A 72,089-nucleotide genomic window follows, 5' to 3' on the forward strand; every position below is an offset into this window, starting at 1 on the left:
GAAGCCCTAAGTGCCTTCCATCTATATTCTTCCTTCTCAAAATACATCCTCCTGCATATTTCCCCCAGATGGGAAAGATAGTCACCTAAGTGGTATGACTTTTTTTTTGGGGGGGGGGGGTTACCAGAAACCCTTTTCTCCCCCAAATCTCTCTCCCATTGATGCCTTCTATCATTAACAACTCATTCATTTTTACCTCTCTGGCCTTCAGTTTCTTCATCAGTGAGAAACACTGTTTGAGCTGCTGAAAAGATATTAGAAACAAGATTATATCCATGATCAGGTCAAATTAATAATCATAGTTAGCATTTACGTAGTGTTTCAAGGTTTGCAAAGTGCTTTCTACATGTTATCTCATCTGATTGGAGGACGGCAGGTGCCCTCTGGGCACCCCTCTGTCCCCAGGACCCAGATTGCCTAGAGGCAGTAGAAAGAGAAAAATGCAGAAAACCTGTATTCCTAATGTGTCTGAGCCTTCCTAGGGAACATGAGTTCAACCAATGACAGCCCAAACAAGAAGATACCATTGGAGAACAAGATAAACTCAGCCCTGCTCCTTCTTCCCTCTCCTAAACCCTAAATAGGGGTAGGGAACCTGCAGCCTCGAGGCCACATGTGGCCCCCTAGGTCCTCAAGTCAGTCAAAGGGCCACCCCTGCGCCTAAACCCTAAATCCTAGAAATCTGGTTGGTATGACACAGAACGACTGCCCCCTGCTGGAAGCCAGCCCAAATAGTCGATTGTCCAACAAATTGTATTTACTGATTTCCTTACCCAATGTTTCAGGATTTTAGATGTCTCAAATGATCATTTATTGTATGATTTTCTTTCAAACTCCAGATTTTTTTCTTCTGCTCTGTTGATCTTTTTTTTCCAATTAACACAAATGCATTTTCTCTCCCTCCTACCACTCCACCTCCAATGGAAAAAATAGAGAAACAAAACCCTTGTAACAAATGTGCATAGTCAAGGAAAACGAATTCCTGCATTGGCCCTATCAAAAAATATTCATTGGTCTCTTTTTTCTATCTTTAATCCATAACCAAGTAAGTATTATGTCCATCCTCTTAGAAGTTCAGAAAGTGACCATAGGAACAGTTATAACTATGGTTTTAAGGCAGTTCATTGTTCTGGTCCGCCACTGCCTGAAAACCAGGTGTATTACATGTCACCCTTTTTCCTAGGGTGCTCTGGCACCCTTTGGAGGTTGGGGAGGGAGGAGTTATTTAGTCCCTGCCATTGGCTCAAGTCCCCAGCTACTGTGTTCCCCAATTTAGGGGTCCTCCAGCATCCCAGTTTCATGTAACTACTTCCACAATCAGATAAACTTTTGCTTCAAAGAAAGGTGTAGTCAAAACAAAAGCTACAAACATTTCTCCCCAAACCTGGGTGGAGGGCATAATCTCCCCATACTCCCTTGGTCTCTATGGAGGGGAGGTGGAGCTGGTTCACAACTCAGTTCCTATATAGCATCAGTCCCACCAACTTGAAGGTTCAAAGCACTTCCCCTCGTCTTGTGCCTCATGGGACCCTGGCTTTTCAGAGTTTCCCTGCTGGGCTAGTTGTAAGAGCCAGACTAGAATCCGGGCTCCAAGGTCCCCACGGCTCCTGCTCCCAGGTCTTGGACTCAAGTTGTCCCAGGACAACTGTAACAGACCACCACCCCAAGCCTGTTTGTTGGGACCACAGAGCCGAAGTAGACAGGACGGTGGCCCGTCCTCCCTTCCTCTCCCCACACCAGTTTAGTGCATGGTGCCTATGCTATGGGGGAAGAAGAACTTCATCCCTGGATACCACCAGAAAGACAGAGTGACCATGCCATCATTGGGCAGATTTACAGATACAGCTAGTTCCAGCTGCTCCCACTCATGTGGTAGACAAATGCAGGATGTCCTCTCCCAGAACCTCTCCCACATGGTCAATGGAGGCACCCACCTCGGTCGATCCGAGCATGCACCAAAGTCCTGTTACACAAGGGTCCAATGGATCAGAACAAATTGACTTTGGCCATGTAGTGTGTACAGTAGTACAGGGCTGGCTCTGGTGTAAGAGAATGAGGGCTCAAATCCCAGCTTTTCCATTTATTACCTCTATGATCTTGGGCAGATCCATTAATCTCTCTGTGCCTCAGTTTCTCTAGCTATAAATGAGGAGGTTATACTAAATGACTTCTACAGTCATGTTGATATGGGAGCTAGGTAGGTAAATTGTTGAACTTGGAATTAAGAAGCCCCAAGTTCAAATCCTTTCTTGGACTCTTAGTAGCTATGTGACCCTTACACTTAAATAGAGGTGAAGTCACTTAAACTCTTTCAGCCTCAGATTCCTCATCTGTAAAAGAGACGTTATAATAGCCCCTACTTCACAGGGTTGGTGTGATGATCAAATGAGGTAACATGTGGTGTAGACCACTTTGCAAATTCGCTACTGTCCTTTTTAACTGTAAAACTGGGGCTCTGTGAAGATTGTGCGCTTATTTTGATCAATCCTTGTAGAATATAGAAAGCAATAACAGAATACGTAACAGTTTGCAGTCTCTCCCAGGGCTGGGGCTTCTCATGGGCAGCTGTGGCAGAGGCAGGCACCTTCTGCTTCAGCCACTTCCCTGATTTTCCTTCTTTCTTCCCTCCTTCATTCCTTTCTGCATCACACCCTTCTTCTCACTCTCAGAGCCTTTCTTTTTCTCCCTAAACTGCCAGAGTTCAGGGCAGAGATATTGGAGTAGTTGCCATGCCCTTCTCTAGCTTGAGAAACTAGGCAAAAGAGGTTAAGTGACTTGCCCAGGATCACACAACATATAAGTGTTTGTGGTAGGTTTTGAACTCACATCTTCCTGACTCCAGGTCAGTGCTCCATCCTCTGTGCCCAAGGCAAAACCTGTCAACACTTTAATGAAGGCCTTTCTCCTCCTTCCCTCACAGCTATGGGTTGTATCACACTGATCTCTTCTCTTTCTGAATGGAGAGACACTATGTGGTGCTAGATTTGGAGTCGGGAAGATCTAGGTTCAAATCCTGCCTTTGACACTTATTTGCAGCGTGACTACGGAAAGTCACGTAATCTTTGGAGCCTGTAAAATGCTTGTAGTACCTACCTCACAGGGTTGTTGTGATGCTCAAGTGGGCAAATATGGATAGAGTGCTTCATAACCCTAAGGCACTCTCCATATGCTAACTATGCTTTACTGTAGAGACAGAGTTCAGCCCCTACACAGTCGGACCCTCATTTATAATCTCATGTCATTCTCTAATTATTTCAAGGCCGTTGGGCTCGTTAAGGGCAGGGATTATTTCTTAATAGAGATAGAAAATTTCTGGATAACTTGAAGCTAAGGGGGAGAAAAAGAAACCCAGAAAAAAAAACCTTTAGTGACTTTTATTACCTCTACAGCAGGGGTTCTCAGTCTGGGATCCATGGAGAGATTTCAGGGGATCCATGAACTTGGATGGAAAAATTTGCATCTGAATTTTCACTAAACTTTGCTTTCCTTTGAAATCCTACATATTTTATTTTATGTGTTTAAAAACATGAGCCTTAAAAGGAGGCCTTAGGCTTCACAAGACTGCCACGGGGGTCCAGAACACTAAAAGTGTCAAGAACCCCTGTTTTATTTTGTTTTATTTCGACTGGAAGGATAGTGGTGCCTTCATTAGTAATAGTTTGGATGCTCAATAAAAAGAGGCATTTGAAGCATTCCTACAAAGAAAATCACATGTGAGCAGATTGTTTGCTTTGCAAAAAGATTTCATTAGACCTTAGCTAGATGGTATCATACTCAAGTGATTATCTTACATATTTTTCCTTCCTTTCTCAGTTGGACTCCTACAAAAAGTGTCTAAGCTCACTCTTTCTACTTCTCTCCCTCACTCCTCAATCCTTTGCAGCCTGGCTTCTTGTCTCGTTATTAATTTTTTAATTTCTTTATTCATTTTTAGTTTTCAACATTCACTTTTATAAGAGTTTGAGTTCTAAATATTCCCCCCTCCCTCCCCTGTCCCTTCCCCAAGATGGCATGCAATCTGATATAGGCTATACATGTACGATCACGAACCCCTGTTTTAAATAAAATACTGACTCCTTAACCTGGCGTTTTAGGTTTTCCACAATCTAGCTCCAACCTGCCTGCCCAGTCTCTTTTCATACTACTTAACACACACACACACACACACACACACACACACCCAGTCCAACTGAACTCCTTGCACTCTCCATACCATTTTGCTCTCTGGTCCCTCTGTGCATTCCTGCAGTTTATCCCCCATGTTTAGAAGACACTCCCTTCACCCCTCCATTTCTCCACCTGTTGAAATCCTTCTCTTCCCTCAAAGCCCAACTTGGTTTCCTTTTCCTCCAAGTAACCTTACCTAGACGGCCCCAGATGAAAGTGATATGACCTCCTCAAATTTTCTTATAATGCTTTGTCTAAATCTCCCATTTGCCTTTATCACATTCTACTTTGTGTACACACACACACACACACACACACACACACACACACACACACACACGCGCGCGCGCGCGCACACACACATGCACATATATATTTGTTGCCTACCTTACCCTTCTAATTGGATTATAAACTCCTTGAGGGCTTTTTTTTCTTTGTATTACCAAGAACTTGTATAGTGCTTTGCAAATAATATCTGCCTAATAAATATTTGTTGGATTATATTGAATAAATAACTTGGTTTGCTCATAAAATGATCATGTTTATGTATTAAATTTGAAAGTACAGTTTATTTAGACAATAATCCCAAGTTTACTAATTGAATCTCTTCCCAAATGTTCTCAATTTTTGTTATGAATGAAGCCACAGATGAACTTTAAGGAATTGAGTACAGCTGGGTTCTTGGGAGTTTATGCAGTGAACAGAAACTCAAAAAAGAAAAAAAGAAAAAGGCCTTTAACATGAAGGTAAAAACAAAGCTAAGATCTCCACTCTACCAAGCAAATGATACAGAGAACATTTTCAGACAAGGAAATTGGGGCAGAAAGGCAGGAAATGGAAGAATCTTGGAGTGGTCTTTGGACACTGTTGGAATGGTGGTGTCTTCCCTTTTTTAAATTACTTTTTATCAATTAACAAGAATCTGACCTCCCCCAGCTGCCCCTCTAACACCTGCTGCATGACACCCTCCCCTTCAAGAAAACTTCTTGTAGCAAATATGCATAGTCATGCAAAACAAATTCCTATATTGGCCATGTCAAAAAAAAAAAAACCTTTTGTAGCAAATGTGCATAGTCATGCAAAACAAACCATATATTGGCCATGTCAAAAAAATGTGTGTTTCATTCAGTATATTTAATATAGCACCTCTCTTGGTGCCTTCTATGTTTTAGGTTCTGGGAACACAGTATCTGTTAATTTGTGTGTGCGTGTCTTTCTCTTGTATCAACAAATAAGCCCAATCCAGAGCTTGCCAGACGAATCCCAAGTCAGAAGGAGAAACTTCTGGAACCCAAGGGGCCATTCTCTGTTGGGGTCCGGGTGAAGTGGCATGGCACCACTGTGGCATGGTGCTCCAGGAGTGGAAAGCTTCATAAACCAACCAAGGTCCAGGGAACTAACTTCAGAGAAGCATAATAGCTAGACTATGTGGGTACCATCCAGTGTGGGACTAGATACTCTTCTTTTAGGGAAAAAAATCAAACAATTTTAATTGCCTTATTCACTGTTTCTACCTTCTTTTCCTTTTCTTGGCAAGAGACTAAAAATCTCACTTTTGAGAGTCTCAGATATGTGGGGGATGAAGAAGAAATGAAAGAACATGGTTGCTGGTACCAGCGCACCTGGGTAAATGTAGCTGAGGAGGACAAAGGAAGATGGAAAATTAGCAGTTGGGACTGACACACCTGTGAATTGAGGAAGCCAAGCAAGACCAGGGAACAAGAAGACTAAGGAAGGCTCAGTGCCTTGAGTTGGGGTTCAGAGATCCAGGAAGCATAGAAAGTAGTGAAAAGTGAAACCCTGTGGCCTGGGAGGAGGAACTTCTGGGGTGATGCCTACTGCCCTAGGGGCTTGAATATTCACGTATGCCCTCCGGCTACCACCACCCCAACCTCTTAAATAGACCTTTTGTCACATGAGACTGTGTGTCACCATACATCCTTCTTTCTGAATTGTCACCAAAAGCAACTTTTACTTCCTTTATTGCTTTGTTTTGCCATTTTCATGGACTTCTGAGAGCTGAAACTTGCCTGGACTGAAGCAAATTCCTATATCACTGGTGCCGGGTGTAGGAAAAGCACTATACAATTTTACATACAATTCTTCCAAAGGAATACATTTTAGAAATCTTTTGTGAAGAGTAAAAGCCAGACAGAATGTAGAGACGGCATTTTAAATATTTTATTCATCATGCTAAGCAAAATTCCAAATGGTTTCCATCTTTACAAAATTTGGGAGCAGGAGGGAGTTCTAGAAAAAACCTGTTTCCACTCCAAACTTCTCTGCACCCCCACCTTCTCAACATTTTCCCATATTTTACATATTTTGTTTGGTCTAGGCCTATTAATTGCTATCTAAAGATCTTTTTAAAAAGCATTACTGTAGTTGTTGTATTTGTCCTTCGTTTTCAAAGAGGACCATGACGTCAGGGAAATGATGACATGACTTGCAGTTGACTTTGACTTGAGTGAGGGAGGGCTGTGCAAGGTCACCAGCCTCACTTTCTCCTCCAGGGCCATCTGGGTCCAGTGGCCTGATATTCATCAAGATGACTGGAGATGGCCCAGGATGCAATGGGAGACCCTGGCCCTTTTGGGCTAAGGTCTTTCCAGGCTCTCACTTTTGAGTGAGCTAACGCCCATTCAGCGAATAGGCCTCTCTAAGAAGTGAGTCAAGGGATGGCCCCTTTAATCCAAAAAAAAAAAAAACTGGGAGGGGAACTGTTTTTAAAAATATACATTACTAGCCCCATCCCTCAGGGGCATGTCCTTAAATAAATATTTACTGAGGGACATATTTGTGTTTAAATAAAACGTCCTCAACTAGCTGGTGTAGTGGATAGAGGACCACGTGTGGAGTCAGGAAGGCTCATCTTCAGATACTTACTAGCTGTGTGACTCTGGACAAGTCACTGACCCCTGCTTGCCTCAGTCCTTCATCTAGAAAATGAGCTGGGGAAGGAAATGGCAAACCACTCCAGTATCTCTGCCAAGAAATCTCCAAACAGGGTCACAGAGAATTGGGCACAACTGAACAAACATCCTCAGGAGATCAGGCTTTTTATGGCCTTTACCTTGGCGGGAGTAGCCTCATTCCCAAACTATTGACAAATATTTCCTGAATGAAGGCCCTGGCCTTGGCATAGGCCTTAGAGCACAAGGTTACTCTCAGACCTGCCCCTACCAAAATGGTATCACATACCCATGCATATTTTCCCTTCTCCTAATCCCACGCATATACCAATTCTCCCAATCACCACAAAGACAGCTACATACTGCCTTGCCCCCCTACACATACCTCACATATACCTGTTGCTCACTACTACAGAAACACGCACACCTCCACTAGCACACATGTTCTCACTCATAATGCATACACAGCATCACACATGCATATACCTGTATCACCCCTACAGATGCCCCCGCAGCTGTGCCTGCCAGGCACCTTCTCTGGCTAAGAGCAGAATTCGATCAGATTTTGCTTTTTCTGCTTTGGAGAATGTATTTTCCAGCTTCTTTATTTGTTATTGAAAGAGAGGACGATTACGCTGAAGGGTGCTCCAAGTTCCCTAGCTTCATCTAAGGAGGATGAGTCTGAGCTGATGCTGATCATGAGGCTGTAGGTATTCACAAGATGGCAAAGTCTGGCACAACTTACAATACTTAATAAAATTGACACCAACTTCATTGTTTACAGGATTTTAGAGTTGAGAAGGACCAACAGACTGAAGAAACCAAGGCCCAGTGAGCGTAAGTTTGCCCATCGGTCTTGTAGCTGGTAAGGAAGAGCTCAAATCAGCACAGATCCTCACACTCCAAATCCAGGGCTCCCTAGCATCTCATCCAACGAGTCTTCTGTCTCCTCGTACAGGAAGGCTTTGTCACTTGGTAGAGGAGGGTAGAGAGGACTGTCAAAAGCAGGGGTATTAACCCTGCCAAGATAGTTGGAGAACCACTCCTAGGCGTGTGGGAAGATCAGAACTGGAAAGGGTAGCAGGAAATTCAAACTGATCCATTCCCTGAGCAAATAGCCAATTAATAAAGGCAGTGTGGCATTGTGGACATGGGCAGATGTTAGAGTCAAGAGACCCCTGGCTCATTTCCTGCCTTGGATACTTACTAGCTAGGTCATGGGCAAATCGCTAACTGTTTTATGCCTTAGTTTCTTCAAATGTAAAATGTGGACCCTAATACCTCTAGCACCTATGTCATAGTATGTCTTGAGGGTCAGATGCCATAAGGTATATCAAGTATTTTGTGAGTTCTGTATCACTAGGTGAGTAGCAGTTGCAATTATGTTACTGAGCTATTTGCTTCCCTCCCCTGGGCCCAGAGTATGGCTCCTACCAGAACCAGAAAAAGCCACAAAAGTACAATTTTCCTTCCTTCCTGAGCTACAGCAGTTTGGACGTGGCCGCCTTCTCACCCGCAGCACCAAGGAAAACTGGGAAGGCCTGAGAAAGTTACCTGTAGCTCCTGACATCCTTGTTCTGTTCTAGCCCCACTTCACTGGCCCTCTGCCACACGGCAGTAGTGTTCTGCTGCTCTTTTCCTATCAAAACACATTCTCAGGAAAGGGTCTAAAATTCCCTTCCTAAAGAGGATTTGCCTTTTAAAAAAAGATCGCGGACACAACCCAGCAGAATGATATCGTAGGCTGAACCAGAGGTAGTTTGTGTGAACGAATGAGCTATTACCTGGAAACTAGGAAACCTGGGTCCTCATCCTAGCTCTTCCCCTAAATTGGGGTGCGACCTCAGGCACATCACTTAAACACTCTCAGCTTCCTTCAGGCAGCAAGAAGGAAGGTATCTGGTCAGGGGAGGTAGGAGGGAAGGAGGAGAGAAGCAGAGACCTTCCTAATAGCCCTGAAGATTGCCACACATGTCCCATGCATTTTTTACGTGCTGGTCCTGCTTTCCGGAAAGACAGACGCACGACACAAGTGGGCTTGCCAAATAAGTAATTTTATTTAAGTGGCTGTCATACACGATATCTGTAAAATGCTATGACTTTACCCCAGTCCATCACGGATCAGAGGATTTAAAGCTGAAAAGGATCTTAGAGACTATCTAATCCACCCCCCTCATTTTATAGACGAAGAAACTGAGTCCCCTCGAGGTCAAGTGACTTGCCCAAGTTTACACGAAGAGCAAGTTGCAGAGCCAGGATTTGAACTCAGGTCCTTTGACCTCAAATCCAACGTTTTTTCCTCTACAGCTTTCTGAGTGTCTCTCTCAGGATGGAGCAAAACGGGATTCTTCCCCAAACACCACTGATGAAAAAATTTAGGACTGGGTCACCGGCTAATTCTTTAAAATCAAATACACTAGTTAAGCCAGACTCTTCGCAGTATGGCTCTGGATGGTTACCTCCTGAGGCAGTGATGGGAAATGAGATCTGTGAGTGTTACCGCCATAGGCAGGAACTTCTAACTCAGCTGCACACAGTCACCACTAGAAGGGCTTACCCTAAGTCTAGGAAGAGGGGCTGACTGCCTAGTGGGTATGATTTGAGGTATTTGGGGCAGGCACTCTTCCCAGAAGTCTCTTCCCCAACCTGTCACAGTGCCTAAAATTCCACCATTAAAAATTAATTCCTTTTGGTCTGGAAGGCTTTTTCAAGCTGCTAGAGCGCAAATGTCCCAAGGAAGTGGAACGCCTAAAAAATATCAGCTAACACTCTACTGAGAATTAGCTAGGAAAAAACCAGGCCAGGAAAATTGTCATACAGATAAGGCGGAACCAAGAGGGAAGAAGGTGGAGTGGGGGCGGGGGAGGAGAGGGCAGGGAAGTTAAATACAAACTGCTGAATTCAAAGCTCTGCTAAGAGCCGGGCCTATTCACTGAGCTTCTGCCCAAGCAACCGGGAATAGACAAACCAGACCACCTTTTTCAAAAGGAAATTAATAGCCCTCCTGGACTGTCATCAGAAGACACGAGGCGTTAAGCAGCCAGCTAAAGTGTTCTACTGAAGGTAATCGGCAGAGCAGCAACCAGCCGTGGCTCCCACGTACTCATCTATATGGAGAATGGTGGTTGCAAATCACAACCTGTCCATGCCTTCTCATCCTGTACGACTCCCATCACTGCCTTTCTATAAATCCCCCTCAGAGGATTCATGCAGTGAGCTGGAGGCCTTCCTCTTATTCTTCCGTTTGTTTCAGTTCCTCTAGTAGCGTGTCAACCGGCTGGTCTTTAGACAAAAATCAAATAAAATAGATAGATTTTGTAGATGATCTAAGAATGGTATGACTCTGTGTCCTACTAACAACCCATGCCATAGGGAGGAAGAGGTGCCTTGTGAATAGCAGCTGCTTAATAAATGTGTGTTATACGGAATCGAATTGAAGGGGCATTGCAAAGGGGCAAGGTTTAGATGGAAGCTGGGTATCAGGAGGTACTTAGGGATTTCTCTACACCCCAACACCCAAAGAAGGGTTAAAACTTGGTTTAAAGCCCAGCCTCCTCCCACCCCCTAGGGCCTAGCAGAATACCAGGCACCCAATAAGTGCTCCATAAATATGTAGTGACTGATTAAATGGCCTGATAGCAGAGGGATAGAATACAAACAGAGAATGAAGGAGAAGAACAGGAAGAGAGTGGAATAAAGGAAAAATAAAAGGCAGGAGGTAGGGCAGGGAGAAAGATGTAAAAATACATTGACACGTAGCCCTTTGAAGTATAAATAGTGCAGGAATTTATGATTAGCCCCATTCTACCAAAAAAAAGGGAACAACAGTGACATTCACATCGATGACAAGGCCTAGCGGCCTTTTTTATGCCTCAGCTTCCATAGTGAGTAAAACTGTTACGCTGGGAAGTTACCTGTGAACATAAGCTAGAAAAGAAAAGGGCTCATCGAGGAAGGAGGAGGCAAGAATAAAGAAGTATGAGAAGAAAATCTCGGGCTAACTCCAAACTTCCTCTTTGTTCTGAGTCACCATTTGTCTTTCCACAGCAGGCCCTCCGGATGGCCCTAGATGTTGGCCTGTCTGCTTTTTTTGGCTGGCTGTATCCATTTGGGGCTGAGCACGGACCTCCTTTCTGGTCTGCCCTCTACCAGGCATTTTCCCTGCCCTTCTCCCACTGTCTCTTAGCTCCTGCCCTCAATTCCAACCCTAAGACTATTGCCTCCAGGTAGGTTGACCAGATGGCTTCTGGGGAATTGTGTGGAACCAAGTTCCTAGGGACTTCAGAAATGGGTTATTTTCTTTGGAATAGTTTCAACCTCCTTTCTACATCACTATGCCCATACCCACACCCCAGCCCTGGAAAAGCCAAAAGCAATAGCCAGTACTGAGATACCCCTTTGAGAATGGGCCACTCCCACAGTGGCTGTTCTCCCAACTAGACCACTTGTCTGTTCTCTCAGATCATAGATCTGGAGCTAAAAGGGACCTCAGAGGCCATCCGCTCCAACATCCTAAATTTCCAGCTACAGAAGCTGAGACCCAGGGAAGTTAAGTCACTTACTTGCTCAAGGTCACACAGGTGGTCAGCATCTAAAGCAGGATTTGAACCCAGTTTAGCTGGCTCCAGAGCTACTATGCTACATTGCTTCCATTGTCTCACCTTCTCTGCCTTCCCTTTCTGGCCCAGCATAGCTTTTTTCCCCTCCTCTTCCCTCTGGTATAGGTGAACTCTGGCTTGGAGGCAGGGAAAACCCCACTATCTGCCCCAGTATCAGGGCTGGCCCATTGTTTTTGCAGGATGGTCCACATGACAGGTCCCCATCATTTCCATGCATCTCTTACCACCCTAAATATTATCTTACCTAAAGGCTTCTTTCTTCTGCTCTGAGAGCTGGCCTTCCTCTCTACCTCAGCCCCTTGATGTCCTTGGGGCCAATCAACCAGGCAGTATTTCCTCAACAAAAAAAAATGCCTGTCTATACAACCTCTACTACGTGATTATGTCCATTATCACACACACATGCACGCAGAGATTTATACACACATTTCTATCCATAGCCCATGGCTTTCCCACGTGCACTGTCATATGCTGGCTGTAACTGGACATCAGCAAGAAGCTGCTATTGAGACGAATGAAGAGCTGGTATTGGTTCTGACTCTGAGTGCTTTCTAAGTCAAAGGAAATCATTCCTAATTCGGGATGTTGGTACATCAGGAGGTGTGGAGGGCAGGACAAAAGAAAGACAGAGAAACTACCACACAGAAGACATCACTCTTCCCCCAACAGCCCCACAGATAGAGCATGGAGTTTGTCTCCTCCAAATCTTACAAGAGATAATTCCAAAGAAAAGTCCTTAATGGAGAAGGAACATGACCCCTGCCATCCTCTTGGAGGCCTATGGGCCTCAGTTAGCTGTCTCTTCCAAAACATGCAATAGACAAGGACACACTGCAAACCTATTAACCCTCTGAGCTCTGCTCATGCCCTTACTTGACTGGTAGCCCAAGAATGGCATGAAGCAAACTACTCGCATACACTGAATGCCTGTTCTCTCCTTTAGCATGATAGAAAGACTAGGTTTCACAGTGGGCCTGGGCAGTGGACCATACTGAGAAGGAATTTGTCCCTGAAGAAGGGATGATCTAATCCTCCACTATCCTGGGGAATTCCTATTCCCTCATGAGGTACCCAAAAACTCTGTGAATGAAGGGCCCAAAGGAAGAATATAACAGGTTCTGGAGTTAGTTTTGAACATGGAATCAATCCTTGTATTCAAACTCCTTAAAGGGTCAGACCCTGAATGTCCTCTTCCTGTTCACAGCCAACCCAAAAGTTGGTCACTGGATATCTATACTTCTCGATACCAGAAAAAGGATGATATTCCTTCTGAATTTTAAGACTGATGATGAAAAGGCCAGGATAGAGCAAATAAAACCAGTATTTGACCTACAAGCCAAGTCCTGGAGTTGGCTTGGGGGAAAGGTTTCTGGTCCTGGATCCCCTTCTCTAGCCCCTATCCTCACTCTCCCCAGTTTTTCAGGGAAAGGAATCTTAATTCTTCTATTATATTTTAATCCCAACTTTTTTTTTCAGTGTATGCAAAATGTCCTCTGACCCTCCAAGTCAGTGCCAAGGGAAAGCAACTATACCCTACTTTACATTTTTCTGCTTTTGCTTATAGGGAAAATGGGGCCTCCTAATTGAAATAGCAAATATAAAAAGGTCTATAATTCACAGTTTCCATTCTCTTTACTAGGCCCTTGCACATTCCCCCACAATTGGCCTCCATTAACTCCAAGCCCTCCATCGTACAATAGCTCTTGCCAGTTTGGCTCAAAGGGTTAATAAACCGGGGCTTCTCATACACATAAGACACAAGCTCATTCACCAATAGAAACACGAGAACCAGTTAAACTCCACAGCATTAAGGTTTCCTATAGCGGTTCTTTGGCGTTTCACCACACCCTGTTTTGTCGCAGTTGAGAGCACCTGGATTCTTTCCCAACCCAATGCTTCCCAAAAGACTGGGAAGCTCATGGGTGATGGCCCTTTCAATCTTGTCCAGAAAGCATCCTCCCATGTAGGAGCACTGCTGAGAGAGAAGTTTGAAACTGGAGATAGGGTTGATGCCAAAGAAGTCCTTATAGGCCTCACGATTGGGGAGGTCAAACTTGCTGACATTTGTTTTTGCCAGAATGGTCTTGAAGATGTAGAACTTATCTGGATCCTCCACAATGTCCTTGAAGACCAACTCTCCATCACTAAAGAAGGTCATTTTGTCCTTGTAGGTCTGCAAATAGCGGTCAACTAAGAGAGCGTGAATGCGTACCCGGATGGCGTGCTGGCGGATAAAGGCAATCTTATTCTCCATCCTGTTCTCAATCACCTGGTTCAGATCTTCCAAAAGAGAGATTTCTTCTTTGAGGAATAGGTCCCGGTGGGTGTCAGGCTTGTAGTCTTGGGGCCAAAAGGAGCTGACATAAACTCTTGGGGGTTCTGTAACGTTAATGAGAGGGGCCAAGCTCCAAAAGAGGGCACCATAAACCCGCATGAGCATCTGGGTGGCCAGATTGTCAGCTTTGTTGAGGATTATTCTTATCTGGGATTCACGGCCTTTTAGTTGGCGAAAGAGCATCTCCAGCTCCAGACCCACATCTAGTTTGGTTGGGTCAAAGACGACAAAGATGAGATCAGCTCTGTCAATGAACCACTGGCACACATCATTGAATGGGTAACCTTTGGAGGGAAGAAGCAAAAAGTGAGATTAAGCTAGCATTCTCCTCAGCACTTTGAATCTCCCTGTTATACTGAGCTGTAGAAATGAGAGCACTTAGCATTCTTTAGGTTTCTAAACAGTTTTGCGGCAACCCAAAGGTATGTCTCTAGCTCCCTCTTTCATACCATCAACTTTTGTCCTCTGGTGGGTGAGGCCCAGAAGAACCTCTTACAATTTTGACTAAATACCTACGTCTCCAACAGAGTGTTCATCCTGAGTTAAGGGCGTCCAAGCTTCAGTTAAGCTGTCCCTCTAGGCTCTAAGTGATTAAATTAAATGGATTTATTGGGAGGCGAATATTATTTTTAAGCAAAGATCTTTCTGGCCTCTGAACATGCAGTAGGGTGGAGAGAACATGGGCTATGATTTTGATGTGGGAGGTGGGAGCTGGAGACCTGGAAAAGAAGACCTAAAAGGAGATGGCTTTGTCCTCTCACCTGTACAATGTCAGCATTGTGAGTTACACTCGGCAGTGTGAAGCGCATCACCTAATCACTTGTTCCCACAAGTACCAGATTCAGGAACTCATTTTACATCTGCCTGTGATCCCTGGTTGTGGTGGCACTACCGTGAACTTCCATGCCATCAGCATAGGGTTTGCCCAACTTTCTGATCTCTAACTCCACTCTAGAGGTCGGTTCAGTTCTAGGAGTGCACACAAGCATTTGTACCAAGGCTAACCCACTGGGGAGAAGGAAGGGTTAAGAAAGGAGTAGAGTGTCTCATCTTAAGTAATCATCTTAAGTAAGTCCCTGGTTGGACAAAGGCCACATGAATAGTAGTAGATAGAGTGTTGGCCTTGGAGTTAGGAAGACCTACGTTCGAATCCTGCTTCTAACATTTTCTAGCTATGTGACCATGGACAAGTCACTTGACCTCTCTTGGCCTCAGCTGCCTCATCTATAGAAAGAAAAGGCTATGCCGGATCATATCTGAGGTCCCTTCCGGCTCTAAATCTATGATCCTGTAAATGCACTTAGATAGGGAACTATGGTCTGCTTCCATCCAAGACCCTTAGACACCTGGCATCTCAGTTACTGCACCAGGTCAAAGCTAACTTAACCGCTGGATCTCTAGGGCTCCCTTTATATCAGATAAGCACCCCCAAGGCCTAGCATAGGTGGCCTTAGAACCAATGTAGCCCTAGAGTGCAGGAGCAGGGTCACTCCCTCTGTAGTCTGGGCTGATGGTGAGGCATACGTCATCTTCCAGCCCAGCAGTTGCCAGGACATTCACCAGAAGACGCAGAGAGACAGTGTGACATAGTGGTCTTGGAGTCAGGAAGACTCCATCTTTGTCTAACCTTGGGCAAGTCTGTAGACCTCTCTGTGTCTGTTTCCCCATCTGTAAAATCAAGGTGTTGGACTAGATGACCCTCCCCCCAAGATCCCTTCCTCCTAGACATCTGCAATGTTTTGATGTAGTATTCCACTCTCCCTCTCCCCACGCACCCTCCCCTCAAATCACCTCGCTCTTGCTGCTTGCGGTTTTCAATGATACCCGGTGTGTCCACAAAAGTGACCCTCTCCAAAAGCTTGTGAGGGACTTCAATGCCAATCAGCTTCTCCAGGAAGTTCTGCCCAAACTTTTCAAGGGGTGAGAAGGAACGAGCACTGTCAGCAGCCATGACGATACCCTCAATGGTTTTCAGCTTAGGGCCATGCATGAGGACTGTGAACTCAGAAGTGGTGGGCTCAGCACCTGTGCCACAAAAAGAGAAGTGATAGCAGGCACTATGGACTCTGTATGTGCATGGAGGTGACTACAGGAGGCATTCCAAAGTATTCCTGTGCTTGATGTATCACTAGCCTGTAATTTCTACTGCCACAATGTCTGTCTCTCATATCTGTCCTTGTTTTCCACATTCTGCTTGTCACCACTCTGGTCCTGGACCTCTGACCTCTCACTTTATCTATTAAAAATAGCTTCCTGGCTGACCTCCTTAAGGAAAAGGTAACTCCTGACTACAGTCAAAGCGTTCGGGTCTGAATTGGGAGAAGAGTTGGCATAAATCACAAAGCTGGGCCAGAGTGGTCCTGGGGAGGGGAGTGGGGGGAGGAGCTGGTGGAAAGAGAGTTTGAGAGCACCAAGACCCAAAGATCTGAGTGCAGAGTTCAGGAGACAGATTGCCAGAGCAGAGGTCAGGGTCAAGGAATCCAGCTCAGGAAGCCAAAATGCAGAAAATGTCAGGAAGTAAACCACTGGTAGGGCTGGACTCGATTCCCCCAAATTTAAGTCTTTTTTATTGTGGCTGCTTGTGTTCACAATTTACAGCTCTTAATGGCAATGTGATTATGGGTGGAATCTGTTCAGGTGATTAACCTGTTAAGCGTCTAAAAGTGAGGTGGGGTTTTTTTGGGCATAACATGTCCCATGGCAACGTTGCCACTTTAGCTTACATAATGAGCTATTTCATATATCAAAAAAAGGAGTTGAAGTATACCAGTTCATCAGGTCACCACATTTATGAATCTCTGAACAACTACTGTGGCATTTCACAACCCAATGGCATAACCTACTATGTATTTTCATATAGGAAGTGCCAGATCGGGAAAACCGTCTTTCACTCATCACTCATTCATAGCTTGACCAGACTGCATGCCTCCCAGAAGTCTCTCTGGGTAAATGACATCACTTCTGCACAACTCATCCATTAAGTCAGATATCTATGTATTGGAATGCCATTCAAAATGGTAATGTTGTCAATGGTTTTTTTGTCATGGCTTAATTAACAGCACTGGTAAAGGGTCAGATGAATTCCTTCTTCCTGGTCTTTTCTAAGAATCTCTACAAGGCTGCCATGTCTGGCTTGGCCAACAAATAGACCCAGCCTCCTTTGGGGCTCCAGGAACCAAGCTGATTATACTGATAACAAATAGCCTTTGCAGAGTCAACTTTTCTGCCTCAACCATGCTAAACACATGCCAGTAATCCTCCATGCTTAACACAGTCTGTTGTATAGTAGGTACTTAAGAAATTTTTAATTAAAAAAAAAATTTTCAAAGCACTAACAAACACATCATAAGACAGGACCTCAGTTACCTGTGTAAAGCTGGTAACGAGTGTCTTCGAGCCCAAGGAGATAATTTATCATGGTAGATTTGCCAACACTCCACGGTCCCAGAAAAAGTACCATTGGTTTGGAAGTGATCTCCCCATCTACAAGGAACAGAAATTAAATATTAAAGTGAACAAATAACCATGTTTTCCATTAAAGAAGCAGCACTTTTTTTCATAGAATCGTTTTGTAACAAACGGTCCACCTAGACGTGCTAATTGAATTACAAAATTCTAGGTTTAAAGAAGCAAAAGTGTAGTGGGGTTAGGGAGTCTTATTGCACCCCAGGTGATAGATTTGCAAAACATGAAGGCACATCCCCAGAGCACAGGCTTTTTCAAAGAAATGAAGGCGGGGGAAGATAGTGATAGAGCACACAGCAACTACCACCCTCCCTCTCCTGGACCTACTTACATTGTTTGTCTTAGAAGGGTCTCTGATTTCAGGCCCCTGTGGAGAAACCCAATGGCCCACTACTTTTGACAGTGAAAAGACAAAGACACAGAGAGAATATCAAGTCAAAGAGTCTAAGGCCTGAGGATCCTGAAAAAGTTACTCCTTGACCTGGCGTTTGCAGCCTTTGGGATGGGGAGCACCAGAGGCCCCACTCGTTCCTCAACGGATCAGTGTAGCCCTATTTGTGAGTAAATGACCTTTACCTGGCCCCCAAGGGGGGTTAATTAAGAACTAAACTGCCAAGATAGCTCTCATCCCTGGGCAGAGAGACAAGAGACAAGGGCTTCAGCTCCTGAAGAGTTTCTGCTTTTGGGATAGGCTGGGTCAGGGGACCAAATGGAATGTACAGTCTAACTTATATGCAAGTAATGCTTTTACTTTTATAACCTTTTATCTAATCCCATTAACTGCCCTATAAATCAATGATCTTCCTGGAGAACAGATCATAAAACAGAGCTGTCTCCTCTGGCAGAGAGGCTTGTATTGCTAGGACAGGATGTTGCACACACCATCAGTTGGATCACTGTCAATCATTTTTGCTTAACTGTTTAGCTTTGTTGCAAAGAAAGGTTCAATTTGGTGAGGGAGTGCATCTGGAAACAACTGCCACATAAGAAGAAAAGCCATTAATAAAACTTTTTTTTTTAAATTAAGGATTTTAGGTGAGATGAATTAATGAGGCACATACAATGGAAGTGATAAATGGGAACTGGCTAAATAAAGGGGGTAAATACAGCCAAGTGTCTGGATTGGTGGAGCCACAAATTCACTATACTAGACGTGGACAGAAAATGCCAATAAAGGCACCACCCATACAGGAGCAGAACTAAGGGATAATGAGGAACCAGCTCTTTGAAATCCTTACCCAGAGGAATAAAGTTGGTTGATACCCACAGCTCCCCTAGTGTTTGTCGAATCATATTACAAAAGGAAAAAGATAAATGGGCTTTTCTCTAGACAGCGACATGTTAACGGTAGAATCCTCTGTGAAAGATTGACTGTTCCTCTCATATTTTCATCAAGTATGCCTCCCATATATGTATGGAATAATCTCATAAAGACTTCATGAAATGAGAAAGGAGGTCCGTGGGTTGGAGGTTGTTGGTGCTTTCTTAACCTTTTTTCAGCAGTAATTTCATCAGTAACTGTTTCCCCTCCTTTTAGTATCTCCACCTCCTTGATATAGCTTATAAAATGATTCTTCAAATGATTCATAAATGTAAAATATTTATAGTATTACTTTTTGTTGTAGCAAAGACCAGAAACAACGTAGGTGCCCGTCAATTGGGGAATGGCTGAATAAATTGTGATATATGTAAATATAATGGAATCTTATTGAAATGTAAGAAATAACCAAAGAAACAGTTTCAGGGAAACCTGGGAAGAGTTATATAAACTGGTTCAGGGTGAAGAGAACAGAACTAGAACAGTTTATACCATTAAAATATTGTAAAGGAAAACAACTTTGAAAGACTTTACGTCAATGATCAACGCAAGGACCCAACTCGACTCCAAAAGACTGATGAATCATGCTTCCCACCTTTGGGCAGAGAGGTAACTGACTAGAGGTACAGGATGAAATGTACATCTTCAGGCGGACAATGAAGGGATTGGCTTTACTTGATTACACTCACGTGTTACAAGGGAAGACTCGTAGGGGGCGATGAGGATAGTGATACTGACGCCAGAAAAAAAAAAAAGAAAGCATCAGTGAAATGTTCGGAAATACACTGAAGAAGCAGAAGGGAGTTCATAAGGGGACAGTGTTATAATGAGGCTGCTAAATTGCATAGGTGCTTTTTAAAAACCTTAACTGTATGTACGGAGATTTGTCAATTTGTTCTTTTCTGGTTCTTCCTTGTATATGAAAATGTGTACTTTCAATGTTTATCAGATTCATAAAGATAAAAAAGAACATTTTTAAAAGAAAAAATTTCTCAATGTTTTAAAAAAATCTGTCGTCTCCAGTACAGATAATCTCTGGGTATACTTGGTTTGGCCCACGGAATACCTAGGATCAAGACAAGGAGAGTTCACACCTTGTTAAGGAGACACAAAAGGAAGGAGAGCATATCTAAAACTTGCACTATACATATGCCTAGAATATATGTTGTAAATAAACCTAAGTCTAGAATTGAAAAGGAGAAAGAGCAATGAATTTGAGAAATTGCGTAGTGCTTTCAGTGATCTCAAACTCATCTCTAACAAAAACACCCAAAACCCTAAGATGGGTATACTGCCCAACACCTCTCTGTTCTCCTGAGAAATCTTGGAGGATCACAATCTCCAAAGAATAAAAACTGTAAACCCAAAAGTGATGGAAAGATGGAGGATATGTGTAAATAGGCTGCAGCAGATTTCCAGTGATAACCTAGGGGCATTATTCAGGAAGGAAAAGGAGATAAATAAGTTATATAGCACGAATGAGGGATAATAGACAGCCTGAGTGCTTCAATGGTACCCACAAGAATGAGAAGAGGAAGGGGAGGGGGAGGAGGAGGGGGAGGGGGAGGAAGAGGGGGAGGAGGAGGGGGAGGAGGAGGGGGAGGGGGAGAAGGAGGAGGAGGAGAACAAGAACAAGAAGGAAGAGGAAGAGTGGGAGGAGGAGGAAGAGGAGAAGAGGGAGGAGGAGGGGAAGGGGGAGGAGGGGGGGAGGAGGAGGAGGAGGAGGGGGAGGAGGGGAAGGAGGAAGAGGAGGAAAAGGAGGAGGGGAAGGAGAAGAAGAAGGAGGAGGAGGAGAAGGAGGAGGAGAAAAACAAGAACAAGAAGAACAAGAAGGAAGAGGAAGAGTGGGAGGAGGAGGAAGAGGAGGAGTGGGAGAAGGAGGAAGAGGAGGAGGGGAGGAGGAGGGGAAGGAGGAAGAGGAGGAGGGGGAGGAGGAGGGGGAGGGGGAGGAGAAGAAGAAGGAGGAGGAGGAGGAGGAGGAGGAGAAGGAGGAGGAGGAGAAGGAGGAGGAGGAGAAGGAGGAGGAGGGGAAGGAGAAGAAGAAGGAGGAGGAGGAGAACAAGAACAAGAAGAACAAGAAGGAAGAGGAAGAGTGGGAGGAGGAGGAAGAGGAGGAGTGGGAGAAGGAGGAAGAGGAGGAGTGGGGGGAGGAGGAGGGGAAGGAGGAGGAGGAGGGGGAGGAGAAGAAGAAGGAGGAGGAGGAGGAGAAGGAGGAGGAGGAGAAGGAGGAGGAGGGGAAGGAGAAGAAGAAGGAGGAGGAGGAGAACAAGAACAAGAAGAACAAGAAGGAAGAGGAAGAGTGGGAGGAGGAGGAAGAGGAGTGGGAGAAGGAGGAAGAGGAGGAGGGAGAGGAGGAGGGGGAGGGGGAACAGGAGGGGGAGGGGGAGGAGGAGGGGGAGAAGGAGGGGGAGGGGGAGGAGAAGAAGAAGAGGAAGAAGAAGAGAGGAAGACCTCCAACACATGGAAAAGAATCACAGAAAATGAGAAGTCATGAGTGTGTTATAAACTGTACCCTTGGAAAAAGCACCCGTGATGGTAAGATCACAGACACATTTAATTTAAGTAGTCCATAGCCCTTTATTAAGGAATTCTAGTGAGACAACATGGTGTGATAGAAACAGCCACTGGAGGAGTCAGAAGATCTGATCCCAAGATTTGAAGATTCGAGAAGATGTGAGTCCCAACTCTTCACCTTGCCAGGAATGTGACCTTAAGCAAAGTATGTAATACCTAGATTCTCAGTTTCTTTATCTGTTAATGGGGATGGTGACAATACTCTGCCTCACAGGGTTGTCATGAAGGAAGAACTTTGCAAAATGGGAGATACTTTAGAAATATGAACTAGGATCTCCTTAATTAACCTTCAAGACTATTATCAAGGAAGAACACAATAATCCCTCGTGAATATCATTTAGTGCCCCTGTCAGAAACAGAAAACTCAATGGGATGGACCATGGGGCTGATCCAACATGGCAGGTCCTCAGTCCAGTTTTCTTATGAAGAATAGCTGCTCCATTAAAGGAATGAAGGAGAGAAAGACTTCAATACATTGATGAAGACTGGCTACCTGGAGAGTGGGAGCTCCTGTGTAAATTTAGGAGTCAGGGAAGTCCTCCTCACAGAAAGTCCCGCCTCAGCCTAGCCTCGGTTTTCCCCTCTATAAAATGAAGGGAGTTAGACTAGATGATCTCCAAGATTCCCATTTAACTCAGAACCCTATGATTGGACTTCTTATCTGCAGACCATAAAGTTCGTGACTTTCTACTTTAATCCTTACCGATCTCTTCTTTTCCTGAAATCCTACAAAAGAGCACTGGCTTCAAAGAGTCGGAGAACCTGGGTTCAAACTGTACCTCTGCTACTTACTACCTGTGTGGTCATAACTTCCCTAAGCCTCAGTTTCTCCATCTGTCAAATCAGTGGGTGGAACTAGAAGGTCACTGAGGTCCCTTTCAGCTCTAGATCTAGGATCCTGTGATGTCATGCTCCTATAATTCTGCTGCCCTGAGTAAGAATAAGTAACACAGAGTTCAGGATTCGAGTGTTTGCTATATGGCTTTGGGAGACAGAAAAACTTCTCTAAAGCCTTCCAGACTTGTTTTTAAAAGGCCCCTCAGTAGCAAGGCTCAGCCCTGACTTCTGGTTAAGGGCTGCACTGAAGGGGCCCAGACTGTCCAGAGCTCCTGCCCTCCCAGCACCCTTTTATAGGATGGGGACCATTAAGTCCAGGGCTTCTGGGTAGTGGGACAGTTTAACATGAGTTAATGGGAATCCCATATCACCTCCTTCCATCTCCTACAATGAATAGTATCCCTGCAGATAGCAGGTGCTCAAAAACATTGTTGATAGAGTTGTATATATAATGAGAAATTAGCTAAAATCTATGTACCAAAGCTAAGGTGGCACAGCGGATGGAGTGCCAGGCCTGGAGACAGGAAGACTCATCTTCTTGAATTCAAATCTGGCTTTAGACACTTACTAGCTTTGTGACCCTGGGCAAGTCACTTAACCCTGTTTGCCCCAGTTTCCTCATGTGGGCTGGAGAAGAAAATGGCAAACTACTCCAGTATCTTTGCCAAGAAAACCCCAAGTGGGGTCACAAAGAGTTGGGCATGACTGAAAATGACTGAACAACAACAGTGCCAAAGCTGAACTTTCGATCTGTGCTTCCTGTTTCTTCTTATATATCGCTAAGCACATAGTAAGTGATGGAGAAGTAGGGGTTGACTGACCCATTGGGACTCTTCAAGAATCTGCTTTCGGAGGAGACGTTCTGTAACTGCCTCTCACCCCAGGGTAGCTCACATAGAAAAGCCCTTCTGTTTTTAGACACAGCCCAGTGAAACTGAGGGAAGGTGAACTGCGGACTCCTGGGCTTTGTGAGACGGACTATGATTGGAGCTATTCATTGGAGAAAGAAGTCTGGGCACCGGATATTGCTGTTTCAGCTTTTTCACACCAGAGGGCATGAGAGCCACAGCGACATCAAAGTAGGAGACAACAAGAGAATGTCGTTGGCAGGAGAAGCATGCCAGGGGAATGCCGGAGACCGGAAAGGGGAAAGTAAAGTCCAAAAAGTGAATCCTCGCCCAGTCGAGCGGTCCCTGATCTCTGCTTCCCTAGCCTCTAGCCAATGTTGCTATTGATACAGACACTTAGAATCAGAACCCAATCAGGAGTTATGTCCAGTGGAAGCTGATCAACCTGCCCCACAGAAGGATGAAGGGATTAAGGAGTAGGAAAAAAGAAAAGGGAATTTCTGCACCTATAGCCATCTCATGAAATCGGCCCATGACATATAGAGTAAGAAGGAAACTGGCCTTTCTTTAGTTTAGGGGTCGGCAACTTCAGTGATTAATGAAGTAGAACTTCTGGCCTTTTATCTCTGGGTTTTCATCTGTGGTGGGACTCCGAAAGGAGCTCCCCTGGGCCCAGCTCTCTAAGCAGGATTCTGGTGCTTGTCCCCGATGCCAAAGGATTCCAGGTTAGGAGATCAGGCTAAGGCTTCCTGATTACCCCATGAGTCCTAGGTCTTCAAGGGCCCTTGTCCCAGGACCTTTCATATAATCAGGCTTACCCGTAATCTCATGCTGCCTCAGTTCATTGTACTTGTAGGATTGTTCCAGAGGTTTGATGGAAGAGTGGTAGATCTTTCTCAATCGCTGCAACACCCCTAGGGGCCAAGGAAGAGAAGGAAAAAGGATCAAGCCAGATAGGCTCCAATCTACTTTAATATACCAATGTAGAGTCAACACACCAAACCTCTAGGTGGCCACATTCTAACTATCTTGCCAACAGCCATGGTTTTCCAGGGAGCCCCTCTTATTAACACCTCATCATTTGCGTAGAGGGAGGGTAGGGGGAGCTCTTTGGTTATTTTAACTGTATTCCTCATCCCACGGATGTAAATTCCCATCTAGCAACCACACTGCCACCCAAAGAATCATATAATTTTTCAAGCTAGAAAGTCATTTACTCCGTCCCTCTGCCTCTAGGCCAAACCTTCTCAAGCTTCCCAGATCTCTTTTTAAAGATTCTCTCAGCAGTGTGTTCCAATTCCTGACTTCTGGATTAAAGGCTCCATTGGAAAGGCCCAGCCTTACTGAAGTTCCTACCTACCTGGCACCCCTTTGTGGGATGGGCACCCTTCAGCCCAGGCCTTCTGAGGAATGGAGCAGTTTAACTTACGGGCTTCTGCCCCCCCCAAAGAAGCTCCTATAGTAAATGGGAACCTCATCTTATTCCTTTCAGTCTCTTACACCACAGTGAGATTTCACAGACAGATTTCAGTAGAGGAATTATTTAACATAATAAAAAATTCAAGAAATCAGCTCCTGGAGAACATTGCTGAAATCCTTTCTTTGTGAGGTTTTTCCTGTCTTCTTAGCAGACCAAATTAAACTCAGCTGCAGCATTTAAGTCACTAGAATAGGTCACCCAGCTTTCTGGTCAGTGAAGAGCTTCTCCTTCTGACATCACATAGCACTTTTCTAATGAACTCGACATGTAATAGTATATATTATGGTTATTTCTATTTCGGTCTTAGCCCTTTACTGGACTGCAAGTCCCATGAGGGCATACACTATACCCAGCAGGCATTTTCTCCCCACTGTCTGGTCCTGACAGCTTGTTGGACATCAAAAGCACTCTAGGGCTAGGTCACTCACTGGACATTCCAAGCCCAGTTCTTGATTCACTGGTTGAATAACAGTTGTCAGGGCAAATCACAGAGGCCACCTGTATGAGGATGACTCCAATGCCACCAAAGAGATTGTTACAAGTCTCCCCAAAATGTGCTATGTGTATTCCCAACTACACACCTTTGCTTATGCTGTTCCCTTTGCCTCAAACGCCCCCCTTCTCCTACCTGCCTGTCTAAAGTATACCTTCATCTTTCAGGATCCAGACTGATGAAGACAACCTGGCTCCACAATCCCAAGTATTCTTCCTATTTATTGTGAATTCCCTCAAAATTTATAGACACGGCCCTAGACCACACTTGCTCGTATGTAACCTTGCTACGTGTACTTCCCAGTAGTCATTACTGGTTGCTCTTTCCTATCCTTGAAGCTCATCTCAACCTTCCCTCCTTACCTGAAAAGTCATCAGATGGCTTGTACTCCTTCAGCATCAGGGTTTCCTCTATATGAGAACGGTCCCTTATAGGTGCTTCACTTACATCCTCTGCCTCTTCTGGGAAGAAAAGCATAGCAGGGCATTAGTATCTCAGGCATGAGACCAATCCTCCCCCAGGAACTAGACCCAAGATTCTGGGAGCTTCTCCCCCACTCTCTTCTTCCTTTTATGGCCTCAGCTCCTCTCTCTGGACACCTTTGGTCCCTTCATTCTCACCATTCTAACAGAGGTCAGCATTGTGGGCTGGACAAAGATGACCATCAACTTCCCATACCTTGTCTGGGCTAATCTCAGGGACTTGCTATCCCCCACATAAATAAGATACCTTAAACTACACTTAAAGGTCCTACAGGGATCAGTATCAAACTCAAATAGAAATAGAAATGGATCTCTACAAGCCCCATATTGACTTAGGAAACCATAAATCAACATCTATGTTACAATTACATTTTAATCTGGTTCAGACCACACTAGGGAGTTTTTCAGGTGTGTGCAGCTAGCTACAGCTGTGACTTTGACACCTTTGCTCCTGGGCATTTGTCCTGTCTCATACCTCTCGTATTCTGTCCATCACTGGGCACTGAGTTGATGACACTCCAGGAGCTCATTAGATCTCTAGCCTATGAGTCTTAGTCTAGAATCCCAGCATCCAAATCACCAAAGAGTCCTCTATGAGCCTTACCTGAAGCAGGAATCCCCGCTCTATCACCTCAATTATGTTTGAGTTGAGAGAATTTGACCTTCGGACTTTATGACTGGGTTAGTAAAGGTAGGAATGAATTAAGGCTGAAGAGCAGAGACGAATCCAATATTTAACCTAGGGTTATCACACTCTTAGTGCCACAGAGGCCCTGGGTTTGAGAGGGCAGGGGATATACAGCAAATCTAAAAAGAAGCAAGGGCTGTATCCCAACCAGGTTATTAGGAAGCCAATTAAACCTTGCATAGAGGAACAAATCTAACCAAGCACAGGAGACAGTAAGGGAACCGATACAGCTGGATGCAGCAGGCAGAGGAGAAATAAATAACAATAAGACCTTATGTTTATAAGCCACTGTAAGGTTTACAGAATGCTGTACTCAGGACAACTCTGTGAGGCTGGTTGGATACTGTGGGCAGAGAAGAGCTAACACAGCTGGGCAGAGTAAGCGGAGGGAGCTAGACACAGAGCGGAGCAGCTGCTGCTCCTACGACAACGACGATGATGACTACAACTACTACTACCAGCACTACCAGCAATAATTATGACGATGATGATGGCAATAGCTAGTATTTAAGGTGTGCAAATATTATTTCATTTCACCCTCACAACAACCCTGGGAAATAGCTACTATCATTCCCTCCCTTTTACAGATAAGGAAACTAAAGCAGCCAGAGGTGAAAGGATTTGCCTGCGTTCCTCGAGCCGGTTAAATATCTGATGCCCAGTTAGAATTCAGGCCTTCCTTACTCTAGGTCCATGGCTCTAGCCACGGCCACCACCTAGATGCTTTATATATAACTAAGCACAGTAGGTGGAATGCACAGAGTAGGCAAAGAGGTACTAACACAAAAAGACGGAGCAGACAAAATGAAACTAATACGCTTTATCTTACTAGCTGTGTGACCCTGGGCAAGACGTTCAAACTCTTGGAGCCTCAGTTTCCTCCTTTGTAAATGAGGAGTTTAGGCAACAGCCTCCGAGGGTCCTTGCAGCTCTAAATCTACAGGGTGACCACATTGGGTAAAAAGGAAGCCTAGAGGCCTTGGGTGTGGCAAGGCTTAAACAAGATGGCGGATGTAAAGCACTTTGCAAACCTTGAAGAGCTAGACAAGTAACGGTCATTATTATTGTTAGCATGCAGTCACCAGGCCTCCAATCTGGGGACAACTTTATGCCATGAGCCTTCTACTGCCCTCCTGCTGAGCTCAAACAATGCTTATACAGCAATAAGACATAAACTAGTAAATATTTAAAAACAGGGTTGGGATACAGAAGAGGAAGAAAACAAGTAAACACACACCTTTAAGTTTAATTTGTATTATTAAGACTTCCTTGAGCATAGACAATAAACAAAACAACGAATCAAGCCTGGATTTGTAGGGTCTGCCAGTATCTAAGGTGTAAATGCCTCCACTGAAATTTTAACAACGACTAGCCAGCTAGTTGGAGCTGAATTCAGAACATCCTGGTTAGGGGCCCAGCCCTACGGCTCTGCTTCCTCGGTATGGCATTTGATGCCCTTCTGCCCAAAATATCTCCTTTTCACCCTCCTGTGATGTCATCCAATGCCCATCATTAAAATCACTCATATGATCAGACATTTTCTCCAGATGGTCCTGGTTAAAATGCAAATGCGTTATTAGGAATGAGGGCTGTTCTACTCCCTCCCCACCCATCTATCTACGAATATCCATGAACACACTCTCAAGGATGAGTTTGTGAGAATAGCTAGTTGTAGGCTTGTAAGTCAGAAAGCAGTCTCCTAGAATGGAGCCAAGTGAAAGGAGAAATTCTGTGATCTGTGCATCCACCCCCAGGGAGACTGGGAAGGGAATGGAACTTTGAGGAAGTTAAGCCAAAGGAAACTTTCTCATTTACTCCTTTCTCCATTTTGAAATCTTGTGCCCAAAGGGTCTTGAGGGGTGGCTGGCTGGCTTATTTAAGTTCCCCATCCCCAATACAGCAGATTTGGCTGCGTGTGTATATCCGAACAGAGGTGGGAAGAGAGAGAAATCAGTCTGGGCTCCTGGTTAAGCGAGCCAGGTGACTTCTCACACCACTTTCCTGGGCAAATGTACAAAGTTGCTTCAGCTTTATGTAGATCCTAGAGTAAGTAACCCCTAAGAGACCACCACCAGCTAAGAGGGCCACCTGGAGAGCAGAACCACAACTAGCAATGTTGATGACTGGGACAAGATGTGCCTGAGGCAAGTCGCTTGAAATGCTGCTTGAGGTGGGGCAGAAATTGCAGGGACGGTGGTACCCCTTGAGGCTGATGTTTAGTAGGCCTCCTGGTGTGGGGAGGACGGGGACAGGAGCAAAGCTGCGTCAGGCCATTGAGGAACTAGCTTAGCCAGGAGGAGGAAAACTAATCATTTTTCCTAAGGAAGTACTAAGCTCGTTGTTTCTGTGCTTCTGAAGAACTCAAAGGGCTATCCTCCTCTCCTCTGGGAGAAAGTCTGGTCATCCCACCCATTCCTGGTTATAGCTGGATAGTGGATGGTTATAGTGGATGGAATCTTGACTCAGAAAGCCCTGGGTTCAAATTTGACTCTGATACTTTTTAGGTGAGTAAGCCTTGATTTCCTTGACCCATGTGTGGGACGAGTGAAGACCTCTCATAAAAGGGAACAAATCAGATAAATAGAAATAAGTAGGATAGTGAGTCCCATTTCTCTACTTAGATATTTTCCTTTCTGTAAAGCCATTTCTCCACTTAGATGTTTTCCCCTCCACAAGCTTAGCTAGTGACCGTAAGGCCCCCGAGGTTAAGAACAGGACACAGGATGCTCGCATCCTGTGTATTTACCTAATGGCGAGAGGCCTGAAAGAAAGAAGGGTTGAGGTGAATAAGTCAGCAACCATAAAATCCTCTGAAAGCAAGGATAGGACACAGGATGCTCACCCCCTGTGTACTGACCCCAGGATAAGGGACCCTCAGCTCAGCAGAAAAATGAATGAAAAGCCGGAAAGCCAGGTGCAATGTAGACGTGCAAGACCAGTTAGGTATGAATGATGGGAGACAAGGTGTAAGGGTGCTGGGGATATCCGTCACAGATGTATGGGTGATGGGAAAGGCTAGTTTGCCACAGATGTGAAGATGAGGTAACCAACAACTGGCTTCTGCCTGTCACAGATAACCAAACTATTTGTTCAATCGTCATTGTCATTGTTATTAAGATAGATTTATCACTTCAGATTGATTGGAGAATGGGATAAGAATGGTGGGAAGGTTATGTCCGTCACCTGCTTGTCAAAAATAACCATACTGTTTGTTCCTTGCCATTGTCCCTGGGTAGATTTATCGCGTCCAGATTGTACCCTCAAAGCTTACGTCTGCAAGCTGAGAGGAAGGAGGTTGGGAGGGGGAATTGCGGTTGGGGACCTATATAAACACCCCAATTTTCTGTGTCCAGTGCGCTCTGACACTGAGAGGACCCCCAGTCCTTTCGATGTCCGGGTTGCCCTTTCCTGCAGGATCGTAATAAATTTTCCTTTCTACTTTCACCTTGAGATGCCTCTGTTTTAATTTTTGGATTCGTAAAATCCATCCCACACACCCATAAAATGAAGGAATCGGACCAGGTGACCTCTGAGACATCTGTGATCTGGTAATGTCCCAGGGAAGGTCTGGGAATGGAGGTCTACACCATCCCGGGCACTTGGAATCAGAGGAGCCAAGACCACTATGGCTTATGGGTCAGGATAATAACCATAACCAGAGCTGTCTCATCGGTCAGTCCACCTTGGGGCAGAACTACACAGCTGGCTGTCCTCCAGACAAGGAGGCGTCACCTAAAGTCTCTCCTAAATCTATCCAACTACAAACTAAAACCTGCTTCCTTTTCTCTGTCCTCAATACAATTAAAGAACAGCTGCTAATCACCATCTACACCACATTGCTCCACATACTTTTTGCCTGTTATTAACTGCCTGCTCCTCCCAGATCCCCACCCCCCACCCCCGGGCCTCCAGCCTTCTCTTTCTCAAGCTAAACAATCCCCATTCCTGCAGCCACTTCCTATCTGGATCCATTTTCTTTCCTTAAAATTCTTTGCCTCAGGGCAGGAAATTCAAAGTGCTTGTACTGCCCTAGGAAGAAGGCCCGGGAAGTTCGGATAAGCAGCCGGGAAGAGCAAACCACAGAAAGGTGTCTGCAGAAGAAGAGCCTTTGGAAGAGGATACAGGGGGCCATGGGCCAAGGGGTGAGGAGGGAACGCTAGTCCTGATTCAGTGAACCAATCCGCTCTGTACTAAGAGGGACAGAACTGTCTCACAGGCAGAGGGAGGTAGCACAGGAACCAGCAGTGGTCAGACCAGATAAGGAAGTTCCTAAGGAGCTGTTCTTTTGCTTCGTCTGCACCTCACTGCCTGCTGCTAGGACATTCCTTTCCTGAGCATACCTTTGCCTCTCCTATCCCAGGGACCCTTGTTTCCCCCTCAAAGTTTTGCCCTCCCAGGCTTCTCAAACTTTCCTGACAAAAGGAGCTATAAGCAAGTCAAGGCAGGAGAGGGATACTCAGCCCTAGCTGGGGGGCTGTACCTCCTTGTGGATGCAGCTGCCCTCCTAATCCCAGAAACCTTTTCCTTCGCTCTAAGATTTGTGCCCTTCCCGCACACATCCCCAGTCTGACTCCTCAAATTTTTCTTCCTATGAGAGCCTATGGGATTGGTAAAATTGGGGCCAGAATATTCCCAGAAGGAACATGGGCTCCCCACTTCCAGCTTCTCATCCTAAGTAATGAGACCAAGGTCCTCTGCTCCAGATGCGCTGGTCCACTCATTCTGCTTAGGGAAGCCAAACGTCAATAACCTGGCTGAAAGAACCCAGAACTAGGAGGAGTCAGGACACCTGCTCTGATACAGATTAGCTTCTGGTTTTTCCTCTGTAAAATGGAGGGGATTGGAAAAGGTTGTCTCTCAAGTCTCTTCCAACTCTAATACTATGAATCTTATGAGATTCGAGTTCTGTGACTCGACCTCAGCTCCCCCTCAATTTCAGAGTCTTCCTTACTCTGTAACAATGGACATGTTACTTCCCCTCTTGAAGATCTCAGTTTTCTCCCCTCTAAAACAAAGGATTTGGAATAAATGATACCTAAGATTTCTTAAGACCTAACATAATACTTTGAGAGCTAGGGATTGGTTGGTTTGGTTTTGGTTTTTGTTTGGGGTGGTGGTAGAGGGGGTGTTAGTGCCTTCAAAATCTCTTGTAATCCATTCATTAAAAAACCAACTATGACAACAAAAAGTTTCTCTGTTGGCTGTAAAAACTGCAATTCCACCCCTACCCCACCCCCAGTAATACAATGGGTCCTTTGATGCCAAGTTTAAAAAAAAAAAAAAACAAAGCTGACCTTAGAACCTAGTTATCAAGAACATAGTAGAGAAACAGAATGAGGCCTGAACTGTGATTTCATTGACATAGGAAATTCCCTCCACCAAGGCACGCAGGCACTTTCTTTGTAACTTACGGTCCTAGTGGGCCGCCTGGGGCACTAAGACGTTAAGTGGCTGGCCCAAGCTCATCTACCCATCGGTGGCAGAGGCGACACTCGAACTCAGATCTCCCTAATTCCCAGGCCAGTTCTCTATCCACTATGACAGTTTGCCTCCAGAGCTACTGGGTGGTCTGTGTCCTAGGGGAAGGCGTGTGTCAGCTAGCTCAGTAGTGGCCTTGAGTTTCAGCAGGAACTCTACCTCCCTGCACAGAGTACTGTTCAAACCCCCTTGCTCCCCTCCAAACCTGAGGGTGCCTTTCTTTCCTCTTGCTTTAGGAGCAGTTTGTAATGCTCATCCCAGGGGCAAAAATTCCTAGTTGAGACTACCGGGAACCTCATGTTAGCCTCCAGAGTCATGTGCCAGTGAAGACTCTCAGCTCAGGGGACCTCACTTCCCTTCCTCACTCTCTCCACTCCTTCCTACATACAGGGCCAATAGCAAATGTCACACCTTGGAAGGATTAGGGCCCTATTTCAACCTAGGGACACTAGGATTCCTCCCCTGAGGCATAACTGTCAGAATCCCCTCACCCTGCCACCTGCCTGGGGAACCTGGGACTTCTGAGTCTTCAGGAGCTGAGGCTGCCTCCTCTGAACTCAATTTGGCTTCTTCATCCTCGTGACTCAGGGCTCCTGGCTCTTCCTGGGAGGCCATAGCTTCTTCAGAATCCTCCCCTTCTTCTTCTGAGCTCACTTCCCCAGCATCTTCTTCAGACTGTGATCCTTCCTCTTCCTCTTCTCCTTGTTCTTCAGAGGATACCTCCTCCAGCTCCTGGTTGGTTACTAGTGAAGTTTGGCCTTCAGGAGAGAGCACCTCAGCCTCCTTCCCTGCGCCAGAGCTGTCAGTGTCTTCTGCCCTGCCACTGGCCTCGGCTGGGGCTGAGCTCTCTAGGTTCTGATCTTCCTCCAAGGTTTCCTGGGATTCTCCCTGGACCTCAGGCTCTTCTTCTGTCCCAGCCTCCAGCTCTTGCTCTTGCTTAGGCCCTTCTGCATCAGCCTCAACCTTGGGTAACTCATTTTCCCATATCACTTCTGTCTCCTTGTTTCCTGGGGCCTCTCTAGACTCTCGGTCTCCATTTTCTCCCATAGGATCCTGGCCACCATCATGCTCTGAGATGGGAGAGGATTCAGGTTCTGCTGCTGCTATTCCCTCTTCTCCTGAGGCATCGCCTATCTCTTCAGCGGCCTCCCCTCCCTCTGCATCTGGGCCTCCAGCCTCTCCTGTACTAGAAGATTCTGAGCCTCCCTCAGTCACAGCCTCCCCACTAGATCCACCCCCTTCCCTTTCTGAACTATCTCCCTCAATAAGCTGCTTTTCCTCTGGGGGTCCTCCTCTTTCTTCTTCAGAGCTGGGCTCTGCCTCTTGCCCTCCTACACCATCTCCCTCCTTGAGTTCCTGCTGCTTTTCCTCCAGAGAGGCATCTTTTCTTTCTTCAGGGAGAGCACTTGCTTCTTCAGGGGCTTCCTCTTTCCTTCCAGCTCCAGCTTCATCAGCAGTTTCCCAGGGCAGAGCTGACTCTAAGGCAGAGGTATTGGCTTCAGGGTCAGAAGCAGGGCTGTGGTGGCCTTCAGCATCAGCAGGGAGCCCGGGCTCCCCACCAGCCACTCTCCTTTCCCCATTCTCAGCCTCACTGTCATCTGTGTAATGGAGCGGCAGGTTCTTCTCTGGAGGGACGGGGTCTGCATAAAGTGCCCTCTCCTCCTCTAGACTTGGGTCTCCAGCTGAGAATTGATTCTCCAACAAATTGGCAACATCTTCCGTGCCACCCGAGGCAGAGACTTGCAGTTCTGAATGATTAGAACATGATCAGTCAGTTTCACAGGGTTGGCACTTGGTCTGCTCCTCAAAAGAGCCTAACTATATCTAGCTTTCACCTTCAAGGTGTGAGGAGCTAGTTGGTATGCATATTACCCTAAGGTCTTACCCCAGTAGCTCATTTTATTCTCATAATAACCTTTGAAGTAGACAGGAAAGATGTCTGTCATTAGCCCCACTTTACAAGAGGTCAGAACTGATGCAAAAAGAGGTTAAATGAATTGCCCAAGCCCTCGTAGAATGGAAGTTCATTGAGGGCAAGGACAATTTTTTTCTCTTGCATTACCAGATGCCTTGCACCTAGTTGGCACTCAATAAATGTTATTGGACTGAATTGTGTGGCAGAAGTGGGACTAAAACATAGCTCTCTAGCTTAGAGGTCAGGTTTGGATTCCCTAAGCCAAAGTACTTTCCATGAGATCTCTGTGACTGCATACGGAAATGAAAATATGTGTATGGCTAGTCTTTCTAAAAGGGTTGTGTGATTGGCTCAACACCAGCAGGTATTGCCAAACTGTTAAAAGAGCATTTCCTTTTATTCCAGCCCTGTAGATTCTAGGGTCAGTCACCAGTATGGTATTTCTTTTTAATATATCTATCCACAAATGGGGTGAAAGCAGGTGTTTGCAAGCAAGATTATCTCAAGTTACAAGTCAAAATACTTAGGGGATTAGTTAGTGGTTCTCAGCCTCATTAAGTCACACACAGCCTCTGGTACCCTTTAGGGCAGGTATTTCATTAGGCCTCTGCTCTCCTTAGATGCTAGCCCCTGCTTGAATTTGGCAGGGAGGTATGTAAAAAAAAAAAAATTGCAAGGAAAAGAATTCCTCGCAGCCTGGCCTCTAGAAGCCAGTCTTCCAAGGGAATGCTCTCGAGAGCCTCTAGACTTGCTAGAAAAGTGAAAGTGTGAGAGGAGTAATCAGAAAAAAGAAAAACAAACCTCAGCCCTGATTAACTCTCCTTCTATGGGGGAATTTGGGTAGGAACACCAGTTAGAATGAATGGACCCTCCCAACCTTGGAGCTCTTTTGAGCCCTGGTCTCCCTCTATTATGCAAACATGCTAGGCATACCTGAAGAAGCTGGCCCTAGAGATCCCAGACCCTGGGTTGCTAAAACACATCTTGATTTCACTGCTCTCCTCCACTTTCTATCCCCAGATAGGCATTGGGGAACAACGCTGGCCTTCCTGGGATGAGAATGCTCTTCTCTGCAGACAGAGAAATCCCTAAAATCTGGTACTCCCTAACTTGTCTCTTTAGACCTAGGGTATCAAAGACCAGTATCAATCCTGAAGGCCTGAAGCTGTTTGGAAGGAATAATTTTTCAATAGCCTCTTCTGGGTCCAGTGTTCTGGAAGAAGGTTTTAGTTAACTTTGACAATAAGAATGACAATAATCTGCTCTATTTGCATAGCTCTTTGAACTTTCCCAAGGTCTTAGCATCCATTCTCTCCTTGGCTCCTTATAATATCCCCTTGAGAAAAGCAGGGGACTGTTTTCTCATTGTACAGAGAAGGGAGGTGAGACCCAGAGAGGTGAAAGATTTCTCCAAGGTCACACAGATATTTAGTAGCAGAACAAGAATGAGAAGAGTAGGTCTTCTGACTCCTAGAGTCCATGCACTTTCCATCACAGAAGCTGTCTTTAGGGTACCTCTATCCCTCTTTCAGCATCCCCTCCTACTGGGTCTTTAATGCTGTCAAGTGGAATCTCAGTGTCCTGAGTTGCTCCCTGATCCTTTCCTACCATTAAAGTTGACCTGTCCCAAGTCCTCGTCCTCCAGGAAATAAACTAAGCCACATAAAGGTGCTGATGGGTGACTGCGGCTTAATGCCTAACCCTCCTGGATCCCAAGAATCATAGAACCATAGAATGTCCAAGCTAGAAAGAGCCTTAGGGAATCATCCATCCTGACCCTATTTTACAAATTCAGAATTAGACCCAGATAGGTAAGATATCTGTCCATTTTAACAGGGGTCTTCAGGAGACAAAATCCCTCCAAAAAGAGGGACCATAAATGGTGAAGATCTCTAGCACTCTAGCAAGCTGGGGACACAAATGGAAGAAGAGTTTTGATATGCCAGAGGGAAAGAGGGGCTTTTGGTTCTTCCCAAAATCCTACCACAAAAGGTGTAACCATCCAACTATGAGTAGGCCAGCCCTTGCTGAGATGAGGACACCAATCCTTTTATCTCCATCTCCTTTTCTCATGTGGCCTAGTATTTACTCCTGGGCAGCCAGTGCTTGGGGTTTTCCCCAAGGGAGTTCTTGGTTGTAAAAGAAGCAGTGTGATAAAAACAAAATGTATTAGGACTGGGGGCTTAGGAGACTTGGGCTCTGATAGCAGCTCTGTCACTAATTCTACCTGGAGTCAGGAGCTGGATTCAAATCCTGTTTCAGACTCCTTACTAGTATTGCATGACCCTGGGAAAGTCACTTAACCTCACTAGGTCCCAGTTTCTTCTTCTGTAAAGTGAGGGCATCAGGGTCAGATTCAATGACCTCTAAGGACCCTTCTAGCTTTAACTATATGATCTTACTACCTTTCTGGGCCTAAATTTCCCCACTTCCAAAAAAAAGGGGATGGGGGTTGGATCTCTAAGGTCCTTTTTCCGGCTATGATCCTAAGATCCTAAGCCCCATTGTCTCTGATCAGCCTGAGGGGAGGAGGTGGAGAGAGAGGAACTGACTATGAGGGAATGGAAAATGGCAAATTTCCCCCTTGCTTCCATGCATTTGGTCTGTATAGGGGCCAGAGGAAGGGGAAGAAAACCAAACTTCCTTTACTCCATAGTCTTAGAATGGCAGCTCCTAGCCTGTTCCCTTACCCATTTGCCTGGGGAAGCCAGTCCTGGTTAGTAATTTATTTGTTAAGCCCCTACTATGTGTAATACATAATGATAGGCACAGTCACAGAGACAAAGCTAAATAAGACAAAGTCCTCATTCTCAAAGAGCTTATTATCTAAAACAGGCAGGCTCCAGCAGCCAGACCTCCACATGCTTCAGAATAGCCTCAGGCAAACAGGTAGACACAAACTCTATGACAGCCTAAGCAAACAGGCAATAGCACCGGGGCCCCCTCCACATGCTTCATTGAAACACAGAGAAACACAAAAACACCCCACCAGCCTCAGCTCATGCCAGCCACCACCACTAGGACCCTGGCTCAGCACCAGGTAAGCTGTCAGACCCCTGTGGTCTCCAGCAATGCCAGCTACCTCCTACGCCACCCCCTTAGTGAAGCACCAGACATGAGGGTCCCCTGTGGGCCTCAGGGCAACATCAGTACAGCACCAGGTAAAAGCCAGAGCCTGCAACCCCTGGCACAAGGAGCCTGAGACAGTGCTCCTTCCACCCCAGGAGCAGAGCTCCAAAAAGAAAGGAAAAAGGCAAAAACGAGCAAAAAAACAACAAAAAGAGAACCTAACCATAGAAAGTTATTATGGTGACGGGGAAGCTCAGAAGAGGACAAAAATATCAAAGCATCTATGGGCAAAACCCTAAAGGAAAAAATGGGAAATGGTCTCAAGCTCAGAAAAGAACTCAAGGAAGAGCTCAAAAAGGAGCATTCAAATGATATGAGTGATAGAAGAAAAATTAGGAAAAGAAATAAGAGTAATGCAAGAAAATAATGAAAAAAGAGTCAATGGCTTGAAAAAAGAGAACAACTGCTTAAAAAGTAGAATTGGCAGGGGGCGGAGCCAAGATGGCAGCTGGAAAGCAGGGACCAGCGTGAGCTCCCCACTGAGTCCCTCCAAAAACCTATAAAAATGGCTCTGAACCAATTCTAGACTGCAGAACCCACAAAACAGCAGAGGGAAGCAGGGCTCCAGCGCAGGACCAGCCTGGATGGTTTGCTGGGTGAGGTCTATCCCATAACAGAGCTGGGAGCGGAGCAGAGTGGAGCAGAGCCCAGTGTGGGCCCGCAGACCAACCAGACTTGGAGCCGAGCCGAGCGTGCCCTAGTGCCCTGAATCAGTGAGCTGTGGCAGTTACCAGACTTCTCAACCCACAAACACCAAAGACAACAGAGAAGGTTAGTGGAAAAAGCTGCTGGGGACAGGGGGATAGAGTTCGGGGTTCAGCCACCGCCCTGGGGGCAGCGGAGGTGGGGCAGCTGCAGAACTACAGTTGCAGTTGCTTCCAGCCCCAGGCCCAGGTGGGAGGAATTGAGTGGTGGATCAGAGCAGGAGTGCAGATCCTGCTGAAGATCTAAGTCCAGTCCAGGTTGGGGGTTCTTGGGGAAGGAGGAGTGCTGGTGTGGCAGAGCTGGCTGTAATAGCTCTGAAATCAACACTGCATCCTCCCAAGTTTGGAACATCTTTACTCTACTCTACTTTACTCTTTACTCTACAAGCAGTCATACCCTGCTGAAAAACTCAAGGGTCAAGTAAGTTGGCTGAGACAGCTGGCAGTGAAAAACGCACCCCCAAATTCAGTCTCAGACTTTGGAATCTTGCTCTTTGGTGACAAAGAAGACCAAAACATACAGACAGAAGAAGTCAACAAAGTCAAAGAGCCTCCAAGTAAAACATTAACTGGTCTCAGGCCATGGAAGAGCTCAAAAAGGATTTGGAAAAGCAAGTTAGAGAAGTAGAGAAAATTGGGAAGAGAAATGAGAAGGAGCGAGAAAACCATGAAAAACAAGTCAATGACTTGCTAAAGGAGACCCAAAAAAAATACTGAAAATATACTGAAGAAAACAACACCTTAAAAAATAGATTAACTCAAATGGCAAAAGAGCTCCAAAAGCCAATGAGGAGAAGAATGCCTTGAAAGGTAGATGTAGCCAAATGGAAAAGGAGGTCCAAAAGACCACTGAAGAAAATACTACCTTAAAAATTAGATTGGAGCAAGTGGAAGCTAGTGAGTTGATGAGAAACCAAGAGATTATAAAACAGAACCAAAGGAATGAAAAAGTGGAAGACAATGTGAAATATCTCATTGGAAAAACTGGCCTGGAAAATAGATCCAGGAGAGATAATTTAAAAATTGTTGGACTACCTGAAAGCCATGATCAAAAAAAGAGCCTAGATAGCATCTTTCAAGAAATTATCAAGGAGAACTGCCCTGATATTCTAGAGCCACAGGGCAAAATAGAATTGAAAGAATCCACCGATCGCCTCCTCAAATAGATCCCAAAAAGAAATCTCCCAGGAACATTGTCGCCAAATTCCAGAGCTCCCAGATCAAGGAGAAAATACTGCAAGCAGCCAGAAAGAAACAATTTCAGTATTGTGGAAACACAATCAGAATAACCTAAGATCTAGCAGCTTCTACATTAAGAGATCGAAGGGCTTGGAATGCGATATGCTGGAGGTCAATGGAGCTAGGATTAAAACCAAGAATCACCTACCCAGCAAAACTGAGTATCATGCTCCAAGGCAAAATATGGAATTTTCAATAAAATAGAGGACTTCAAGCTTTCTCAGTGAAAAGACCAGAGCTGAATAGAAAATTTGACTTTCAAACACAAGAATCAAGAGAAGCATGAAAAGGTAATCAAGAAAAAGAACAAGAAAAAGAAATTGCAAGGGACTTACTAAAGTTGAACTGTTTTGTTTACATTCCTACATGGAAAGATGATGTGTATGATTCATGAGGCCTCAGTATTAGGGTAGCTGAAGGGAATATGCATATATATATATATGTGTGTGTGTGTTTATATATATATATATGTATATATATGTATATGTGTGTGTATGTATGTATGTATGTGTATATGTACATATATATATATATATAGAGAGAGAGAGAGAGAGAGAGAGAGGACACAGGGTGAGTTGAAGATGAAGGGAAGATATCTAAAAGAAATAAAATCAAATTAAGGTATGAGAGAGGAATATATTGAGAGAGGGAGAAAGGGAGAGATAGAATGGGGTTAATTATCTCGCATAAAAGTGGCAAGAAAAAGCAGTTCTGTAGGAAGAGAAGAGAAGGCAGGTGAGGGGGAATGAGTGAATCTTGCTCTCATCGGATTTGACCTGAGGAGGAAATACCATACATACTCAATTGGGTATCTTACCCCACAGGAAAGAAGGAGGAAGAAGATAAAAAAGGGGGGATGATAGAAGGGAGGGAAGATGGGGGTGGAGGTAATCAAAAACAAACACTTCCAAAAAGAGACAGGGTCAAGGGAGAAAATTGGATAAAGGGGGATAGGTTAGGAAGGAGCAAAATATAGTGAGTCTTTCACAACATGAGTATTGTGGAAGGGTTATACATAATGATACACATGTGGCCTGTGTTGAATTGCTTGACTTGTTAGGGAGGGTGGGTGGGAAGGGAAGAGGGGGGAGAATTTGGAACTCAAAGTTTTAAAAACAGATGTTCAAAAACAATAACAAAAAAAAGTTTTTGCATGCAACTAGAAAATAAGATACACAGGCAATGGGGAGTAGAAATTTAGCTTGTCCTACAAGAGGGGAAGGGAAAAGGGGATAGGAGGGGAGTGGGGTGACAGAAGGGAGGGCTGACTGGGGAACAGGGCAACCAGAATATATGCCATCTTGGAGTGGGGGGGAGGGTAGAAATGGGGAGAAAATTTGTAATTCAAACTCTTGTGACAATCAATACTGAAAACTAAATATATTAAATAAATTCAATTAAACATAAAAAAAGTACAATTGGCCAAATGGAAAAGGAAGTACAAAAGCTAACTGAGGAAAACAACTCCTTAAAAGTTAGAACTGGGCAAGTGGAAGCTAATGACCCTATGAGATATCAAGAATCGATCAAATTCAAAAGAATGAAAAAATAGAAGAAAATGTAAAATACCTCATTGGAAAAACAACTGACCTGGAAAATAGATACAGGAGAGGCAATGTCAGAATCACTGGGCTACTGGAAACTCATAATCAAAAGGAGGACCTGGACAGCATCTTTCAAGAAATTATCAAGGAAAACTGCCCTGATAGCCTGGAACCAAAGGGCAAAATAGACATTGAAAGACTCAGTCGATCACTTCAGGAAAGAGATCCCAAAACAAAAACTCCAAGGAACATTAAAGCCAAATTACAGCACTATCATGTCAAGGAAAAAATACTGCAATTCAAATATTGGGGAGCCACAGTCAGGATTACACAGGACTTAGCAGCTACAACATTAAAGGACTGGAGGTCATGGTATTGATATTCATGATATTCCAGAAGACAAAGGAGCTAAGACTACAAGCAAGAATCACCTACTCAGTGAAATTAAGCATAATGCTTCAATGGAAAAAATGTCTATTCAATGAAATAGAAGGGTTTCAAGCTTTCATAAGAAGACCAGAATGAACAAAAAATTTGATCTCCAATATCAAGGCCCACGATAAGCCTAAAAGGAGAAAAGGGAAGAGAAAACATAAGGGATTCAATGGGGCTGAACTGTTTACATCCCTACAATGGGAAGATGATAATTGTAGTCCTTAAAAAACTGTACACTAATGGTACAGCTAGAAGAAGTATATATAATATATATACACAGAGGGTACAGGTATAAGGTGAATTTGAGGGAATGACCTAAAAAAATAATTAAGGGGTGAGAAAGAGGAGAATGCTGGGTGCAGAAGGAAGGGAGAAGAAGAATAAAAAATCTATTACAGTAGAAGGAAAGATGGGAGGGTGGGCAATGGGCATCACTTGAACCTTATTGTCATCAATATCAACTCAAAGAGGGAATAATATAAACAATCTGCTGAATATAGAAATTTATCTTACCCAACAGGAAAGTAGGTGGGGAGGAGATTAAGTAAAGGGGGGTGGGGACTGACAGAAGAGAGGGAAGACCAGAGGAGGCAGTAGACAGAAGCAAAACACCGTCAAGGAGGGAAAGAGTGAAAGGGGAGAGAGGACAAAAAGGAAGAAAAATAGGATGTGAATGTGAATGGGATGAACTGTCCCATGAAATCAAAGCAGATAGCAGAGTGGATCAAAAACCAGAATCCTACAGTATGTTATTTACAAGAAATACACTTGAAGCAGAGAGACACACACACTGAGGAAAGGTAAGGGACAGGAGCAGAATCTATTATGCTTCGACTGAAGTAAAAAAAAGCAGAGGTAGCAATCCTGATCTCAGACAAAGCAAAAACAAAAATAGACCTAATTAAAAGAGATAGGGAAGGAACCATAGACAATGAAGTAATATGAATGCTAAACATATATGCACCAAGTGGTATAGCATCCAAATTCTTAAAGGAAAAGTTAAGTGAGTTACAGGTTCACCAACAAACAATAGATAGAGAGCATTATGAAATGTAAAATAGATAATTTTGATTATGTTAAATTAAAAATCTTTTGCAAAAACAAAACCAATGCAGCCAAGATTAGAAAGAAAGCAGAAAGCTGAGAAACAATCTTTACAGGAAGTGTCTCTGATAAAGGCCTTATTTTTTAAATTTGTAGAGAACTGAGTCAAATTTATAAGAATACAAGCCATTCCCCAATTGATAAATGGTCAAAGGATATGAATAGGCAGTTTTCAGATGAAGAAATCAAAGCTATCTACAGGCATATGAAGAAGCGCTCTAAATCACTTTTGATTGGAGAAATGCAAATTAAAACAACTCTGAGGTACATCACATAACTATCAGATTAGCTAATATGACCAAAAAAAGGAAAATGATAAATGCTGGAGAGGATGTGGGAAAATTGGAACACTAATATACTATTGGTGGAGTTGTAAACTGATCCAACCATTCTGGAGAGCAATTTAGAATTATGCCCAAATGGCAACCAAATTGTGCATACTCTTTGATCCAGCAATATCACTAGGTCTGTATCCCAAAGAGATTAGAAAAAAGGGAAAATGATCTACATGCGCAAAAATATTTATGGCAGCCTTTTTTGTGGTGGCAAAATGTTGGAAATTGAGGGGATTTCCATCAACTGGGGAATGGCTGAACAAGCTGTGTTATATGAATATAATGGAATACTATTGCGCAACAAGAAATGATGAATAAGCAGTTTTCAGAAAAACCTGGAAAGACTTGTACAAACTGTTGCAAAGTGAAATGAGCAGAACCAGGAAAACATTGTACACAGTATCAGCAACATTGTGTGATCAACTGTGAATGACTCAGCTCTTCTCAGGAACACAATGATCCAAGACAGGCACAAAGAACTCACAAAGGAAAATGCCATATCCGATTTGCTTGCAAGTCATGATAGCCTCTTCCTGGTGTCATCCACATCCAGATAAAGAAATGACAGACTCTGGATGCAGATGGAAGCAGACTTTTTTCATTTATTTTATTCTTTTTTGTGTTTTTTCCCTTTGATCCATTTCTTCTTTCACAACTGTGACTAATATGGGAATATGTTTTACATGATGGCACACGTATAGTATTCGCCTATCAGTTTAGGAAGAGGGGAGGGAGAAAAATTTGGAACTCAAAATCTTGTAAAAATGAATGCTACAAATTGCCTTGATGTGTAATTGGGGAAAAAAATAAAATACTATTAAAAGGTGGTACCAAGAACTGGAAAAAAAAAAAAGAACCTGCTGTCTAGTAGAGATGACCAGACACAAACTCAAGGAAATAGAATTCAAAATAGAATATGACGAATGTATAAGGAGAGCAAAAAGATTTATGAAAGCAGGAGAGATCAGAATGGAAGTATTATGGTAACGTGAAAAGAACACTAACCCTTGAGCTAGGGCACCTGGGTTCAAATCTCACCGACAAGGCAGCTCACCTCACTTAACCTCCCTAGACCTGTTTCTTCACCTACAAAAGGAGGGGATTAGACTGCCTGACCTCTAAGCTTCCTTCCACCTCTAAAGCCTTGATTCTTACAACCCTTATTTCCAAAGGCTCAGATATGAGAAAGCATAGGCTCTATCTGGGAGAGTCAAGTTTGACTAGCACATAGAGCATATATAAAGGAAAAACTAAACTGGAAAGAGAGAGCAGAGAGAAATCAAGGATGGCCTTGAATGCCAGGCTAAGATATTTAAAGACACCCTGTCTCTCTGAGGGACAGTCCCTTTATCCATGACCTTACCACTGGGGTTGCCCCTCTGTGCCTTCCATTCTCAAGCAGTCACCTCACTGTGGTGGTTTAGCTAGCATTCTTGTCATTCCCCAGCAAGGTTTTGGATAACAAGAGTGGCCCTGGCCAATGGATATGGGTCCATGAGAATGTAGCAACTACCTGTCAAGATCCCAGGAGTTTTGGAAGAACCTCTTCTCTGACTAGTACTGGTCCTCACTTTAGGAACCCCTCCAATTCTCCATGAAACAGGAGAGCCCAAAATCAGGTTGGGCAAGGTAGAGGGGAAGGAGAAAGTTGTTCTCTTCTACAGATGAATAACTCCTACGAAGAGCACCTCAAAACCTAAGGACAACTCCTTACCTCCTAAACTAGGTTCCCCCTTGAAGGTTCAGAGATAATTTTTATGGGGGGAGGGGAAGGTAAATATGTTTAGGTTCATCATCCAAGTGATGATATTGACAAAAATACAAACAGATTCAAAAAACTAGATAAATCTACAAATGGCAATGCCATAATAGATGAAGAGGAGGCAGGGAGGAATATTTGAAACATCTAAGTGGTGAGGTTGATATCAGGTAAGAAATCTCTTGGTGCCCTCAAAAGCTACAGAAATAGGAAGCCTAGATTTCAGTCTCAGCTGCGCCACTAACATGCCACACGTCTTTAGATATGTTGTCTAGCTTCTTTAAGCCTTGATTTCCCCCATGCGTAAAATCTGGTGAAGAAACGATTTAGTGGCCAGACCCAAAGAGTGGTCATCAGTGATTTCATATCACCTTGAAAGGAGGCTTCCAGTGGAATACTGCAGGAATCTGTACTCAGCTCTGTAAGGTCTTGAAAATTTTCATCAATTACTTGGCTGAAAGCATAGACGGTATGCTTGCCAAATTTGCAAGCTAGGATAGATAGTTGGCACCCTATATGACAGAGTTAATATCCAAAAAGATCTTAAATGAGCTAAAAAAATTTTTGTCGAATCTAATAAGATGAAATTTAATAGAGATAAACCCAAAATTTTGCTATTCAAAAAAACAACTTCACCTAAGAGAAGCATGGCTAGAGAGCAGGTAGTCTGAAAAAGATCTGGGGGTTTTAGTGACTAAAAGCTCAACATGTCAGTGAGCTATAGCAGCCAAGAAAGTTCATGCAATCTTGGGCTGCAATAAGAGAGACAGTGTCTAAGATTAGAAAGATGGAAGTCCTATCATATTTTGCTCTGGTCAGACCACACTTGGAATACTGGGTTCAGTTCTGGATATCACACTTTAGAAAGGCTAGAAAAGCTTAGGAAAGCTAGAAAAGGGAGATCAGGATAGCGTGTAAAGCCTCTGATTCATGTTATAGTGGGATCAGTGGGAGGAACAAGGGATGCTTAGCTTAGAGAAGAGGAGACTTAGAAGAAACATGATAACTGTCTTCAAGTGAAGGGATACCATATGGAATAGGAATTAGCTTAGTTCCAAAGGTCACAACCAGGAGCAATGAGACGAAGCCACAAAAAATGTTTGCTTAGTGATCTTTTTAATTTTTCTAATTTTAATATATTTTTATTTTGCTAAATATTTTCCAATTACATATAAAAATTTTTAACATTCATTTAATTTAGTGTTGATATAAGGGAAATATTGTAATAATTGTGCTATAAGCGAAAGTGGCATGGGCTTCCTTAGAAGGGAGGGGGTCTTCAAGCAAAGGCTAGATGACCACTTGCCAAATAAATTGTAAAAGAGAGTCTTGGTCAGGTATGGATTGGACTAGATGGCCTGTGGGGTCCTTTCTAACTCTGAAATACTGCCTATTCTGTTTGTTTCTGCCTCGTCTATCACATGGGGAGCTTATATTGATCAAATGAGAAGGTACAGATGAAGGAACTTTGAAAAATAGAAATTTGAACACAAAAATAAGTTAATTATTATAACACAGTAAAAAAAGACTCAGAGTTAAGAAACTGGGGTTTAAATTTCAACTCTGCTCCTTGCTAGCTGGGTAACCTTAAGCAAATGAGTTAACCTCTAACCCTCAGTTTCCTCGTCTGTCAAAGGAGGGAGTTGAACTAGGTCTCTTCCAGCTCCAACACTCTGTGTTTCTATAAATAACCACACAGGAGCCAACCTAGTATAGCAGATAACAGTCCTGCACCTCACCAAGTTCTCGCAAGAATTAGAATGGCGGGATCAAATCCCATTTCCTACACAAAAGTACTTCGGAAACTATAAAGAAAAAGAAGCAGTGGGAAGAGCATTGGGCATAAAGTTAGGAGCCCTGGGTTCAAGTCCTAGATCTACGTGACTTTGTGACTTTGTAAAGTCATATAACTTGTCTAATGTTTCTTTCTCCTCCTCCTCCTCCTCCTCAGCATAACTAGTGCTTTGAAGTTTTCAAAGTGCTTCAACTATGTTATCTCAATTGATCCTTACAAAAACCCTGGGAGCAAGGTCTTATTATTATCCCCATTTTATAGACAAGGAAACTGAGGCAGAACAGAGTGTAAGTGACTTGCCGGGGGTCCTATAGCTAAAGAAGTTCCTGAGGCTGGACTTTAAATCAGGTTTTTCTGACTCCAGCACAGCACTCTACAGTACCACATAGCTGCCTCGAGAGGGTAGTAATGAAATTTCCATTATCTACTTTACCATGGTGCATAAGGAGAAAATGAAATTATGCACATAAAAGGCTTTCTAGACCTTAAAGCACCACGTAAATGTAAGCTATTTTTAAGAAAGCAGTACAGGTGTTGTTCAGTCGTTTTTTCAGTTGTGTCCAACTCTTTGTGACCCCACTTGGGGTTTTCTTGGCAAAGATACTGGAGGGGTTTGCCATTGTCTTCTCCAGCTCATTTTACAGATGAGGAAACTGAGGCAAACAGGGTTAAGTGTCTTACCCGGGATCACACAGCAAGTACGTGTCTGAGGCCAGATTTGAACTCAGGAAGTTGTCTATTTCTGACTCAGACGCAGCACCCTATGTAAATATAAGTTATTTTTAAGAAATCAATATAGATGTAAAAGATTTTTATTTTTCCAACCCAAAGATTTTGCTTTCCTGAGGTTGATTTGGATGTGGCATCTCCAACCCAATAAAAACAATATTGATAGACAGACAGACTAGATGTACTATAAGCTCTTTGATGACAGCTTATCCCAAGTATCCCAACGTGCTTGGCACAGTGCTTGGCATATAGTAGGTACATAATAAATGCTCATTGATAACAATAGACATTTAGATAGCATTCATTTAGCTAGCACTTTAAAGTTGGCAAAGCACTTTACATACCCTACCCCATTTGAGCCTCAGAGCAACTCTATGAAGTAGAGGCTATCCGTATCATTATATTTATTTTATAGATGAGAAAACTGAGGTTCAGAGAAGTTAAGGTTAAGCCTATGGGCACACAGCTAGAAAGTATCAGCAAAAGTTTGAACCCAAGTCTTCCTAACACCGATCTCCTATCTACTGTTTCTAAGAGGATGACGTATATTCCAGACCTCGGGGAGGGGGGCGTTCTTTCCCACGACCTTCAGGGTGTTATATAAGGTGACTGCTGGACTTTATGGTGCTGAGCCACCCCTGACCTTTTGCCAACTAATCTGTAGTAAAAACGAACTGAGGCTTCAGGTGAAGATTCCCCACCGATGACCTTTCTCTAGGGAGACTTTGAAGGAGACACCAGAGGGCCCAGCAGGCCTCTCAGTGAAAGTCCTTTTGGGGCCCCTGTTCTTAGAAAAGGCTATGAAATTGGACCGGGTGTCTCCCCTGGAATCTTGTTCCCTTTTGTAATCCAGAGATTTCAAAAGTCTCAAACAAAATTCAATTAAGTGAAATTGAACCCAAATGGGTTGGGAAGTGGCTGGAGGTGGTAGGAATGAGGATGGGAAGGGAGAAGGTAGCTCACTCCCTTTCTATGGAGTCTTCTGTTGGGCCCTAAGACAGTGTGCAGAAGGGGCAGAGGTGGGAGCAGGGGAAAGATGACACCATGGGTGCAATGAGTCCATTGTAAGATGAGCCCTGGTCTATCCCCAGGACGTGGAGTCCAGTACTGTATGTGCTGATGCCAAGGCAGCCAGCCGGCCCCTTGACAGCAGCAAGCCGTTACATCAGAGCTCATGCTTCGGCAGGGCCCCAGCCTCAGCCCTGGGGACAATGGGAAAACCAGTGTGCCAGGACAAATCGGTACAGCCTTCCCACTCACCCTGCAGGCAGCTGCCCAAAACCACAGGACTGTGTGGGCCATTTTTGTATTTCTCTGCTCACATCCCCACTTCGGCACCAATCCCCTTTCAACTCCTATACTCAAGTTCCTCCTTCCCTCATGACCCACAGCGTCTGTGGTACCTCGAAGCTCCTGCTCTCTTCTCTTCTCTCTTCCACAAATGATTCCTTCTTGAATTTTCCCTCAATACTTTTCAAGACCATAGAATGTTAGTATTAGGAGGAACCTTGAAAACATCTAATCCAACATCTGCTCATTTTTAAAATGAGTAAACTGAGGCCCAGAGATGAGAAGTAATTTAGTCAAAGCTACGTGGCTCATTAATTACAGAGCCAGGGGCAGCTAGGTGGTGCAGTGAATAGAGCACTGGCCCTGGAGTCAAGAAGACCTGAGTTCAAATCCAGCCTTAGACAATTGACACTTACTAGCTGTATGACCTTGGGCAAGTCACTTAAACCCAATTGCCCTCCCCCCTCCAAAAGAAAAAATTAGAGCCATTAATTACAGAGCCAGACCCAGAAGCCAGGTTTTCCAATTCCTAGTATGGTTCTTTCCATTATTCTATACCAGACACGCCTTCTCCCTGCAGGATGGTACACTGGAAAGAAAGCCAGATTTGGGGTCAAAATACAAGTTAGAGGATTGACTCAGACACTTACTAGCTAGATGTGGATGATTGTGAATCACTTATTTCTTTGAGCTTCCGTTTCCCCACCTCTAAAAGGAGGATAATGATATTCACACTACCCCACCCACAGGTGGTCATTGAGGCAAATGTTTGCCACTCTTAAAGCGCTATAGAAATGTGAGCTATGAATCGTTTTATGGGTAAGGGTATGCCCCTTTCATACTGGTAAATTCACAGGATAAAAGAGGAAGGTAGAAGAGACAATGAGATTTTAAAATGGACCTCTTCTCAGACCTGAGTGGATCATTCTGCACTTTGAAAAGGATATAAAACTTTGAATTGGCTCATTTGTACTGTGTGAAATTTGTGAGACTTTGAGTGGCTCATTTGCATATGAAAGGCAAGTGAAGTTGTAGAGAAGCCAGCAAAGACAATTGACTTGTCTCCTGGAAATAGATTGCCTCTCTACACTTTCCCTACAGGCTGATTTGCTTGGACGATCAGGTCATTATTGGGCAAATGGTCATTGCCTAGTTATGACCCAGCCTGTAGAGATGAAATCACCATAAGTTAGAGTGACATCTCTCACCGTGAGAAGCTGTGTACTAGGAATAAAAAACTAGTGCCAAAAGACCCCTCTTCCCCACTTCCTGACTGGAAAGTGGCAAGCCTCAGGGATAGAAATGGGGAGGCTTCTTTGAGTCCTAGGTAAGGTCTCTACTCTTTCTGAAAGCAGTACTCCAACCAAGGATTGCAACTGTCCTGAAGCTGGAGGCATGAAAAGACATGAAAACTATGCATTATGTGTTGGAATTATGAATTGCCCTGGCTGTATGAATTCTCTTCACAAATCCCTCACACGCACTGCACTTGAAGCTTTGGCCGCCTTCCTCATGGACGTGGTATACATTTGTGGGAGAGTATATTTTAGGGTTAGGAAGAGAATGTTTTGCAATTATCATTCTTTAGAATAAATACCTTTGGTAAGAGTTGAGTCTACTGCATGATTGTTGATGGAAAGCATATCAGTAGGGGCTCATGAGCTTTAGTTTTACTACTGCCACAGGGTGTACCCTTGAGCCCTGAGAGTAATCACCTATCTGAGGACCCATCCATGAATACAAGTTGGAAGAGTATTCCAAAGGGAATGCTACATAATAATAATGGTAGCAGTGATTGTATATACAATAATATATACCAAAATGATATTGTCCTACTGAATTAAGAGCACAATTTTGTCTAAGCTGTACTTCCAGCAGTTGGGATACACTCCCACTGAGTCATCTACATATTCTTATCCAGTCCTCAAACGTGTGACTAACAGCACACACATTTGCAAGACAGCTGGCCGAGGCCAAGGGTATAGTTAACAGCCATGAAACAGAACAAAGCTACCTAACTCCCTCAGGGACCATGCCTATGACCTTGTCTTCATTAGCAACATGTGTTAACCCACTGTTACTAACAGATCCCCATCAGCCCTCACCCACAAGAAGGGTATTTAAGCTCATGGTAGAAACATAAGCCAAGGAGTCAGCACCCTAAACCCTGTGTTCTGACTGACCTGGGCCTCACTTTTTTGTTGTTGGAAGTTGGTGCAGAAGGCAAAGGAACTCAGTTTAGAACCTCAAATCCTCATAATAAAAATAGTTCACCCTTAATATAGAGCTTACATTACCAAATGGTTTCTTCATTTCTTATCATCTCTACAGATGAAACAACTGAGGTTCATAGAGATTATGTGACTTGCCCAAAGCCAGAATGAAAGGTAACGAAGCAGCCAAGACTAAAACCCAGGTCTTCTACTGACAAGTCCAGTGCACTTTCCAGCGTATTAGTAGCATCTTTCACATACTTGTACAATTAAGTCCCAATTAGTGTGAATAAGAAATCCCTTGAAGTGTCTTGAAATGTTTGCATTATTCAAATTTGCACTGCATACTTCCCTTGGGCCGGAACATATTTTATACCTAATTATAATTTTGAATAATGTGACCACTTCCTGTAATTCATCATTTGTGCTAATCGCACTAATGGGACCTAGTTATACACGTTCTATTTCAGCCTGTGTTCCTCACCCATTTGGCCTTCCTATAATGACCCCCTTGTCTCTGCAGTCAGTGCCTTCTCTTTTGACTGATCTTTTTGCACACTTACCTCCTTTTGCCCAACCCCCTCATCTCTATCTCTTTAATATGCCTACTGCATTAAGTCTATAGTCAGAGAGATGTTTTTGTTATTTACAAGTACAAGCACAAAAATGATGCAAACCAGCAACAGAGCCAGGGTTCCCAAAGCAATCGTTTCTATCTCCTTCCCTGAAAACATCTGTCCAGAGAGGTAAGGCTGCCATCGTACCCAGCTTCCAGAGAAATCACAAGCCCTTCCTCAGTCCAGCATTTTGGCCAGACTCTCTGACATCTCATACAGAGCATGCAGCTGGGAGCATTTAAGGAGGCGATGGGAAGTCGTGAATCACAGCTACTGTAGATTTCTTCCTTTCTCTGAATAGTTCTTAGGATCCCAAGTTTCCTTCAAAGGTCGATTCAAAAGCTGCCTCCCACAAGAAGCGCGCCGCCAAAAAAATTATCTTGGATTTATTTGGCATAGGTTTTGCATCAGCCAATCAGTCGACAAACATGTATTAGGTGCCTTCAGTGCGCCAGGTGTTGTTACATATACCCAGGTACAAAATGACTCCCCCGGTAGAACGTAAGCTCATTGAGGACATTTTTATGTTTGTACCCCTAGTGCCTAACACAAAGTCTGGCATGTAGGAAAAAAACCTTGATTGATTGTAAGCTCCACTGGAGTTAATAAATGTACCTCAGTGGCTTCTGCCGGCATCCTCTCAGCCTCAGTTTCCTCATCTGTAAACTGGGGATGATAACAGCACCCCCCTCTCACGATGGTTGTAAGGATAAAATGAGATGATATATATATATATATATATATATATATATATATATATATATATATATATATATATATATATATATATATAGTGCTTTGCAAACCTTAAAGCGCTCCACAGGTGTTGGCTCTTATTAAGGGGTCCAGACCACTTTGCAGGCAGATAAGCAGGCAGCCTAGTCAGGAGGAAAAATGTTTGCTGAAACCTTATGAATCCCCTCCCCTCGAATTCCATATTTAGATGTTTTGTTGAGTGTCACTTGTTTTCTACATAAAGGCGACTAGTTGTGTTCTCTACATAAAATGACTGGTGGAAAAGGCAGTAGTCCTCGGAGGGTTTCTTGAGCCTCTTGGCTAGGGTCCTAAAGATGAACCTGATCCCATCACTTCAGCCTGTCCCTGTGCTGGCCCTAAGATCATTCAGTCAGAAGGCAGGGTAATGACAAAGGTAGTCAATTCCAGGAATGACTCCTCATGCGTCATTTCTCCCACCCCCATCCCCACTAAGAGAGGCTTTGACTCTGCCAGGCATGGCAGCTAATCCAGTTCTTTGTTTCCTCCCATTCCCTGACCACCACTACCCTCTCCCTCCCCTAAAAAAGGCTTTTTGAGACCAGGGGACAAAATATTTTTCAGAAACATATCACTAAATTTCAGAGAATGAGTAGAATCCATTATTATCCCATAGAGTTCCCCAGGCTTATAGTTGGGGCAGTGGGGAGAGAGTTACCAAAAATTTCTCTGTGCTCTCTTCTTCCCCTTTCAAGAAAAATTATTTCCTACAGACTTATTATTGCCGCCTAAGTAATTTGTTTCTTTGGGTTAAGCAATGCCCTCTTCCCATATTCTTTTAAAATACAAAAACCAAAAATCCACTCGTAAAAGGCATAACACCTTAAATCCTAAACCCTCCACATGAATAAGTTTCCTTTTCTACCACTCTAAAGAATGACAAACACAAAAAATTCACAAACATATAGGAAGGCATTCAAAATAATGTAGATGCAAGAAAATAGAGCTGAAAGAATCATATAGACAATGGATACAATACTGTAAATGAAAAACACTTACTAAAAGGCAGCAAAACTCAAGCCAACAATAGAAAAAGGCTGGTACCAAAGGAGTAAAGTTAAAGCATACCTTCAGTAAATGGCAAAAGTAGAAAATGGCATGCAATATCAGTGCCAATCATTCTGGTAGGTGAGGAGTTTTCCTTTTGGAAAGTGTCTTCGGTGCCAAGACAAACTGTACCAATTTTTCAAAAATCCCTTCCCACTTCACAGAAAAGAGCAGCAAGAGAGAATGGGGGTTCTTGGGGAAGGGGTAGAAAGGAATTGAAAAGGAAAAAGAGAGGTGCAGAAAAGGGATCTTAGAGATCATGGTAACCCAATCTCTCATTTTACAGAGAAGGAAAGTGAGGTTCAGAGATATTTCCTGTGAAAACTGTGTAGCTCGGCTGCCGAGCTCTGCATGTGCATGGGCCGAGGAGCCTCAGTCTCTACTCCAGCAGTTAACAGACCGTCAGAGAGGTTCCTGAGAATGTGAAATAGCTGTATGACAGCCCCATTCCTGGCATACAGTTCCAGCTGGCTAGAAAGGAAGGAGGGGGCAATATGCCATGGAGGAGAACAGGGACCAAGAATGGGTCCCAGCTGTCAGCACTCACCCTCCTCAGCCCAAAGTTGACTAATAGCTCCTCTGAACATAAACTCCCTCTCCTTTTTTTCTATTAACTTGTTTATTTTTAGTTTTCAATATTTACTTCTATAAGATTTTGAGTTCTAAATATTCTCCCCCTCCTTTCCCCTTCCCCAAGATGGCATGCAATCAGATATAGGCTCTACATATACATTCATATTAAAGACATTTTCACATTAGTCATGTTGTAAAGAAGAATTAGAACCAATGGGAGGAACCGTGAGAAAGAAGAAACCAAAAAAAAAGGGCAAATAGTCTGCTTCGGTCTGCATTCAGACTCCAGAGTTCTTTTTCTGCATGTCGATAGCATTTTCATCATGAGTCTTTTGAAGTTGTCTTAGATCCTTACATTGCTGAGAAGGGCTAAGTCTATCAATGTGGCTCTTGCTGTGTACAACGTTCTCCTGGCTCTGCTCACTTCCCTCAGCATCATTTCGTGTAAGTCTTTCCAGGTTTCTTTCTGAAGTCTGCCTGCTCATCATTTCTTATAGCACTGTAGTATTCCATTACATTCATATACCACAATTCGTTCAGCCATTCCCCAACTGATGGGCATCCTCTCAGTTTCTAATTCTTGGCCACCACAAAAAGAGCTGCTATAAATATTTGTGTACATGTGGTTCCTTTTCCCATTCTTATGATCTCTTTGAGATACAGACCTAGAAGTGGTATTGCTGAGTCAAAGGGTATGCAGTTTTATAGCCCTTTGGCTATAAGATATAAATTGGAATATAAAATATTCCAAATTGCTCTTTAGAATGGTTGGATCAGTTCACCACTCCACCAACAATGCATTAGTGTTCCAATTTTCCCTCATCTTCTCCAAAATTTATCATTTTCCTCTTTTGTTATGTTAGCTAATCTGACAGGTATGATGTGGCACCTCAGAGTTGTTTCAATTTGCATTTCTCTGATCAATAGTGATTTTAAACTACTTTATTTTGAGCATTAATAGCAGTTTTTATTAGTTTTTAATAAAAGCCACAAATAGAGATTCTTTTTTCACCTTATGAATCAATTCAGAAATATAAAAACCATTTAAGAAAATGATTTCTATTTTAGCACATAAATAAGATGAAAATTAAACTAAGTTACTTAATAATTTAAGTTCACTGCATTGTCCTGGTTTTAAATTTTTTACATTTGTAACTACAATGAGGACCTAGGATATCATTCATTTGGATAACTCTTTTGGTTGTCCCTTGACTATGTGACCAGAATATCTTAGAGCAGTTCTTCAAGTGACATAGATAGCTTTAATTTCTTCATCTGAAAACTGCCTGTTCATATCCTTTGACCGTTTATCAATTGGGGAATGACTTGTAGTCTTATAAATTTGACTCCGCTCTCTATATATTTTAGAAATGGGGCCTTTATCAAAGATGCTGATTGTAAAAATTGTTTCCCAGCTTTCTGCCTCCCTTCTAATCTTGGTTGCATTGGCCTTGAAAAACTCCCTCTCTTATTCAGCCTTGTTATACCAGAGTGTGGTCTCCTCTCTTCTCCCTAAAATCCCCCCAGACCATCTCTTCATCCATATTCCCCACTGCCAATATAAATCCATATGGAGACAGTGACAATCATATTGAGAAACTTGCCCACTTGCAAGTGGCTATTTCTATCGGAGAAAGAGAATGGGGGTCTGTGTGTGGAGGAGAGAGATGAACGCCCAAATGTAGAAAACCTTCAGAATCCTCTAAAATGTCAACATGCTTGGAAAAGCTATTAGCAGCAACAGTCCTGACATCGTTTGTCCTTGTACCAAGCTGAGAACAATGAACAAAACCACAAAGCTACCAAAGGCCATTCAGACTTTGGACAACTCGGCTTTGACCAGTTACACAGGCAAAGAAAGAAGGTCCCAGTCCCCATTTGGGCGATCAATTGAAGTCAGTTAATAGTCCTACAATTCTGAAGGACCCTGTAAGTGAGCCGGCCTCAGCATACATAAATGGTCCACTTGCTCCTCCTGGAGGCCGCCCTTGATCTGCCCAGCTGCTGTGTCCTGCTCTTCCAAATTATCTCGTCTTTATACGCATAATCGAATCATGTCAACAGGCATTTTTTAAGTCCTTACTATAAGCCAGGCACTGTGCCTAGTGCTGGGGACACAAATGCAGACAAGTCAGGAAGACGCGAGTCCTCGTATAGGCTCAGACACCGTGTGACCCTGGGCAGGTCATTTTATCATTTCCTCAGCTATAAGATGGGGATTAATAACAGAACCTACCTCTCAGATAGGTCGTGGGGATCAAGTGAGATTTTATTTGTAAAGTGCTCTGCACACAGTAGGTACTTAATAAACACTCGTTTTCTTCCTTCCTTTCTGCCATGGTAAAGGCTTTTCACTATTGTGACCTTATGGTAGTGAAGAGTGAGATCTAAGGAATATTCTAATTGGGAAATACAGCACATCAAAGAGAGCAGAAAAGAGAGGGATGGGGGAGGTGAGAGAAGTCTGGATGATGAAAGGAGGCTGGTCTGTGCTCTTCCTCAAAACGGAGGTTCTAGGAAGACCTCATCAGTGAGAAAAGGGGCCCGCATCAGGAAAAAGGGAAACATGTTGGTCCCCCTATAGAATATAAGTTCACTGAGGGCAGGGATTATCTCATTTTGGTTTTTTGTATTCAAGCCGCTATAGTGCTTGGTACATAGCAGATACTTAATAAAGGCTTGCTGACTGATCAATAGAATAATTGATTGATTGACTAGAATAGGTCATCTTTAAGATTCCTTCCTTCCCATTCTAAGTCCTATGCCCTTATGATCATTCTTTCCAATCAGAACACAAATTCACCAAGTCAGGGGTAGGAGGGTATAGTTGGGGAGAAGTTCACCCAGAATGCTGGACACGAGGTACACTGTCATGTGCCAAAACTCTCACCACCCAAGAGCTGCTAAGCTTACGTGTTCTCTTTGGGCAGCTTGCTACCCAGCTGCCAAGGAGAAGGCTATATAAGGCTAACCATCCCTCAGTCCCTTCAGATTCCTGCCCCCTCCCCATCAGAGGGAAGGTCAAAGCCGAGGGAAGGAGCTGGAGGCTGGCATAAATTTGTGCATGATCTGTTCTTCACTTCCCAAATTAGATAACACATGTAAAGCACTTTGCAAACCTTAAGCACTAGATAAATATTAGCTATCATCATTCTTGTATATCTGAGATGAGGCTCAGATATATAAACTCTATGCTCATCTTTTGCCTATTGGTCCCATGATTGGTAGTTTGCAATGACAAGATGTGGCACACTAGAAAAAGAGGCTATGTCTGTTGTGGATCAGGACATCAGGTGGCTCTGTCTCAGGGTTTTCTGCCATGGTAAAGGCTTTTCACTATTGTGACCACACAGTAGTGAGGAGCGAGATCCAAATAAGGACCCCTTGGGTCCTATTCACAATATTGGTATTGTCAGGCATCACAAGGAGGATAAAGACAGAAGGGTGGACTAAATGACTCCTAAGGCCCCTTCTAGTTCTAAATCCTAGGAGGATCCTACTCTATCCCCCAAGGTATAGAAACCAGCTCGATTCCATCTGAATTTTGTAGGGTCAGGATTGAGCTGGCCAAGGCCAGCAGGGGAAGAGACAGGGGCTACAGGAAGATTTACCCAGGAGAAGGTTCCTTAAATTCAAGGCCACCTCAATTCCAGAAGACTCATGATGGAAGATATTATCCACATCCAGAGAAAGAATTGATGGAGTCTGAATCCAGATGGAAGCATACTATTTTCACTTCCTTTGTTTTTCATGGTTTTTATCTTTTGTTCTGTTTCTTCTTTTACAACATGACTAACGAAGAAATATGTTTAACATGATTGTGCATGTATAACCTCCATCAGATTGCTTGCCATCTTGGGGAAGGGGGAGGGAAGGAAAAGAGAGAGAAAAATTTGGCACTCAAAATCCTATAAAAAAATGTTGAAAACTATGGAAAAAATAAAATATCATTTACATTAAAAAAATTGTCACCAAAAAGAATGGCAAACTTCTCCTCATCATCCCTGAACTAGAGCCCATACCATAGCAAAGCAGTCTAGAGACCTAAAATACGACAACTGAATTGCCCAGTATCAGAACCTCTATATAGGTCTGGCTGAAACCCTAGGGTATTATCTGAGGATAGGTGAGCTCAATCTGAGTCAGGGAGTAGTGAAGAGGGAGAATATCCATTGTGGACAAATCTACAACCTACAGGACCTCCTCCAGAGTAAACTAATATGAAGCCCTTGAGGTGCACCCTACATTAGTCCCCATCCCGAAGATCAAGCAAGCAAATATTTAATAAGCAGCTACAGCTGGCACTGTGCCAGGCACCAGAGGCCAAAGACAACTGTATAACTGTCTATGATATGTTTTTCAAGCATCACCGGGCCACCTTTAAACAGCCCTATCCTGGGCTGAGTCTGACACTCAGTGTTCCTTCTCTCTAAACTCATACAAGCGTTGAATCTTTCTCCAGAGGATTGTCCTCATGTGTCCTCTTTGCCTCAACCCAAGGAGAAGCACCTACAAATCTTTAAACAGATGAACAGCTTCTCTCTCATGGAAGCCAGCATCACTTAGTCCTGGAATTCTCTTCTTTTAATCTCATCCCTTCAACACACTGAAACCAGATAGGAGTCTCACCACCCAAGGACTGCTAGGCTAATGAGTTTCTTTCTTTCCTTAGAGCAGTTCTTCCCTCTGCTGCCAAGGAGAAGGCCATAGCAGGCCATCTATCCTGCCCTGTGGAGGATTCCCCCTGGAAAGAAGAAAGGTCAAAGCCAAGGGTAGGGGCTAAGAGGTGGGCATGAACACATGCTCTCTTTCTCCCTGCCCAGGCTGTCCTTCTCTGTATTAGGGTTGCAGGCAGGGAAGGCTTGCCATGGAACCCCTAATTCCCATCACAGAAAGTGTGGGTAAAAGATATATTCTTTAGGACATCCCTACTAAAATATACAGTGCCTTTGCTTACAATGCTCTCTCCACCCAGAATGCCCCTGCACACTAATAGTAACTCACATAGCACTTCACAGTTTTACAAAATCCTTTCCTCACAACAACCCTGGGAGTTAAGCGGTATAAGGATTAGTAAAACTTCAAGGAGGAGAAGGGACTGACTTACCCAGAGTCATTCAGCTAGTAAATTGAAGAGCAAAAATTTGAACTCAGATCTCTAATTCAGAGTTCAGTGCCCCTTTCACTGTAGCAAGTTGGACTCTTTGAATCCTACCCATCCTTCAGACCTAGTTCAGTCAATCTCTCCTACTCTACAAAACCTTCGCTGTCCTCCCAGCCTCCTGAAACCTCTCCTTCCTCTACCCTATAATATTCACTGTCATGACCGCTCCTTTGGCATTCATTTATCCTGTGATGCCTGCTTCAATTAGTCACCTTTTTTATATCTGTCTTCCTCAAAAGAATATGTTTCTGGAAGGCAGGAACCATGACCCCTTTGTCTCCTGCACAAAATCGAATTCACTTCTGGCATACAAGGAGCATTTAATGATTGATTCAGTAAAGAAATCTGCCAGGATGAGCTACTGGAGTGAGGGGGTGGGAATAGGAAACTAATAGCTAACAGCTAATGATCCACATTTAATTAAGTTTTTCCACTGATTCAGCCTGGTTACTCTCCCCACCATCCCACCCTCCCCCTTTACTTCTGTAAGATTTGACATTTGAAGAAAACTCTCCTAGGGACCTCACAATAGGATCAATCACCAGGTATTTTTAAGCGCTCACTGTTTGCCAGCCATGCTGGTATCAGGGGTACAAAGACAAAAACGAAACAGTTCATGCCCTCGAGGAGCTTATAGTCCATTGGGGAGACATGTGCATGAATAAGCACGTACAGAACAAATACAAAATAAATACAAGGTAGTTTGGGGAGGGGGGCACTAGATGCCAGAGGGATGTGGAAGGGCTTCATGTGGAAGCCTTGAGTTTAGTCTTGAAGGAAACAAGTAATTCTAAGAGCCAGAGGTGAGTATGGAGTATGTTGCAGGCTTAAAGAACATTCAGTACCAAGAGCAAAGAAGACAGAGGATGGAAGATGAGGCTCTGTATATAATAAGAATGAAATAAGCATTGGCCGATTCAGAGACCTTCCTGCTATAAAAATTCGAGCATGGGGCCATTCTAATTTGATGTACACTTCGTAGGATTAGATTCTGGACTTCAATCTATCTTCAAGGTCCCAGGTTGCCAGATTTTCTTCTTCCTCTGAGGGCTGCTCCGATATGTCCCATTCACGATTACTGGCTTGCTGCTATAAAGGCCGACAGTGGACATCTATGGAAGCCCACCCTGCAACCATGCCAGAGCGAGGTGCAGGGCAGAAAGGGGGAAAGAAAACAGGGGTGCCAATTTCAAGAGTTCTTGGCACCAGCTAATGATCTACGTGCTAAGTGGCTGAAAACTGGCAACAGGGGCAGCGCTGGCTGTCATGGAAAAGCCACAGAAAAGCCAACAGGGGATGAGTAGTAGGGAACAGGGAGCTGAACCCACAGTGACTCTGAAGGAACAAGAGGTGGTACAAAGAAGAGAGAAAGAAGAAGCCTCCTCCATTTGGTGGCAAAGAACATGAAGTGAGGAGGATGGATGCTGATCCCAACTCATCTTCTAACTTAACCCTACTCTCAACCTCAGTTCCCTCATCTGGTGAGTGCGTACAATACTTACTTTCCTGACCTATTGTAAAGATAAAATTAAATGACAGTGAGGCACATCATGGTACTAGGGAAAGAATTCTACATCTGGAGTCAGAGGACCTGGTTTTTCAAGTCACAACTCTGCCACTTACAACCTGTGCGTGACCTTGGGCAAGTCGTGTAGCTTCTCTAGCTCTCAGTTTCTTTATCTGGAAAATGAGGGGTCTGTAGGAGATGACCTCTAAGGCTCCTTCTAGCTGGAAACTGATAATCCCAAAAGTTCTTCTTAAAGTATAAAATGTTAAAGAAATGTAAGATATCATTATTCTCTCAGAAGGCAGGGTCAATGACTACTGACCTCAACTGAACTGGGTCTCTAACAACAGCTGCTGCCTCCTCCATCCTTTACCTACTGGTCAAGCTGCCAATGGAAACACTTACTCCTGGTCAGGCGTTGCCAAGTTGGCTCTTCATTCTGTAGAATGCAACTCCTTTCCTGAGCACCTAGACCACCAACCCACCCTCCCCACCTCATCCAAACGCCAGTTCACCTTGAAGATGCTCAAGCAAATGAGAACAGCGAGGAGAGACCCGATTGCGCGCCCAAAGTAGGCCCTGGCTCCTCACGTGTTTTCAGGTTCCACAAAATAAGTGTGGATTCTAAGCATTGACTCCCCTTTGTTTCCAACAGCACAAGAGTCTTCCGGAACATTTCCGTTGTTTCATATCAACTGCAACATCATACAAAAGCTAATTTTCCTCAATAATTAGTGCATTTACAAACACACGCACACACACAAAACCCAACACAATCCCCTGCTAACAAAGAGATGGAGAGCAGTTAGGAAAGAATATCGCACGCCTTGTCAAGCATTGTCTGATTATTCTTCTTTGTCACAAGGAAGAGTTCAGTGGGGGAGGGGAAGAGGAAGAAGAGAGAAGAATGACATATGTGAAGACAAAAGCATTACTTACTAAGAAAGTCATCCTGTCCTGGCGGACAGAGAGTTAGAATTCCTTGCGTTTCACACATACTGGCTGTGCGACCCCGAACTGACACAACTTCTCAATGCTCCAGTCCACTTTCTAAGACTAAGTTGCAGAAAAGGTGACAACCTGCATCGAGAGAAAGAGTTTCCCTCCTTGGGAATTCCCTGCACTGGTGAAATCACAGATCCAATCCCTATACATTAAACAAAAAAATTAAAGAGCGCTAGGTGGTGCAGTGAGTAGAGCATCGGCCCTGGAGTCAGGAGGATTTGAGTTCAAATTCGGCCTCAGACACTTGACACACTTACTAGCTGTGTGACCTTGGGCAAGTCACTTCACCCCAATTGCCTTCCCTTCTCCCTTCCAAAAAAAATTAAGGCTACAAAAGTATTTATTAATTTTTAAAAATGTCATTGTCTTACTTTTTTGATGCCTTATTATGTTTATGTGCCTTTCTACTTTCTTTAATTATGTCTAGAGAGTCCACAAAACTAGAAGCAGTCCAAGACTTTCAGAGGCTCCCACAATGACTTCCGGAGAAGGTCCTCTCTCTAGGCCAGGTGCTGACCAGCACCAATACTGTTTATGTTCGGCCTCCATTCTCTGTCACTCAGGGATCCCTGCGCCATTCACTTGTTTTCTGGGCCTAGCAGTCTAAATTTTATGCTCTGCCAGTTTATACTCTAAGGAGATAATGTTACCTTTCCCTTGGCAAAGTGCCTGGCATTTAGTAGGTGTTTACTAAATCCTTATTGGTTGTTGATCGATGGATTCCCTGTATTTATTCATTCCTAGTCATTCAACTAATGGTTTTCTCATTAATAAAATGGGGAGAGGGGTTCCCTCGTGACCTCTATTTTCAGTCCTTACATTCTAGAATACTCATATTTATATAAAGAGGCTTACCAAGTTTATAAAACTTTACCATTTCTACAGCACTTTCCTTGCAATAACCCTCAAGGTTCATTTTAGAACTGAGGAAACTGAGGTTTAGGAAATTTAAGCCATACTGGCACAGGGTCACACAGCTAGCAAGCAGCAACACCAGAATTTGAATCCAGGTCTTTTGACTCCCGGCCCAGCATTCTTTCCATCAAACTACCTCCTGAGCATCTTCTATGTACCCATACTCATACCCTTCTGTCTAGGCACTGCAGAGGGAGACAAGAAAAATGTAAGACCCTGCTCTTGAAGAATTTATAATCTAGGTATTTCTTGTATTGGGGAGACAGAAGATAACCGTGTTAAAAAGATAACCTTAGAAAAGACAAGGGTAGCAATGGAAGTGTAGGAGATAGGCCACTTAATCTGACATCGGAAAGACCTGAGTTCGAATCCTTCCTCGGACACTTACAACCTGTGTCACCCTGGGTGAATCGCTTAATCTCTCTCAGCTTCAGTTTTCTCATCTATAAAACGGGAGTGGTAATGTCACCTACTTCCCAGCGTTGTTTTAAGGATAATATATGGCATAATGTATGATTTAACGCAAGCCTTAGCAGGCTGTTGTGACGCTGCTCTCTCCTGGTTTTCCTCCTGTCTGTCTGACCATTCCTTCTCAGTCTCCTTCATTGGATCTTTATCCAAGTCGCACCTGTTAACCATGGGTGTCTCCCAAGGTGCTCTCTTGGGCCCTCTTCTCTTCTCTATGCCATTCACTTGGTGATCTCATCAGGTCCCACGGATTCAATCATTCTCCCCACACGGATAATTCTTATAGCTATTTATTCAGAAACAACCTCTCTCAAATTTCCAACATCCTATTAGATATCTCAGACTGGATGTCCCGTCTGCGACCCAAAATCAAGGTGTCTAAAAGTGGAATCATTATCTTCCCCCCCAAATTCTCACCCCTTCCCAGCTTCCCTATGACCGCTGAGGGTGCCACCATCCTTGCGCCTCCCTGATGTCACAGTCCTCCTTGAGAAACAATAAAACAATCGCCCTTCCAGCCACCAGGGTCACAGCATACGTGTTGCCATCACAGCTCCTCATTGTCTCACCCCCAAATCCAGCCTGTTGGCAAGTCCTGTGGATTCTATTTTCAAAGCATCTCTCCTCTGAAACTGCCAATATCCTGATCCAGGCCCTCCTCATTCCGCGCCCGGTCTATTGAAATTATGTATTGGTTGGCTGTCCTTCCTCTAGTCTCGCACCATTCCAGTCCATCCTCTACTCAGTTATTAAAGTTATGTTCCTAAACTGCGGATCTGGCCATGTCTCTCACCTGGCTCCCTATTGCCTTCAAGATCAAACATAAAATCCTCTGTTTAACTTTTAAAGCCTTTTGTAACCTGGTCCCTTCCTATCTTTCCAGTCTTCTGAACCACATACACATACACACACACACACACACACACACACACAGTCTGCAATCCAATGGCACTGACCTCCTTGCTGCTTCTTTTTTTCTTTTAATTAATTATTTTTAGTTTTCAACATTCACTTCCACAAGATTTTGAGTTCCAAATTTTTTCCCCATCTCTCCCCTCCTCCCACCCCAAGACTGCGTGCATTCTGATTACCCCTCCCCCCACTCCTTGCTGTTTCTCGAACAACACGCTCCACCTCCTGCCTATGGGCATTTTCACTGGATGTCCTCCATTTCTGAACTCCTCTTCTTCACCTTCTGCCTCTGGGCTTCCCCAGCTTCCTTCACATCTCAACTAAAATCTCACTTTCTGCAAGAAGCCTCTCCTGGTTCTTCTGAATGTTAATGCCTCACCTCTGAGACTATCTCCAGTTTATCCTTTTTTGTGGCTTGTTTGTACATAGTTGCTGGCAGGTCGCCTTCCCCCTCCCTCATTAGATTGTGAGTTCCTTGAGGGAAGGGATTATTTTTGTCTTTTTTTTAATATCCCCTCAGCTCTTGGTTTAGTGTGGGGCACGTAGTAGGCATTTCATAATTCTGCTTGACTTATTATAACTAACGATACTAGGTCCTGTACAATAAATACAGAGTGAATGGCATGAACGGCAAGTGCTGTGGAATCTCAGAGAAGAAAAGGAAACCACAGTCATTGGGGGTTGGGAACAGCATGAGCAAAGTTTTGGAGACAGAAATGAAAATGGATCGTGCAAGGAATAGTGAAGAGACCATTCTGGCTGGAGCGGAATTTACCTTGGGGCCAGATTGCGGAGGGCCTTGAAAGCCAGACTCACAAATTTTTCATGTTAGCCTGTGCTCTTGAGGTCCCCAATTTTTTTGAGAAGCTATTTCTCATTTCTTCCAAGGTCCTACAATTACTAGGAGGTGGTAAGAAAATATGCTGACGGTAGAGGCCCTGAGCAAGTGAGAAAGGGAAAGTACTGTTGCTTTTGTCTATGCTCCCTTCCTACCCCACCCAGAAGGCTGGCAAAAGCAGTGGGGGAAGGGGAGAACTCTATAAGGTAGGTGGTATAAGTAGTTTTACCTCCATTTTAGAGATAAGGAAACCAAGGCTAGGGAAATTCAAGCCTGACTTTTTGAGAGTCATACAGCTTACAGCACTTGAATCTAGGTCTTCTGACTCCTAGCCTGCTTTGTCAGCATCTTCCGGGTGCCCCTATGCTCAGGAACCAGGACAGAAGCGCACAAGAAAGCTACATTCTGATGGCTGTAGGACTCTGCTCCAGGCAGTAGAGACATCAAGTTAGCAAAAATGACGTTTTTTAAATGTGGAGATAAAGCCACTTAGCCATCATTAATGGGACATTTATTAAAGATGTGGCCACCTTTCCTCTCTGAGCATCAGTTTCTTTATCTGTAAACTGTAGAATAAATAATGCTTTGGCTAGTAGAAATAGAACCGGACTTGAGAGTCTGAATGACCCAGATTCAAATCTCAGATTTGACTCTAGCTGTGTGACCTTGGGCAAGTCACTTAACCTCAATTGCCCTGCCTTCCCCCCCCCCCCAAAAAAAAGAGAAAGAAAAAAATAATAGTTCCATTCAATGCATCAAAGGAGTGTTAGGAGGAAAGCTCTTTGCAAAACTTAATTCAACGTGTACGTTATTTTATAATCATTATTCCACGCGCTTGCTGTTTTTCCCCGGTAGTGGGGATGTCTGCCTCGAGTCATCTACACCCATCTGCCTAGTCTCCCCTTGTGCCCACACAATTCCGAACCCGAGGGGCTAAGACGAAGGGTACGCTTTGTTTCGGGGGCTGACATATTCTAAAGTGAAATCCCTAGCCTTAACATTATGAGCATCATTTCCTGACTCGCAGAGCTAGCCAGACTTTTGTTCCTGACATGGCCTCCCAGATCCACCAACCCTCAGATTCAGACCTGTTCCTTATCAGTCGATTGACAAGCATTTATTAAGTTATATGGCAGGCATTCTGCTAGGTTCTGGGGATACAAAGAAAGGAAAACGCTCGGCCATTCTAATGGAGAAGACACTAGACAAACAACTATTCGCACACCAAAATAGACACAGTATGAACGGAAGGAGGTCCTGGGGGAGGAAGGAGAGAACCAGGAAAGGCCTCCTGCAGAAGATGGGACTTAAAAGCACATGAGGAAACTAGGAGTTCTAAGTGAGGAAGAAGAGTATTCCAGGCAAGAGAGACCTCCGGTGCAAACACAGAGACAGGAGATGGAGTGTCCTGTGTGAGGAACTGTAAGGAGGCCAGTAAAGTACAATACACGGGAGGCAGGAAAGGAAAGAAGAAAAATTAGCAAGTGTTAAGAATGATTTTTAAAAACCAACTTGAAAATTACTGAAAAATCAACTATGTAAATTATATGCAAATAGTGTATAATTTGCATAGGTGAATTTATACACTGCCTATCGGCTCTACCCTCGTACAGGCTCTCTGGAAAGTTCTATGAGAAACAACTGAGCGAGCTTACTTACTGAGCAGAATCTTGGAAGAATGCCAAAAACAGAAAGTCTGGCAATAACCAGATTGGGGGATGGGAGGGGGGCTTCCAGACCTCGGGATTCTCCCTGCCCCCCTCATAGGGCCTGTTTGGTGGGCTGCATTCCCAGCAAGAACACACTTCCTGCAGATTCCTAAGCCTTCCCAGCACCTGTTGTAGCTAGAAGGGCAGGAGCTTTAGACTTCTGTAGATGGATATGAATGTCAGAGAGGGTGGGGTCCCTCAGAAAAAAGTCCCTATAGGGAAAGGGCCCAGGGGAATTGCCACTTAGCTTGTAATTCTAGACTCTTCACCGTCAGGCCCCAACCTACCCGGAGCCTTAGTACTAGTTCACATTTCTCTAACAGTTAAAGATTTACGAAGGGAGCACGACAATACTCTGGAGTAAGACGTGCGAGGATTCTCATCCCTCTTTGATAGAGGAGGAAACTGGGCCTTAAGTGGCTTGCCCGTCTTCTACTGCCTTTCACAAAGCCACTCTCCAACCAAACTTTTCTACAGAAAGATAAATACACTTTGAGCTTTCTCACCTCTCTCGCCTTAATTCCCAGTATTCTCTCTCTCTGGAATTCACTCCTGTATTTCTCATTATTTTAAATTCCTAGCCATTTCTCAAGCCCCAATTCAAATCAGTGCAAATGGCCACCATATGGACTTCTTCTGAATGAAAGTATCTGTAGTACCGAATGCCTGGACAGAAGACTTGAGTTCAAGCCCCAGCTCTGACACTTACTAGTTCTATGTCTTCATGAGTAAAACAGGAGTAACGATGCTTGAACACTCACCCCACAAGAGTGTTGGGACGGAAGTGTTTTGTAAGCCTCTGAAGTGTCACAAAACGCAAGTTCAGATGATTACTATAATCACACATTTTTTTTAAAATATATCCATTCCACAAATATTTATTAAGCACTTAGTATGTACATATGCATATGTTGCCTCCTATGGCTAGCTATCTTTTCATATGTATATGACATCTACTAACTATATAATAAACTCCTTGAAGATACGTCTTCTACTATTTCTGTAACCACCACAGTGTTTTCGCACACAGTTTTTGCTCACAATAAATGAGAATATATAAAGGATCTGTGATTTCTTCAGTGTGAGAAACTTTCCTTCACCAAGAAAGCAGCTAGCAACCCATCTATACTTTGGTAGATAAGTCTTCAGGAGTTGCCCGAGTCACATAGAAGTTAAGTGACTTTAACTAGTAAATGTCAGAAGAAGGATGTCACCTCAGGTTTTCCTAACTCCAAACTTAGCACTCCATTCACCCCTGCCACATCACTTATACACTCAATAAATATTGGAGTGATTCACTGAGGAGGGCAATTGGACCTTCAGTACAGGACAGAGAATCCCCTAAGCTTGGTCTGTGTCAAGAAAACATTTTGTCCACTGAATTCCCCTTCCTTCCTGCTTTGGCAACCCAGCACTGACAAAAGGTTTATTCTGACCAACCCCACCCCACAAATGCCCTTTCCCACCTCTGAATTCCTAGCGTGTTTGTAATCTATCCCACATGCCCAGAGTCCTAAGAAGCCATTTTGGTACCCGAGGGCAGGAGACACCAAATGTCACCTGGGTCCAGCTGCAATAAATGTATCTTCAAATTAAACATGGGGGGACACGCCCTGACACAGGCTTGATGAGGGGAGACACCCCAGTACTAGTCCATGAGGGAGACCCTGGGTTACTGTGAGATTACTACTAAGGAGAAAGCCACCCAAGGAAGGACAGGGGCAGGAGGACATAGCCAGGGAGAAATTCATTTAGAGAAGAAAAAGCTCGGAGGAAGTGAGCTCTCTGAATTTCCATTTTAACTTATTATTCTTTATAACTAGTTGTTACATTTCTGAAAGAGTAAAAATACCATCAGAATGTAAATGTAACTAATTTTGAAATTGTATAATCTTTTAAAATATAATTTAAAATTTCTGCACCTTCTGAATTTTTTGGCCCTAGGAAAAGCCCTAGTTACCCAGGCTCATTATAGTTCTGCACACATCTTCACACTTAATTAGGAAGGCATGGGGGGAGAGAAGCACAAGATAAGGTAGCAGCAGAAATAGATTCTAATCTCAGCCCTATCTCTAACTATGTGACCTTGGTCAAGCCATTTAACCTTTGGGACCTTCATATTTTGAGCCACAGTTTCTCCATCCGTTAAACGGGTGGGTTGGACTAGACAATCTCTAAGAGCCGAACATCCCAGTACAGTTTTTAACATTCTAGGACTCTTTGACTCTACATGTGATTTTTTTCTCTCTCCGATTACATTAATATCTTATCTAGCGAGACAATGAACCATGTTTCTTATTTCTTTTGAATTCTCACAGTATTTGGTATTGCTGAACACATAGCAGGCATTCAATTTGTACCGAATAAGAGAACACATTTTTGTCATACTTTACTCAGTATTACTCTCACTCAAAAACCTTGTGAGAGTGGAAGTGCAAATATGATGATCCCCACTGAGGCTGAGACTGAATGACTTACCCAAGGTTACACCACTAATTAAATAATGCAGTTGGGGCCTGAACCCAAGTCCTCCTAGCCCAAGTTCACTGCTCTTTTCTCTATACTACCCTGCCTCACATTTTGTGTTTGCTGATTGAAGACATGACACATAGGATGAACTTTGGGATGGGGGCAGCAGGGTCTGGGTCCCATGAACTGGGGAAGAGGTTGGTAAGGATCTTTTGCAGCAGGTTATATGAGAAGAGGACTCCCTCAATCTTTTAATACCCTTGGAATGAGATGGTGAGGAGGCTGCCTTGGCTAGCGGCCCACCTGAAATCTCTCTATGCCCCTGTTTGGAGCTCATTAGAGCAACACCGATTATACTTCGCCCATGGTCCCACTGACGTTATCTCGGGGAAGAGAGGCAACTGGCAATGTCCCAGCCCAAGGGCAGTGCCAGGCAGGAGATGCCCTCTCGGTGCCCACAACCTCATATTTTCCTCATAGAGACAGCCTGGCACACCCATCCTCAGGAAAAGAGCAGGGGAACCTATGGCCCAAAAAGGGTTACAAAAAAGTCAGGTCAATGAGGACAAGATATTCTTCAATCCCACTTCCCTGGGAACTGTCTCCTCCTCCATGTCACCCACTCCATGAGGGATTAGGGATGGGGGAAGGGAATTACTTACTGTACAGGTCCCCAACTAGAAGGTGTGAATGGCTGATCCCTCTGTCTGTCACCCCTAGAATAGCTTAGCCAAAGGACCTTACGAAGGTACAGTTCAGTTTGAATACTCAAAGCCAGGGCCTAGCCCCCTAACCAGAAATGGGACAACAAAACCTAAGTAAGCTCAGGAATGATTCAGCCCTGAGGGTTAGGGGGCTGGATGAGAAAGAGAGGTGGCACTCAAAGATGGGGTGGGAGCACCTGAATAGACCTGCCGACCAGAGATGAAGAGAATTTAGTCTACAACCCACTAGGCAGCAACAGACACCACAGGAAGTCCTAAACAGGACCACTGCTAGCCCAGACCCAGAATTTGTCCCCATCTAGCCCTCTCGTGGCTCAATGCATTCTGCTCTCGACCCTCCTCAGGACTGGGAAGCATCCCTAAGCCAGGGAGGTGTTAGGGCCTTCAGGGTTCTCACCTTTCATCAGGCTGAGCCCCTAGGAGACAGGGAAGCTCTGCAGCTGGCCCCAAAGTTGACCTCTCTAGAGGTCAAAGCCAAACCCTCCTTTCAGTAGCCTAAGGGCCTCTTCTATTATCCATCCTAGACCTAGAATCCTAGAGCTAAGAGGGGCCTGTGGTATGGATAAGGAATCCAAGGTTCTACCCTAAACACAGATCTAACTTATAATTGGCTCCCCCGTCCCCCAAAATAGTGGTGCCAAACTCAAATAGAAATGAGGCCACTAAACCATACATGTCCTATGGGGTATATATTGATTTAGAAAGCCATATATTAATATTATCCATGATTTATTGTATTTTTATTTATTTTGTTAAACATTCCCCAAATACATTTTAATCTGGTTCCTGCAGGTGCTGGCCAGCAGTGTGTTTGCTGCTTTCTTGCCCCAAAACACCTGTCTTCAAGACCTACTGCCTGAAACTCAGTACTAGTGCTTTATTCCTTTCAATTAAAATTTTGATCCCTCTGGAAAGACAAATCTTTCAGGAGGGTAACATTTTAAACAATCATCAGCCCTTTGTGCCTCAGTTTGAATAAATTTCTAGTCCTCTCCTATGAGCAGAATTTGGTAGAGAAGACGAGAAAGAAGGCATAAGGATTCTAGATGCCTGAGTAGGGTGGAAGAGGGAGGGTTCCACAAAATGGAGAAATGACATGAAGTGGGGAAGCTCTGCACCGTCGTCTCCAATTCAGTTCATTAAGAGCTTGACACGGTGGAAAGAACACTGGACCGAGCCAGGAGACCTGGATGTCAGTGCCGGCTTTGCCACTAATGAGGTGTGGGATCTTGAGCGAGTGATTTCCCAACGCTGGGCCTCAGTTTTCTCACATGGAAAATGGGGGATTTGGACCAGCTCGATACCTATGTTTTAGCAGAAATTCTTAACCTGTGTCCAATCAACTGGCATTTAAAAAAATATTTTGATAACTGTGTTTTATTATAATTAGTTTCCTTTATAATCTATATATTTTATTTTATGCATTAACAAAAAAAAGTATTCTGAGAAGGGGTCCTTGGCTTCAAGAGACTTACCGAAGTGTCTATGACACAAAAGAAGGTTTAAAACACCTGTTACAGAAGTAGTGTGATGTATTGGAAATAGTGCTGGCCTCGAGACTAAAAGGCCCGTTTTCAAATTCCGCCTTGGCCAATCACTAGCTCAGTATTCGTGGACAAGTCATTTAACCTCTACGAGGTTCAGTTCCCTCATCTGCAAAAGGGAGATAACAATGATTGTGACCCTTTCCTCACTGGGAAGTACGACTTAGATGTCAATTATTGCAGGTCTCAGTGCCTGCCGACGTTTACAGACTGACTCATTCAGGCCCGCTGGATGTCTGGACTAGCAGGGTAACCGTCTGGCCACCAACCTTCCCCTGGGCCTGCCCGGGTCAAATTCTCACGCACAAATCTTTATCCGTCTCTTTAGAGTCCAGTTAGTGGAAGCTTGGTGCAGACCTTGGACTCTTTCAGAGATTAATGTTGCTTGTTTGTTTGTCGTAAATTCTTAATTGAAAGAAATCCTAAGCTTTAAGTTACCATTAGTGAAAATTAAAGATGTCATTTTTTTCATTTTTTTCCCCATCCAAGTTCACAGACACTAGAAATCTATCCATCGGGGGAGGGGAGGGAGGTGTCCAGTGATCTCCAGGTTACGACCCCTGCCTCAGAGGAAAATACCCATATAGAAACTCAGATCATCAAATTAATTAAATTAAATCAAATATCATTGTGATGATATCAAGGTGGAAGGGCAGCTCAGAATTCCCGTACAACATGTCCAGCACTGTGTCTCTGCAGGTAGAAGATGGACAGTCTTCTTAATACAGTCAAGTCTAGACTATGATACACAGATTCCAATTTCCCCGGATTTATATCCAGTTTCTTCACATCTGAAAAGTCTGGCTCTGCAGTTAGAGATGGCCTCCCTAATCAAACGCTCATTCTCCATTCTAGCTAACTAGGTCAAACTCTGAACTTCCTAGAACATCTGTCTTTTCTTCCATTTAATCCCATGTTCCTTCTTGTTCCAACTCTAAGCCTGAACAGGCCCATGATCTGCCAAAGCCCATCCTTTCTGCATCTCAGAGCACAACCATAAGCTTGCCTCCTCTAATAAGCCTGCCCCAGGTAAAGGATCTTAATCACGAACACATAACTAACCCACCAAACCCCAAAACTTCAATAATATTTGAGTTTGCCATACATTCACGGCTACATGCTTTTCAACAGAGGCTTATTTATACATTTGTTAGATGTCCTGGCCCAAGTCTAGCTCTCCCTGCTTTGACCTTGTCACCCTACTTGAAACCTTATGCCTTAATAGAACTTCCTTCTCTTCTGAATAGCCCATATGAAAGAACATTCATTAATAACAGCAGCTTTCAAATTAAACTGAGACACATGTATGCACACAGCTAACCCTTTCCCTACATTAAAAACTAAAACATTGTTTTCCATGTTAGTAATTAATCTGTAGGAAACATCTTGGCGTAGTGGGGGGAAATTTTTTAGATTAGGAGTCAGATGATCTAGGTTCTCAAGTCTCAATTCCACTGCTGATTAGTTGTATGACTTTGAGCAAGTCAATTACTCTTTCTGGGCCTGTTTCCTGTACAATGAGAGAATCCAACTAGATGAACTCTTAAGGTTCTGAACAACTCAAATATTGTTCTAAGAACCTCTCTATTCTAAAAATCTATATTCTAAGGCCCTTTCTAGCTCTATGCACTATGTACCCCTTTCAGCTCCACCATTTTATATTCTTTTTTTTTTGTTTGTTTGTTTGTTTTTTTGCTGTTTGGCAGGGCGATTGGGGGTTAAGTGACTTGCCCAAGGTCACACAGCTAGTACATGTCAAGTGTCTGAGGCCGGATTTGAACTCAGGTCCTCCTGACTCCAGGGCCGGTGCTCTACTCACTGCGCCACCTAGCTACCCCCATCCACCATTTTATATTCTAAGGCTCCTTGCAGGTCTATATTCTAAATTCTAAAGTTCTTTGTACCTCTAATAGTCTATGTTCTATGACTCCATTA

The 72,089-nt window shown here is 43.9% G+C and overlaps 1 protein-coding gene across 1 annotated transcript; it reads right to left on the reverse strand.

Annotated features, from left to right (window-relative positions):
* Nucleotides 1-6,326: 6,326 nt before the first annotated feature.
* Nucleotides 6,327-33,249, reverse strand: SRL (sarcalumenin). Its single transcript, XM_036738786.1, is given in 7 exon segments — nucleotides 6,327-14,317; nucleotides 15,825-16,058; nucleotides 17,400-17,516; nucleotides 23,894-23,989; nucleotides 25,411-25,509; nucleotides 32,200-33,076; nucleotides 33,079-33,249. Coding segments are annotated over 7 exon segments (2,304 nt in total). The 5' UTR covers nucleotides 33,148-33,249; the 3' UTR covers nucleotides 6,327-13,505.
* Nucleotides 33,250-72,089: the final 38,840 nt, after the last annotated feature.

Source organism: Trichosurus vulpecula, chromosome 9 (genome assembly GCF_011100635.1).
Source record: "Trichosurus vulpecula isolate mTriVul1 chromosome 9, mTriVul1.pri, whole genome shotgun sequence".
Taxonomy (NCBI): Eukaryota; Metazoa; Chordata; class Mammalia; order Diprotodontia; family Phalangeridae; genus Trichosurus; species Trichosurus vulpecula.